Source organism: Leptosomus discolor, chromosome 8, assembly GCF_034619465.1.
Source record: "Leptosomus discolor isolate bLepDis1 chromosome 8, bLepDis1.hap2, whole genome shotgun sequence".
NCBI lineage: Eukaryota > Metazoa > Chordata > Aves > Leptosomiformes > Leptosomidae > Leptosomus > Leptosomus discolor.
This window is the reverse complement of record NC_141398.1, coordinates 28,002,961-28,072,183: the sequence shown is the minus strand read 5'-3', so window position 1 is coordinate 28,072,183 and position 69,223 is coordinate 28,002,961. Positions and strand designations below refer to the sequence as shown.

The 69,223-nt window shown below is 41.7% G+C and overlaps 5 protein-coding genes across 7 annotated transcripts in view; 1 reads left to right on the top strand and 4 right to left on the bottom strand.

Annotated features, from left to right (window-relative positions):
* The window catches only part of WRNIP1 (WRN helicase interacting protein 1), a 24,509-nt gene extending 6,145 nt beyond the window's left edge, over positions 1 to 18,364 (top strand). Inside the window, exons 2-7 of the mRNA XM_009948428.2 lie at positions 3,886 to 4,077; positions 5,091 to 5,335; positions 10,882 to 11,111; positions 16,126 to 16,281; positions 17,152 to 17,231; positions 17,718 to 18,364. Coding sequence (XP_009946730.2) covers positions 3,886 to 4,077; positions 5,091 to 5,335; positions 10,882 to 11,111; positions 16,126 to 16,281; positions 17,152 to 17,231; positions 17,718 to 17,993 — 1,179 coding nt within the window. The 3' untranslated portion in view covers positions 17,994 to 18,364. The remainder of the gene's footprint in view (positions 1 to 3,885; positions 4,078 to 5,090; positions 5,336 to 10,881; positions 11,112 to 16,125; positions 16,282 to 17,151; positions 17,232 to 17,717) is intronic.
* A 3,588-nt stretch (positions 18,365 to 21,952) lies between these two features.
* Positions 21,953 to 29,235, bottom strand: LOC104344319 (leukocyte elastase inhibitor). The gene is made up of 6 exons (XM_009948427.2): positions 29,056 to 29,235; positions 26,886 to 27,023; positions 25,939 to 26,056; positions 25,192 to 25,334; positions 24,306 to 24,473; positions 21,953 to 23,556 (listed from the first exon to the last, which is right to left on the bottom strand). Exons 1-6 carry the CDS (start codon positions 29,221 to 29,223, stop codon positions 23,155 to 23,157), a joined length of 1,137 nt encoding a protein of 378 aa, XP_009946729.1. The 5' UTR covers positions 29,224 to 29,235; the 3' UTR covers positions 21,953 to 23,154.
* A 2,269-nt stretch (positions 29,236 to 31,504) lies between these two features.
* Positions 31,505 to 42,427, bottom strand: LOC104340170 (serpin B6). Of its 3 annotated transcripts, XM_086469593.1 has the most exons (9): positions 42,349 to 42,427; positions 40,331 to 40,747; positions 39,308 to 39,405; positions 38,689 to 38,866; positions 37,504 to 37,641; positions 36,448 to 36,565; positions 36,090 to 36,232; positions 33,740 to 33,907; positions 31,505 to 32,793 (listed from the first exon to the last, which is right to left on the bottom strand). In XM_086469593.1, exons 4-9 carry the CDS (start codon positions 38,854 to 38,856, stop codon positions 32,389 to 32,391), a joined length of 1,140 nt encoding a protein of 379 aa, XP_086325719.1. In that variant the 5' UTR covers positions 38,857 to 38,866; positions 39,308 to 39,405; positions 40,331 to 40,747; positions 42,349 to 42,427; the 3' UTR covers positions 31,505 to 32,388. The 3 variants fall into 3 exon arrangements, with proteins under 3 accessions (XP_086325719.1, XP_086325723.1, XP_086325722.1); XM_086469597.1 differs by lacking the exon at positions 40,331 to 40,747; XM_086469596.1 differs by lacking the exon at positions 42,349 to 42,427 and having other exon boundaries at positions 40,331 to 40,979.
* A 301-nt stretch (positions 42,428 to 42,728) lies between these two features.
* On the bottom strand, positions 42,729 to 51,735 carry LOC104352785 (heterochromatin-associated protein MENT). The gene is made up of 7 exons (XM_009959200.2): positions 51,568 to 51,735; positions 50,405 to 50,491; positions 48,679 to 48,816; positions 46,592 to 46,709; positions 45,863 to 46,005; positions 44,752 to 44,919; positions 42,729 to 43,867 (listed from the first exon to the last, which is right to left on the bottom strand). Exons 1-7 carry the CDS (start codon positions 51,733 to 51,735, stop codon positions 43,466 to 43,468), a joined length of 1,224 nt encoding a protein of 407 aa, XP_009957502.2. The 3' UTR covers positions 42,729 to 43,465.
* A 7,713-nt stretch (positions 51,736 to 59,448) lies between these two features.
* On the bottom strand, positions 59,449 to 67,866 carry LOC104352786 (heterochromatin-associated protein MENT). Its single transcript, XM_009959201.2, has 8 exons — positions 67,833 to 67,866; positions 66,345 to 66,521; positions 65,337 to 65,423; positions 64,824 to 64,961; positions 64,193 to 64,310; positions 63,352 to 63,494; positions 62,024 to 62,191; positions 59,449 to 60,961 (listed from the first exon to the last, which is right to left on the bottom strand). Exons 2-8 carry the CDS (start codon positions 66,510 to 66,512, stop codon positions 60,551 to 60,553), a joined length of 1,233 nt encoding a protein of 410 aa, XP_009957503.1. The 5' UTR covers positions 66,513 to 66,521; positions 67,833 to 67,866; the 3' UTR covers positions 59,449 to 60,550.
* Positions 67,867 to 69,223: the final 1,357 nt, after the last annotated feature.

The following is a 69,223-nucleotide window of genomic DNA, read 5'->3' as shown; positions in this document are numbered from 1 at the left end:
CAATGGCTGTTGTGCTAAATTTAACAATTTAAGAATTAGTAAAGAAAGTCTCTATGAACAGGCACCCGTCGGCTGATCCCTAAACAAGGTCCGCCTGATTTTCCGCAAGAGTGAGGTGAGAATGACCTTAGGTTTCACAGTCAACTTCTTGACTATGATCTGACAATCAATATACGCTGATCTCTTTCCAGTTTTTGAATTCCACTTTCTGAAGAGAGCTGGGCAGTACTACTCTTTATTCCTGGAAGGGGCTTTTGTGAGCTGATGCAGTGGGCATTGTTTAGTGGCCTGGTAAAGAGCTGCAAAAATGAAAACACCACCTTACTTCCAAGTGGGTAATGTTAGTCATTGTACATCAGTGTCCTCTTGGCTTAATTTGTACTTGCTTTTTACTGTTTTCTTCCAGCCGTGGATGTGAGGTTGCATTGACTAGTGGTAGCGCAGAGAATAGGGAAATAGGTTACACTCAAAGAGAGTTGCCCAGTCAAGGAAACTTGTGGATATACAGAAAATTTTTGTCTCCTAGTACAAACATCCAACTGACCAAATTGATTGACTTATCTGACAGTGAGAGGTGTGTGGAGCTAAGCACACTTTTTAGGTTACTTCTGTTTCATCCATAACTCGTATTGAAGCTGGGAAGAACTGACAGCGTAGTTGCTGGGAATGGGCTTGTCTGGCTATTTTTTTGTTTGGTTGGTGGGGTTTTGTAAATCTTGGATGGTTGCAGCCTTTGGGAAAGGATATTCTCATTTGGGCTGACATGAAGAAATTTGCAGGATGGTGGAGGAGAGTGTTGGTAATTAAGTGTTTGTTCTGTATGTAATGGACCTGGAAATAAGTGACCACGGCCTCAAGTTGAAAGTAATATTCGTTGGTGTGTGATGGTTCTTGAGTTTCTTGGTAGATATGTTTGCGTGTTTCAGAAAGGCTCCTTGTGATGGCACTTCTTTAGCGTGTCTAAACAGGTAAGTCAGAAAGGTCTTGCAATTTTCGGCATAAAACTTGAGATGATAAGTGTGAGTTTGGACAGTTTGGTGGGATAAGAGAAGAGAACTGAGAATGATTTCTGGAAGGGGCAAGGATATTACACTGTGAGCTTTGTAAAGTGTAATTTTTAGTGAAGTTAGCAAAAGGTTAGTTTACAGGATCACTCCTATTCTCATTGATATAAATACCACTTAACTTACAGGAAACAATAATTTTGCTCCTCCCCATAAGGAAAAAACGTGATCTAAAGAAGAAATACCTGTATAACAAAAGTAGCAGAATATCAGCTTGTTTAGATTTCCTCTTCCTGCTTGGTTCTGGTATGGATGTATTCATTCATATTAAATTCTATCATCAGTGTCACTATTTTAAAAGACTTTTCCAATGTAACAATCAATCCTACTTCAAAATTTATTTCAAATGATGGATATTCAGTGTCTTTTCTTCTGTCTTATTCCATAAAATTTTAATTTTTTTTTCTTATCCCTCAGATACATTGCCACTGAATTTAGTGAGAGAAACTAGGGGTTTAGCACACTAGTTGCAGTTCTGTGCTAGTGCCTTCATACTTGGGCTACCCTGCTTAAATTGTCTTCCCTGGGTTCTCTGTTCCCTAGGTTGTAACCTGATAGTAACAAAGAGGGAGAAAACAGTGTAGCATGTTGCTGACTTTTGCTTGAGATGGTAGGAGAAAAAGCAGCATGAAATCATTGAGCTCATGGGAAATAGTAGGCTTTCAGAGGAACAGGGAAAGTTTGACCTGTACGTGATGGGCAGTTTGACTTGCTAAATGATTGATTGTGCAGAACAGAAGGAAGAGGCCATGAACGTGCTTGTCCATGCCAAGCGCTGCTTTTGAAAGGCAATGTATGTTATTCCTACTGCAACCTTTGTTGACCCAGAAGTTGGCAGGGTGCAAGAGGCACATTCTGACTAAGAGCTGTGCAGCAATTTTCAAGTAGATCCTTGGTCTAATAGTAACTTTGAAACACATCTCTTTGTATTTGTTTTTCCTAAAGTAGGAGTAGAAACAAGGACTCCTGTGCATGTATTTAAAAACAATTCCTCTCTGTTGTTTTTTTTTTAAACAGCAAGACTGTCTGATCTGGTGAATGAGGGCCAGGATGCAGGATAAGCTACCAGTTCAAGTAGCTCATCATTGATTTAAGTTTCATTCAAGTTTTTTATTTTTTTTTTTAATTTTTTCACCTCTCAGCACTGCCACTTTCAGAGAAAGAAGAGGTACGTTTTTCCTTTTCCATCCTCAGATTTGGTGTATTGGGGGTCTCCATGCTTTCAGCGCTTTTTAAGGCATGAGTACATCCTCTGAACGTACATTCTGAATCAAGGCCCTTTTGTAAGGAAACACCAATTTTGGTTTTGTTTTGTTAGCTTAGTTTCAAAGACAGTTTCACTTCTGTTTTTTGGTTTTCCAGATCTTCCTGATTTCTGTAGGCTTTGCCGCAAGCACTTTCCAGCATTTCCTTCCAGTCTTGTCTTCTGCAGCGATACAAGGAGGAGAAGCTGGGGCTTTGAGCTCCAGTGGTTGAGAGAGGATCTAACGCAGGATATGAGTCTTGTATCAGGACCTGAAATGACACCTCTTCTGAAGACTATCAGGAAGGCCTTACTAAAACTAAAGCAAGAATAGATAGTGATACATCCTTTCCCTTAGCCTCTGTTTTCCCATCTTGGGCAGGTTGCCATTTCAGGGATGAGGAGATCTGTTAAAGAGACAGAGCAGTGCTGCATCACTGCTGGTAGCTATGTGGTAGGTGGTTGCTTTTGCAGCCTCCCTGCAAGAGGATCGGGGTTGGCAGCACCTGCTGCTTTAACCTCAGTACTGGGAGTATCTTCTGAAGCAGTTTTGTCAGCACCTGTCCCACTCATCTGCTGAGGCTTTCCTGTCTTCAGTCTCCTTGGGCTCCTTCTTTAATAGGAGAATGAGCTCGATGGAAGAATCATCTGTTTTTCTCTAGCATTACTTTCAAATAGAGATACACTTTGCTTGGGACATGCAGGTACACCTGCCTTACTAAGGGTTGTGAAGGAAAGTCCGAAAATTATGCCTGTTATGTGTTCAGCTATAGTAAATCTGCCTAGGAGGTAATATCGAAGGTTGCTTCTGTGCTTTGGTAGGCTCTGTGAAATTTCCTATAAATAAACTCTGATTTGAAGGAGTTGTCTATAAGCAAAGGAAAAACAGCATAGCTGCTCACTAAAACCAGCCAACAGTTTGTTCAGTCAGCTGCCTTTTACTTCCCTGGGACAGCATTTGATTACTGTTCACTATTTAGATCTTAGAGAGTTACATTTTCTTAAGTATACATCTAACTTTTCAGTACTAACATTCTCATGCTTTTGTAGGGAACTACTGTCTGATTCATTTTTATGTGCAGTGGAAATAGGAAAAGCTTTCATTAACAACATTGTAGCTTTTTATTTCTTAAATATGATTGCACTGTGAACTCTTCTGCAGGTGTCCTGGGGCAGTCCAGCTCTTTATCCATTAACATACTCTACAAAATAACTGCACAGCAAATTGCAATCAGCCTGTCTCCAGTGACAGAAAGGTATTTGGCAAAGAGTTGTTCTTCTGTGGTAAAGGAGACAGCTGTCATTTACTGGCCTTTTCAATATTAAGACTGAATAGGTCTGGTATGTAAAAGTGCAGGCATTAGAAATGCAGTGGTGGAATTGGCAGCTACCTCTAGCAGGAAGTTTGTGAGTCTTCTGTGTGCTAGAATAGCATGAACTAAAATACCTTACTCTATAACTGTCAACACTGTCCCTATGTCCAGAATATATAGCTTTGTTCTTTACATATTTCCTTCAAATGAGTACTGTCTGTGTCCAAAATGATTCTTACAAAGCTTTCTCCTGTTGCTGTTTCAGACTACACTGGCACACATCATAGCCAACAGCAGCAAAAAGAACGGCATGAGATTTGTGACACTGTCGGCCACAAGTGCCAAGACAAATGATGTTCGAGATGTCATCAGCCAAGCCCAGAATGAAAAAAGACTCTTCAAGAGAAAAACTATCCTCTTTATTGACGAGATCCATCGTTTCAATAAATCTCAGCAGGTATTGTACTATTATGTTTTTTGGAAAAAGCCTTTGTCAGCACTTCGTGAAATTTTCCCACTTTCCCTTAAGATGATAGCTTACTTTGGGCTTTTTATTTTGATGATTTCAGTAAATGAATTGGGGAGAAGCATAAAAATTAAAGTCCATAACTAACTTCCAATCAATGCTTAATTATTGTGATTCAAAGATTCAGCTATACTTATAGTTGACTTGTGCACTAGGCTTTATATGACGTTTTTCTGAAATCTTATTTCTGCACAGTCATGTTAGTAATGTTTGCTGCACACATCTTCCACTCAGCCTCCACCTTGGGGGTAGCATTCTGCATTACCTTCAAGAAGATCTGAAATGTGAATGTGCCTAGGGTGGGTGTGTGTTTTAATGTTGTCTCCTCTTCGAGAAAAGAAAAAAATAAGGCATGGCATGGTACTTTGGGATAACATGTTGCTGCAGCCATCACTTGGGTGTTTTTTTTCTTTTTGCTTTGCTAGTTATAAATTTTCTTTAGTCATACCGTGGAAAGCTTGAATTCTGTACTACAAGTTACAGTTTTTATATTGAACCATACTGCAATCTTCCTGTAGTTTTCTGAGCCATCCTATAGAATTATGTAGGGAATTGTAGCCCTAAAAGTTGATTCAAAGAGTATTTAGAAGTAGTCTCACTTATATTTGATAAGGCAATTTCTGGTATCTTATGTTTGCCAAGCAATAAACCAAAGTCACATAAGGAAACTAAAAATTTGCAGATTTTTGACACTATTTCTTTTCAGCTGGTAGGGACATTCTCAGTGCAAGCATGAATTATTATGGTGAACAGCCCGTAATGTGCTCTGTGCATGAAATCATTGAGATAGCTGAGCAGATGAGCTACCTTGTCAGTGAGGTTATTTGTCATATCAACAGTGAACCAAAGACTCACAAGATGCAAAAAATGTAGCTTACTCACATAGGATGTTTCAAGTTGTCATTGATTGAGATCAGCTTTTTCTGCTTCCCTCCCATCCTCAGGACACTTTCCTTCCTCACGTTGAGTGTGGGACTGTGACACTGATAGGAGCGACCACAGAAAACCCTTCCTTCCAAGTCAACGCCGCTCTTCTGAGCCGATGCCGGGTGATCGTCCTGGAGAAGCTCTCGGTTGAAGCAATGGAGAAGATTCTGATGCGGGCTGTCAGGTCCTTAGGGGTCCGGGTTTTGGGCCAGGGCGATCAGCACAGCAGCTCTGCGACTGGCAGCAGCAGCGAGAGCTCAGAGTGAGTACTTTATGGGCTGCAGGGTGATAACACACACAGCCTGAGGAATTGACTGCCTGCCAGAGAGAGAATGAAGCAGTTGGGGGGTGGGAAGAGAAACCCTAGCTAGTAAAGCAAAGAAGAGGCAGCATATGGCAGGGGCAGGGGGTGACAGGAGAGAGAGAATTCAAAGCACTGGCTCTCTCCATCCAAAACATAATCTCACCATCTGGATTAGGAGAGAGTTTTATACTTGGATCTGTAGCTCCTGACTCACCCTTCCAGGATATTTAAACCCGTTCTGCTGCTGAGGATTTGCTACAGAATCCTGTAACTGGGTCTTTGTCATGTCCTGATGTGTGTTACTTCTTGCTACTGGTTGTAACAGCATCATGTTACCATTAAGTGGTGGATGGGGCATCCCCTCTTAAACTAATTTGAAAGTGCCCAACAAAAGTTTGTTGTTTTCTGAGAATTTTTTTTTAATAAGATCAGGGAGGATATTACTGTTCTTTAATTGCAGGATAAGTGCTGTGGTATGTTTTGTGGTATGCTGTGGGGAGAGGGGCCTGTTGCTGAAAGGTCTTAATAGATTGTTTTGAGAGACTTTTTCTCTTCTCCTTGTTGCTCAAGCCAGATAAAGTCACGTCAAATGTTTGGGAGCATTTTGGAAAAAAATGAGGTCAAGATTTGTCCCTAAGGGATGTTATCTGCCTTCTGAAATGGCTAGCTGGCAAATAAGAATAATGCTTGGTACTGCGTTACTTCATGCAAGTTATTACACTTCCTTCATGTTGATGCTTGTCTGTACTCCTAGTAATTTACAATGTATTGACGTGGTGGTGATTAGGCAGGCACTCTGTATGAAATAAATGAGAGGGAATCCACTTTGTCCTTTAGCTCTATCACAGAATGTAAACACTTAGAATCACTAACCTGAACGCTGAGGTCCGGGAAGGGAAGGAAAGCTATTCTCTTTTTATTTTTAGGGTACCTGCCTCATGATTTACTCATTTATAACTTTTACATATTGTTGTAATGTGAATTTTAGAAGAGAGGGCAGTACTGCTTGTCAGCCTTAATGTAATGGCACAGCTGTGGTTGTGGCTACACCCTGACTGGGATTTGGAGACTTTCCTTTCTGTACGGGATTAAAGTGTAAGGCATAGTTTCAGCTGCAGTTGTTTGGGTTTGGGTTTCACTAGACTCTCCATATCTGTAACCTTCCATTAGCTATGGATGATTTAAACAGCACGGTGTGGTGCTTCATCAAACTGAAAGAAGTCTGGCAGGCAGACTGTCAGACTAGCACAGTTTCAGAAATCTATCCATGAAGAGACAGGGCCCCACTCCAATGGCTGATATGGGAGCTAAGCATTACGAAAAAAAAGAGAAAAAGGGGTTTTCATAATTTAGGAGCATTTGTTGCAGTTGTGTTTAGTCTTTTTTGTCTTTCCTGCAGTTATCTGGTTCTGGTCTCTAGTTGAACCTTTGATCCAGAGTTGGAAAAGGAGCTTTAAGGCAGCACGTCCCCAAATGTGGGGCTTGTGCACTTTGAAGATGCTGCAGAGATCTAGCCAGAAGGCACAAGAGATATGTACATTGAATTTTTGATACAATTTCCCATGTGAGTCTCCCTTCCCAAACCATGGAAGTGTAGTAAGAAGTCCTGCTTGGCCTCAGTTTATCAGATGGTCTTAGTATCACATCACTTGTCTGACATGATGGCTGACCTAGATGAGATTTTGAAGAGGAGGATGATTCTTTGTGGTCTCTCCTATTACCTTGGGGAATAACAGGATGAATCTTCTGTAGTGTCTACAAGCATCTTCTGTGCTCAGCGAGAATGCAGCCATCACTGAATTATTCAATAGGTTTCATTGTCTCTGCGCTCCATGCACAGGCAGCAGGTTGCAAAAGGAAAGTGTTCTCTACCCGAATCTGTTTCCTTAGATTTTCTTGGTGGCTTTTTCTTATCTTGCTTCCAGCACTGCTGCAGGTCACCTGGCTTCTCTTTCATCCCACTGTGGCCTTTTCTTGCTGTAAAGCTGAAATAGAACTAGGAGGAGGTGTCAGCTACTTTGGTATCTTTTTCTTTGTTACATTATCACACTCATAAAGTTTCTTTGATAGTTTTTATATCAGTTGGATTTCTTTAGGATAAGATGTGCTTTGTGTTATATTTTCATCAACTTTACTGCCATCAAATTGTGCCTTTTAAAGCCTGCAGTAAATTAAGTTGAAAGATAGGGGGATATGAAAGGAAGAGACATAATAATGAAGAAGAAAAGTAAGGAGAAGTCAATGTTAAAGATGCTTTATATTGCTGAAACTTTGCTTGTGCTTTCTGCAGTTTACACTGTCTCAGTAATAGCACAAACTGTACCACGTGTACACTGATACACTGCACTTGTACTGTGGCAGTGGTGGAGGAAATCAAATTATTGTTTTCTCGGCTTTGTATTTTTGTCGTTCAAGCGCTGCCCTCAAAGTGGTATCTCTAATTGAAGTCAGACAGTAAACTGGATGGAGGATTGATGTATTTGAAGTTAGATAGCACAGAAGGTGCACAGCTGAGGGAAAGGATCCCCAGTTTCCTGTTGGCAAGCCCAGACATCATGCAGTTCAGCTCCTTAGTGGCTACGTTACAAGTACTGACAGGTTTTGAATTCACTGGTTTGTAAACCACAGTGTTGAAGATGGGCTTCCTTTGGGTCTTCAGTGTTCAATACCTTTTTGAAAATCATTCCCTTTTTGGAACATCCATCCAGTTTGCTTGCAGGAAATAGAGTTACTGGGAGGAGAGGTGAAGTTCAAAGACAGCGTTGTAAGGCAGTGAGCAATGCATATCATACTGCAGTATTTCAGAAGAACTGTGTTTGCCTGTAAAAGTGTTGCAGTTTGTCGAGGAGTGAATGTAGTGAGAATAACCGCACTGAGAAAGTAAGAAAGTACTGATTTATATGTGAAAGAAGCAATGGGTACTTTATCTCAGGTTCTGCTCAATTACTTTTAAATCTTTAATCATACAGGTTCTCCTTGCTTGGACTTACTTGTATTTGCTCTCTGATACTGCTTACACCATCTTGTCATTGAATCAAACGCTGCAGTGTTGTACAAGTTTTATGGGTAGTTCATCATATGTTTCATGTTGGTTCTTGGCGCAAACTGTCTTGAGAGTATGGAGATAAGGAGGAATTGGAAGAAGGATTTACTATCCTGTAGTGGTAGTTTTCCATTCCTTAAGCGACTCTGTCACCTTCAGCTCAGTGAGTGATGGATCCCAGGGCATCCCTTTTGGCTTGTTTATGTTTTTGTTTCCAAGTATCATCAGTTACAAGGTACCAACATTAAGCATTGGCCTCCAGTGGGTGTTCAGTGTTAATTTTGGAGAGTGAAAAAAATATGAGGTTACCCATCTGCAAGAGGATCAGGAGCTTGGGAAGAGGTCAGAAATCATGGGAGTTACTTTGCCTTGCAGTTCTAGGGTGTGCAGAAATCAGGTAAAGTGGAAGGGTGTAGGGCACTTGAAGACGGGATGGGCTTAAAAATGTAAAATACAGTGATTGTCTTTTGGAAGCCAAGGTATTGAAATAATTGTCTGTCCCTGTGGATGGAGATATTAGCAGCAGGATGTCTGTGTGTAATGCCTGCTGGGTTTTTAAAAATAACATTTGCTTTCTTGGCTGGCTTCTTTCATTACATATAGAAAAATCTGGTGCCCATCTGTAGTGCTGAGAGGTGAACATTGATCCCTGATTTTCAAGGAATTTGCAGTAGATACTTGGCTGAATAAGTCCCTATGCTGTTACATTCTTCTGCGTCCCTGTTCAAACACAAAGATGGTGTTTGAAACACCTTGGAGAAAGTGTAGTTATTTTGGAATGCCACTGTGTGTGCATGTTAATTTTTTTTTCTAGCTTTATCAAATACATGTGAAATGAGGAGATGGAAATAAAAATATGATGAGATGCATATGTGTGTATAGATAGATTCATTTTTCCTGAATGTGATTCATGCTGCCTACTCTCTGCAGCATGAGTTGTGGCCCAAGAAGACGTTTGTCGGCCTTCACTTGCAGTGGTGTGGTTTAAGATTGCATCTCTACGAGATTTTTCCTTATGTGTGGGCGTGAGAGGGCTCAAATACTGAGTGTTAAAATTTTTTCAGCACCTACTGACTTTTTCTTTTGTGTGACAAGTGTAAAGTGGGATTGCAAGGAGGAAGAGGAGGCAAGTAATGAAGATTAGTGGTTATGTGTGTCTGGGAACCCTGGCATTGCCTTTTTATACACCACTGGTAATAACAGTAATAAATCTTTCTGGTGAATGACATGCAGGGCTGTTGTGAATCCTTAATTATTTGGCACACAAGGGCTTCATAAGAAATTGCCTCTCACACCAAGCTCTGCATGTTAATCTCCACTGATACATGTCACTCTTGATTTTCAGTCCAGTAACTAGAAATGACTAAGTCAGGGCTGTTGCTTAGTGCCATGCTTTATCTCCACTAGCTGCTGTTTCCAAATCAAATCAGTTGTGCCCTGTGCCTGACAAACACCTTAGCCGTTACCTTGTCTACATAACTAGAATTGGAGGGTCACATCCTCAAGAGTACGCATGTGAAATGTGCAGAGGCCAGTTGGTTTGCACATGCCCTGACAGTGAGGACTGCAGCCTGGCAGATGAAAAACCTGGAGAAAGAGCCTGAGGACTTTGTTACTTTCACAGGTTTTTCATAGACCCGCTATGAGACCTCAGGAGATCTTTCACTTGCCTCTGCATTTTGCAACTCTTCCCATCTTGTTCATTTAGATTCTGTGTTTGCTGGAATTTGGCCTTTTTCAGGTGTTGTATAGTCCTGGCACACTTAGAGTAGTAGATGGCAAGAACAGTGATTTGCATGCACTGGGATGCCTTTTGTTTCTAGTAAGACATTTTTTTATCCCAGTGACTAAGTGGTAATATCTGTTACCATTTTAAAAAAAAGAATGTAGGATGCATATATGCTTTACAGTGTAAACAATCTTTCAAATTGTTGCTTTTTAAAAACATTTGACAGCAGCTCTTGCTGTTGGTAGTTAGTTCAAAACTGTATGCTAATTTCTTTATACCTCACTATATTCTCTTGTGCGTTTGCATAGCTTCCTACCTTTTCATGGTCCTTCCAGTAAGGAATTTGAAGTGCTAGCTATGAAATGATGATGGAATAAAACCTTTTAAAATTCAACTGGCTGTGCCAGAATTGTGCTCTGGCAAAACCTTAACCCTAGTTTCCGTGGAACTTAATGAGATGAGGGAAAATAATGGGGTTAAACAGATGAGAGCCCCTGCCCTACCTTTTTTCATGTGCAATTGTATTTAACAGGCATTGGGGCAGGAGGAAGAGGGGTCGGGTCCCACAGTGTTCTACCAGGCTCTGCAACGCTTAATCATAACAGGAGTTAAGAACAAAACCTAAACCCTGAGCTGCCTCTCAAGAAACTTGGTAAAGAAATGCCATCTCTAGCATAATATGCAAGGAGAGGAGCGTGATGGGGCTGACGTTATATGGTTATTCTGTTGCAGATTCCTGGTATACATAGAGGAGAAAGCTCTAAATACCCTAGCCTACCTTTGCGACGGTGATGCAAGGACTGGACTGAACGGACTCCAGTTAGCAGTTCAGGCCAGATTAGCAGCAGGGAAGACCACTCCTCTGAATGTTACCAAAGGCGGTTGTGCAGATGGCATTCTGATAACAGAAGAGCACGTAAAGGAAGGGCTACAGCGATCTCACATCCTATATGACCGAGCAGGTGAGTACCTGAGAGCATTCTCAAGAGCTGATAGCCTCTGTAATTTCTGTTTCTTCTCCCCCTTTCATACTAGCTGCTCTGGTGAAACAGTGGTTGTACTGAAATTTGGCCTAAAAATTACTTCTCCTTTAAAGTGTAGCAGGCTCACCCAGAAATTCCTTCTAAACAGGGTTTCGTCTTACCACTCAGGAAGCATACATTAGCTGAAAGATGCATTTGCTACCCTGCAAACAGTTATATGGTGAAATTATTTGTTCTTTAAGGTTATTAGAATATTGTCTTCTATGAGGATTGCAATGTAAAGAGGGAGAACTGATTTGATGGGAGATTTGTTCTTGGAGGGCTGGAAATCTTCCATTGCACTTCTACTCCTTGGACAGTCTTGGAGGTGCTCACATTCACCACAACATGTTATGTGAAAACCTGAGCAGTTTGCTTTGTTTTTAGAGTTGCTTTTTAAGGTAGTGAATTTTGTAGCTTGCTTAGGGCAGGCCCCATAAATTTAGCTGCATTTAAGGCTTCCTAATGTGGTAACCGCTCCTGCTAAGTTTGTGACTTGGCAGTGTTAGGCATCAGAATAGTTGGCAGCTGTACCATTTTATGTGAGAGGTTAAAAATCAGAGAGTGAATATTAGAAATTAGGTGAATCCCTGTGAACACATATGCTAGTTCTTCAGCAACACTTGAATCACTGTGCAGTTATAGTATCAAAAGGTTACACCAAGCAGTATTTGGAAAACTAATTGACATCTATTTTGCCATTGTATCTGATATGCTCAATTAACTGTCACTGCTCAAAACCTGTGATGAGAGATTTCTCGAGGTGGTTTGTAACGTGTATGCCTGCTCGCAGCCTTCTTGCTACAAAGAGGAAAGATGGCTCATTGTCAGCAAAAAGTCAGCTGGGCAGATATCGATATAATGGCAGCTAGGAAGTCGAGGGTAGGCTGGGGGAGAAAAATTGTATGGCGTCTGTGGCAGGAAGAAGTCATGATTAGGAGGAAACAGAAAATCTGACCAGTTCACAGGTGAGAGTTGCTTGCGCAGTGTAGGTCCCTTGTGTGTTTGCTGTCGCCTTGTGGCCAGTGTCACGCAGAGCTCTTGGCTGTGTCCATTGCTCCCAGCCCTCCTACACTGTGTTAGAGATGGCACAGAGTGCCTCTTCCTGAGGCTTGCGTCGAGTCTAGGTAGCATGTGTCAGCACCTTCTCTGTGACAAATCCTTTGAGCTCTGTCTAGGGCTTTCTTTTTGTCAGAGATTTTCAGAGAAGGATGAAGATTCTGTTTTTCTTGATCGTACAAATGCCAAAGAGCCTGCCACAGGTACTGTCACAGTAGCAGACTGCCTGAGTACGTGCCTTTATAAAATTCGCCTCTTCTGTGGAGTAGTCTGTGTCTCAGTTGACCACTTTTGTCCACAGTAGAGATAGTTGTTTGTGCTTTTATGTTTAAAAGGCTTCTGGACAGAGGCTACTGTATAAATAAAGATACTTTTGTAGCATGTTTTAGCTAATACTTTTTGAATCATAGTTGGTTGTGGTGGAATCTACAGTCCTCTAATATAAAGTGCTTCAGCCTCATAAAGTGGAGGGACATGATGCTGTCTAATCATGATAGCAGCAGCATACGTTTGAGTGTAGTGTGTTCATGTAGAAAGCAGCAAATAATTAGTGTTCAATTCAAGTTGTATAAATATGAAATTTTGATTTTACATAATTATTTATTTTTTGTCACCTTCCACAAAATTTGCCAGATATACATAGTTAGGCATTCTTTTATGTACTTTCACCAAGTACTCTAAGAAGGAAATTGTTCATGATCCAGTCAGGCTGTTGTTCTGATCTGTGTGCAGACATGTAGAGACAAGATCTTTATGCAGATAATGTATGCATTTTAGCTGGAAGAACAAAGAAACAGCTCTAGTCAAATTTCACTGCCAGAAACAAACCATTTAGTCATATTTTAGCTTTTAATTGCAATTTTTTAAATTTTGACTTTTGAAGAAAATGATGCAGCAACCAAATCAATTAAAGTTTAACTGCAGATGGACAGTGAATAGATTTTTTTAAGATAGAGTTGTATTGTCTCTTTTTCCTCTTATGCATTGTGTCTCTCTGCTAACACTGATTTAATAGCAAATACCAAAGGTAAATATCAGAATAATTGCAGGATTTTGTCTCACTGTCTGTGTGGTAACATCGCTTCAGTTATGATAAAGACTGGGAATTGTTCATCTGAAGTGAATTTGTTCTGTAATCTGGAACATGGTTGTTCCTTCCTCCTCTATGGAGGAGGAAAGAGAAGGTGTCTCACACCATAATGTTTTTTTGCCAGCTTTATTGTTTTCTGCTGGACCAGAATGACAAGTCTTTTTATCCATGCTGTTGCTGTAGTCTTTCTTCCAAGGCTTTCATCTGTCCTTTATCAATGAGCAGTTGATAGTGTGAGGTGTGGACTGTGATCTTACTTTTGCCCACTGCCTTATAAATAGGGGTTGCTTAAGAAGTCCAGATGTTAATTATGGTTGGTGAATGAGGCCTTTTCCCTGTCTTCTACCAAAAAGACTTTCAGTAAATCAACGTCTTAAATTAACTGGAAAACTCTTCATAAGCACATAAAGCAATTTAGGGGCATAAATCAACAAGATTTATGCATCTGTATACATTAGACACTAGAAAATCCTGTCTTCCACAGAGCCTCTTGTGTAGTATCCTGTTTCTCTTTGGAAAGGTATTTGCCTTTGTGGGAACTGCATAGAGCAAATGTATTTTGATTCCAAAAACTCTTTAGAGCTTTGAGTTAAAGAGGCATCTGGGATGCAGAACAGCAGTGATATCAGATAAGTTGGCATGTGTCTGTCTCAGCTGTGTTGAAAAGGCTGAAATCTGTATGTTGGCTAACCAGCTTGAGAGACAGCTAATAAATAGAGGCCTGCAAAAAGTTCTGTCTGATTTTTTTTCAAATTGCTTCTGGTGTCTCACATAGAATATATATAAACTGTCTTTTTTAAAAAAGACACACAAAACATCTTTGTCCAATGCATGTAACTGTATTTCACCTTTAATTGAAACTGCATTTAAAGTACAACTGCACCATTTTTCTGAAGAAGTCCAAGTCTGGTCTGTAAGTATTGTCATTATGTTGATGACTCAGTCACCAACATTAACTTTGTGAGGAAGGAGTTAAAGGGAGAAAACTGTTCCCTTTCTCAGCCTGCATACTCTAAAGTCCCCTGCTTATGTATCTCTAGTCCCAACTTATCTGCTGGATTCCTTCTGCCTCTCCATCTGGTATCCCCAAGTACAACACATTACAGTAGCCCAAACAGTGTATAAAAGCACTCCAGCAAAAAAATGTTGTCGAGAGGAACCTCTGGAGATATTTAAAGGCCGTCTTCCTTACTTTTAAGAGACAAAGAGACGCCTCTTCAGAGAGGGTGATGCGAGTTCAGCTGCTTGGGTTTATTGCTACTAACTCAAGTGTTATGACAGAGCATGGACACGCTGTTTGTGTTGGCAGGAGTGATGGCTGCATACCACAGGGCTCTTTGTGTGGAGTCCTAGCAAAAATAGCTGTCTGCCAGCCTGCATACGCCGGCAGTGCGTGTGTTGAATTCCCCACAGAACTGCACTGCAGCACGAGCAGCGGCGCAGGAAGATGGACCCAGTTTCTGACCTGGGAGGTGGAGGTCTTGCTGCTTTGAAAGGAGCAATTGCAGCGGTAATGGGGGCTTTCGTTTTCAAACTCATGCGTGTGTCCTTTTGTTTTGCAGGGCCTATGAGCAATGGTGATGTGGTGTGATACAGCCCTTGGGCTGTAAATCCTTTTAGATGTAGGAAGAAGAGAAACACTAACAGATGGTTGTGCATGCAGCCAATTGCCTTTATAATACATAGTTAGCTGTGAGCCAAGGAATGCCAGGCAGTTTAAAAAATAATTTTAAAAAAAAAAAGTGTGTAGAAAGTGTAACAACAATATTGCAGCAGAATACTCTTAGAAGTTTGATTAAAAGAAATGCATGAGAATTAAAACCAGCTGCACAGAGAAAAATTGCAGGCAGGGTCTTGAAGGGTCTTATTCAGTGTTTATAATGTTGACCATTTATTTTTAACTGTAGCGCTGAAAGATCTGTGGAATGGCTTTGTCTCTCCTTGGAGTCCATATCTAATCTTATATTAAACTTTAATGTTAAAAAAAAATGTCATTGCAATTCGTTCAGTCTTCCCACTCCTTATTCAGTAGTCTGGTATTTCAGGTTCTGTTTGTGGGTTTTTTTTTTATTTCAGCTGCTTACAATTTTTGGGGACCCTTCCGGTAGTGCAAGTGCTCACAGCTGAACTCAGTGTTTCTTAGGGGTTTGCCAGGGTTGTGTGTTGCGATCCTGTTTCCTCCAGATTGTGTAATGTGCCATCGTTATATATTCAGCAGCAACGTTTCCTTTTTTTCCCTATATAATACAGCAAACTCATGTTTGATTTACTCCACACTTCAAGTTTTAGTTGATGTGAAATGTCTTTTTCTAAAATATCAGTAGTGTTTAGTACTGGATTTCTCCGATTCCTCTGTTGTCTTCTCAGAGCTGTGTGCCTATCCAAAAGCAATGGTCAGTGGTTTGTATGTGCTCATACTTTACTCTTTGTCAGTTAGGAGATATTTATATAGAGGCTTCTTCCTCACTGCTTAAAATACGCGTTTTTTTGTTTTGTTTTGAAGAAAGGATTGTTAGGGTACCAAAACCAAATTGTTCACCTTGCAATGTTTGAAAAAACACCCTCCTTTCCGTCTGCAGTTGCTCTGTTATGCTTATGTAGTTCATGGGATGATCCATGTGGCCAAGCACAAAGGTGTTGAAAACACTAATGGGCACCATAATCGCGTGTACATAAAAAGAACTTGAAAAAGCAGGTTATGTTTACCTGCTGTGATCTAGTAAAATGTATTCTGTTCCCTTAAATGCATTTCACTTAATTTCCTCCTAACAGCTTTGTGTATCTCTTCTCCCCCATTCTAAATAGGAGAAGAACATTACAATTGCATCTCTGCGCTGCATAAGTCTATGAGAGGCTCAGATGAAAATGCTTCCCTTTACTGGCTTGCTCGAATGCTTGAAGGTGGTGAGAATCCACTCTATGTGGCGAGAAGGCTGGTGAGGTTTGCAAGTGAAGATATAGGTCAGTATTTGCAGTATTTCATGTTGCAATATTATGTTGAATGAAGATCTGCTAGGCTTCTGGTTTCCAAAAATTTGCGTCTGAGAAAAAAACAACCCCAAAACATCTCTCTGCAAAATAGGTACAAAATACTGAAATGCTCCACATTCAACAAAAACTTTGTATATGCGGAGACACATGGTGTCATTGTGATGGTTACCTATTGCAGGAGAAACAAAAGGTTTTTTGAGGTCAAGTATTGGCAGTGTATTAATATGGAGTCTTTTAAAGCCTGGTGATTGTAGTTCACCAGTAAATTTGTGTGACTGAAAATGTGGGTTTCAGGGATGTCTGTGTTTTAATGACTGAGGAAAGCCAATGCTTACCCTGACTTGCAAATTTCAGATTTGATAGTTGGCTTCCTAGTTGTAAGACATCTTGATTGAGGTACCCAAAGTAATAGATGCAGCAACACTTTTAGCACATATGTGATGGGTGAAGAGTTAGGAGATCTGGGGCAGCTATGTCTATATAGCAGTATTTCCCCATTTCTTTCTCACTTCCAAAAAAGTAGGTGAATTGTAGACTGACAGCTGCTCTTCAGGTTGCCACCATGTGGCAACAGGTACAGACTGTAAATCGTACTCATGATTTAGACCTTTCTTTTTGTGGGAGGGGCAGAAGGAGGAAGGCTGTGGATGGAGGGACTACACCTTATGTACAGCAAAGTATTGTACCAGAAGTTCCAACATCTGAGAAAGAAACTTTGAAATGTGCATAGATAACCTTCCCTCTGACGGGGGGAGGGGGCGGTGGGTGTAAAAAAAAAAAAAAAAGGGCAGTAACTAAAGTAAACTGACTAACCTGCTTTTATCTGATCCCTTTTTGTAGGGCTGGCAGATCCTCTGGCTTTAACACAGGCAGTTGCTGCTTATCAAGGCTGTCACTTTATTGGAATGCCAGAATGTGAGGTAAAGGCTTCATTAATTCATGGATTTGAAAGTACTGCAAATTGTAAAACCTAGTTGTAATTATAAAGGGAAACAGAGATTGCAAGGACAAGACAAATTTAGTTACTTGTTCATTCGGCACACCCCTTCCCTGACAAGTGAGAGACCATCGTAGCTCTTAAAATAGATGCTGTAGTTTAAAATGAAATCCCCTGCGTCTTTGCTGTTAAAATGTATGTGAACTAATGTAATTTTGCTCTGTCCATTTTTTCCTTTGTTATAAATAAAATAATATATTCTGATGTTCTAAATTAGCTATTCTTTTCTAGTAGCGAAAATCACGAAGAACTGTGTTGTTGTTAAATAATGATATTCATATTGCAGCAGCAGGCAGAGTTCAGTTTAAAAACATAATCCCTGTCATACTACACAACAACCTGAGTAACAGACCTTTTCCCAAAGAGCTTAAAAGAAGTTATTTAACGTTCTCCCTTTTCTTCTTTCCAGGTTATTCTAGCACAATGTGTAGTGTATTTTGCCAGAGCACCAAAGTCTATAGAGGTATACAGGGCGTATAGCAATGTCAAAGAATGTCTGAGAATGCACACGGGACCTCTGCCGCCTGTTCCGCTGCACCTGAGAAATGCCCCAACAAGGCTCATGAAGAACTTGGGCTATGGTAAAGGCTATAAGTATAACCCCATGTACACGGAACCTGTAGAGCAGGACTATCTGCCAGAAGAGTTGAAAGGAACAGACTTCTTCAAGGAACGAAAAACGTGACGGTTTGATTTTATGACTCGTGCATTTGTACTGGGATGGAAGTTCCCCTTGTAGTTTCAGCCATCTATTACTGTGGTTGAAAGTATTAAGCCACGGAGCCTTTCAGATACTTTCTTATCCTTCTGGTTTTACTGCTGTTATTCTGAAGCTGTTTTGTAAAGAGTTGCAGTTAGGTGGCATATAAATGAAAAAATAAGCTTTATCAGTATAGTGCTGTCACCCTCTGGTTCAAATGAAATGGAGGAAAAATGAGAGACTTGTATTTCTGGTTCTTGCTGTGAGACAAGGAATATTGTTGTGCTGCTATTTCAGATTTTGGGAACGTTTATTTTCTGGAAAAATAGTAAATTGTATGCACACACACACACACACACACCCCCCACTAAAATACGGTAAACAAAATATAATTACAGTGTAATTCTTGCTGTTATGTTGTTCCAGAGACAAATTTTGTACAACGACGTTTATTAAACCAATAAAGTTGTTAAAAATAACGTCTGTGCATTTGTTTAAGTAGTCTCATGGCAGCAGTGTGGTTTTGGAAGTTTGAGGTTCCTTTATAATCCCTACCTTTCAAAGCAAGTTTAAATCATTTTGGAAGCAGAATAGTTAGGAAAATACCTAAATTATATTAGATTTTGAAGTTGTAACACTTAAAATTTTTATTGTGTGATGACCTTTTGGGAAGTGTTTTTGGAAAGGAGATTCCTGGTAGTGAAACACACTCATTTATTTCCAGTTGTGGTTCAGGAATTCCATTAGCTTTGAATTGGAAAGCTGAGACGCACAAATTGAGTTACTGCTGTTATAATGGAGAGTTTGTCTTCCTCTTCCTACTGAACACATACACAGCCAAGATTGCTGTTGACTGAACATTTCAGTAAGTGGAACATACGGTCAGGGCAGTGTCCTTGATGTGGACATCATTCCTTCACTTAAGTGCTGATTATTTTTCTTCTCCTCAATCCTCCTTGGGTGTGCAGCCATCCAGTGTGCTGAAAAGCCAGCAACTGCTAAAACCACGTGTGACTGTGCTAACTAGCAGTTGGGTGGCAGAAGACAACCATACCTAAGTTGTTCCACTAGGAAGTAACGCAGACCGTGAGAAAGGCCACGCCATAGCTCATGTTGGGGAATTCAGTACATGTGAGAAACCATCTGTACTGATGTAAGTTGTGCCTCCCAATAGTAACATACCACTGTCAAAGACATGGATAGCAAGACCAGAAACATCAATTAAATAATGCCCCCAATGAATTCCACTGCAGTTTTTTAGAAAATTATCTAGTGAATATTGTTTCCATTATTTAGCTAGCTTGACTGTCGCAGATAAAGAACAGGATGGTATAGCTGGTAAGGAGTTGTCCAGGCTTTTATACTAAATAGTGATGCAAAATCATTACTTCTGTTTTAGTTTTCTTGTACTGTCTTGCACGCACAAAGAGTTTAAATCCTCAGTTAAGCTCTGGGCTGCATTTTTTTCCCTTTTCCGTGAGTGTTTTCTCTGATGTTGAGAGAAAAGTTCTTGGCCAAAATGACTGTCTATTATTTTCTATGATATGACATAAAAATAGAAGTGATTTTACAAGCTGGTGGTTTGAAGTTTTATTTAACCTGAAGATACAACCTTTTCTGGCTGATGCAATCAATGCATCATCTGAATTGCCAGCAGCCACTGCGCATGTTCGGCATGCTTCCAAGCAGGCTCTGCTCTCCAGGATTTTGGCTGCAGTTTTTGTCTTTTATTAAGCAGTCAGGGATTGCATAGGCCCCTTAATGAATATGGATAAGAATATGTATTTAATTGGTACCGTAAGATGACATAATGGAGCTAGACAGGTTCGCTACAGTAAAAGAAAAAAGACAACCAACCGAAAGCCACTTTCTGATTTCAGTTGCACCTTTTTATCCTAATAGGTTCAGGTGAATTGCACTGGTCTTATTCCTGTCTAACGACATCACCTTAAAAAAAATGAAGACAAATATCTGTCTCCAAGACATCTGGGAACTTGATCAGGTTTACAAACTTTACCAGGATTTTGGTCATATATAAATACGTAAAAACATTTAACAGTGGAAGTATTACTAAACATGCTCTGAGTTAACTCATCTATGTACATTTACTTCTAGGATATGGTGAATTAAAACCCAGAGATAATTGTCCTCCTTATCTGCACCATGGTATTTACTTTCTAGGAAGAGCAACTTAAACCGTATGCATCAGATAGAAAGCAGCCAAATGGTGGTGGAGGTGGGTGGGATTTTTCTTTTTAAATTGCTGAAATCAAAGGGCTATCGTAAAGAGTCTATGTAGGCAGTGGTACAAAGTCTGGCTTACCACATCACGGTGAGCAAATACTGCTCTGAGTTTTGGGTTGGTTTAAAGCCTGGTCTGCTTAGGAGAGGCCAACATGGAGAGTGAACTTCATCTGCCATAATCCTCTGTCCCACTGGAAGAAGCTCTCATGTTGTCTTCTCAAACCAGCAGCCTGTTGCAAATTGGTTTTGAACAGGGAAGTTCGTGCTCTCAAGTACTTATTGGTCCCCTCTGAGGAAATTTAACTGCAGTCAGTCTGACTTTTTAATGTTGCAGTCCCCTGGGTTAATGTAAACAAAAGATTTGACATATGGAAAGTATTTTTCAATAGGGTGTGCATTTATGACTGCTACTTAGCTGAGGCTAAGGCTCAGCTCCTGAATTTATATTGAGACTTCTGATGTGACATTCTCTCATCTTGTGTGTTTTATCTTTAACTCATTAAAATTACATTTTCTGTCCTTTTTCCTCAGGTAAAGCATCTCATACTGAATATTACTATGCTTTGAACTCTGTGAGACCGGTGTTCATTCAGTAGTTCTAAAAATAAAGTCCTTCATATGAGCTAGCTGAAGCAGCATTTTGTTTTTTAGAAATGTAAATACAGTTGGCATTCCAGTTTTCCCTGTTGGAGTCAGCCCTTAGTCACTTGTTCCAACAGGAGCACCGGAAAAAGAAGTATTAAGGAAAAACACTCCTGACCGTCTTATTGTGGACAGGAATTATGGGAGGGGAATATTTGCCAGTAGGCTTGCTGTTTGCTTTAAAGTGGTTGAACGTGAAGCTGACTTTGAGATTCTTATTGCTGAGATTTCATTTTGTGTATCCTGTCTGTCGAAAGCCAAATATGTCTCAATAGAATAGTTCAGTTACTGAATACTGAGACCAATAGAGACTGCCCCCTCATAAAGCTATACTGATTTGTACTGTTATGCAAGGTCTTATATTTTTTTCTGATACCCTGGTAATTACAGCCCTAAAAGACTTCAGAGATCTTTTATCTTGTACCCATTGACTGAGTCTAAGCATATAAAGATAAGGATGTAATTACAACAGAGTTTTTGAGCTTTACTTCATCAAAACCCATCTATGGCAGCAGAACCTTTATTTGCTAAAAGGGTGAAGATGAAGACCCAGAATTAACACAACATCAAACCATTCCAAATTCCCACGTGAGTTTTGTGCTAGTATTTTTCTCTTATTTCTAAAGCATTGGCTTGACATGGCATTCAGCAGAGAAGGGGTTCACATCTGCACTCTGCAATACCTGCTCTCCTATACAAGTTTACAGGAGCCTTTGCAAGTGAGGTATTGCTGACACATGGAAGTGTGTTTACTAATATGCAGACTGAGTGCTTGTGTCACTTCACATAAACCCTTATGCTCTCCCTGTTCCCTGTAGGTGCTGGCAGCTGCAGGCATTACACTTACAGGGGAAGCTGATGGTTCACAGAGTCATCTCTTCCACCAAGTAATGCCTTTTTCAGTATTTTCACCCACTCTGAACAGGCCAAAGGACTTCATACAGCTGATCACAGCTGCTGCACCAGTGGTTTTCCTTGGAGCTAGCCTGCAGGTAGACGGTTATTTTTGTACTCTGAAATACTAAATTATGTCCAGAAATTTCCATTGCAAACACAAGTTTAAGAAAAAGACTTTTATTTGTTGCTTAAAGACAAAATCAATATACCGTTTGCAATTATAGAAATTATTGTGCCCCACTTAGAACTGAGGTTGCAAAGGTAAATGTTACAGTACCAGAGATATACATGATACAAGCAAATAACCTCCAGAAATAAACACAGAACACTAACAGTATGTAATTACAGTGGTTCTCAGGCATACAGTACAAAAGCCATGTGTGTAAGAGGTAGTGGAAGTCAGCTCAGTAAATGTGGAATCCTTGTACATAGAGAGACACATTGGATATTTATTGCAGATTATGCACAGTCATCCTCTGGGAAGCTGAAGTAATTTTTTTGAGGCTCACCAGGTTCTGGCCAGAATCTAATGTCATACTGAAAGCTTCCAAACTTGCAGAAAGGCACCCATTGGCTTTAACAAGCACCTATATCCTTTAAGCCCCGACCCATTTTCAATAAATAAAATGGCACCAGATGATAAATTTTAAAAATCCTCTTTGAACATGTCACCTGAAGTTGATACTCATTTCTCCTCTTCCTCATTCAAAAGCCGTATTGCAAGTTTTCTGGCTAATGACTGGAAGGGGTTACTTTTGTTTAAATAGCTTAATCCTTTCTCTATTAATAGATGTCTCTAAACAAATGCTACCTGACCTTCTATTTCACAGAAGAACTGGCTAAACAGAACTGGGTAAACTCAGCTGTTAAGGAACACGCCTTTTGGTGCCTAGAAGTATTTTATTAAGGTATCTCCAAAAAGCGGGACTTCAAGGGAGGAATAGCTTTGCAAGAACATGCTAGTATACATGCATAAGGGATGACTGGATTATTATAAGTTATTACAACAGCAGGCTGTCAACACAGAGGAACCCATGCAAGGATGCATACAGGGCGACCCTCTGCTTTAAAAGACACAAGTGTCTTCCCAGAGTATTTCTATTGCTAGTCCAATTTCAAAAGATTTCTTCTGCCTATAATTAAGATTTTCCTAGTTATTACAGATGATGTAAATCTCAAGGAAGAACAACAAATTACTCCTCAGCTTCTCTGGATTGTTTTAACAGGAAAGGCAGAATCTCAGTCAGAGTTGCTAGGAACTAAAGACAGAAGCACTGACTTTCTACATCAAAATGCAACACATTGGGGAGCAAAGCTTTCATTGACTACAGCAGGAACTGGTCTGAAAATGCTAAATTCTCCCTTATGGAGAAGAATATCTGCCAAAGAAAAGTATGCTTTGCGTTGGGTTGTGGCGAATAAAGAAAAGGAAAGGATGGTCAGCATTGAAATCCTCTTCAATAACCATGCAGAACGTAGCAATGACAGCAGTGGCAGCTGCAGCTTCCGTGCCTTCCTCATTTACTTCTACAAAAGCCTTGTGGACAATTTTAGAGAGAAAGAAGTCACGTGCCCCTGACATTCCTGACAAGTCAGCCTTCCCACTGTCAAATACATCCAACAACCCCATAGCGGCTAAATCCGATTTCAGGTCATAGCTCTCTTCTAGCTTAAACTTTGGCAAACGCACATGAACGTCAGTGGAATACAGATGCTCTGGACATGTCCACTCCTGGAGCTTTGCTAAGGTAAGCTGCTTTTCCAGCTAGAATTAAAAAGGCAGAGTATCATTACATATCAGCAGTGTAGAAATACTTCATTTTCAGTAACAGTTACAAGGCTTTATAGAGCACTGTACAACTACAAAGCAACCTATACGAGAAGGACCATACCCATGTCTTTGATAGCTCCACACAGAGCAAACAAACGCTATCAAAATTAAGTGGAGTCAGTACAGTTTTTACTTTACAAAGAAATGCAAGACATTTGCTTCTTGCTGCAATGTACAGAAGGGAAAAACATGCACTGATAGCAACTAAACCAGTCATTCTTACTGTTTAATCTAACTAAATGGCATTACACAATTAAAATCAAGGAATAAAAATAATCAGAGAGCTCAAAGAAGCTGATGTGTTCCTGGTCACCTAACGGAAAACAGTCTTACTTCTTTAAGGCTAAGAACATAGAGACTTTCAAAGGTCATGAAAGAAAAGTTCTGTCATTAAAAAAAGTAAGCAAGGCGAGTGAATTCTCATAGTTAACTTTGTTTTCGCAGTCCCCCTCATGGTTCAGCTCAGCAAGCCAAAGGGCACATGAATACAATCTACAAAGCCAGACCACGACTTCCCTTCCTCACGCAGCACGTGCACATATTCTTTACTGCAGTGCTAACAGAGCATTGTCTAAAGACATGCTTGATAGGCATGTGGCTCTGAGAACGTGGGTTCATTAAGGCTTTAATTCTGAATGGCTGAACTTATCCACTAAATAACGGCCTTAGCTTAGATGGGTTACCTTCTGCAGGCCAGTGGAGTCATCTTCAATGTCATCAGGTAACAGGACAATCATACTAAGTTCTCTTCCATCATAAGGCAGCTCTAAAACACGAATCTTCACTTCAGGGATGTACCCAAAATTAAATTTCTTTTTCTGATACATCATTTTCACTGTCTGTCTTTCATTCTGGATGGATAAAAGGTACCAAAAGTAACAGTTAAGAAAATACTAATTTAAAGAACTGATACGAAACAAGTAAGTTAATGTAGCTTGCAAAAACTCTTCCTCCATTATATCAGGTGATTATAAAACTGTCTTTGTCAGACTCCTGATTGCCTGTTTAATAACAGTTTCTTCTGAAGACAAGATGAGTTTGGATTGTATCTGGTTTTCCTTTGGCTTCTATAGCACAGTTCTCACAGAATTCCTCTAGCCCCAAAAACGACAACATTACAAGTCAACAAAGATCAGCTCTGTTCGGCATGAAGCAGATGACTGTATACTGTATCTTGTAAAGCTGTTAACGTGAGCAGAATGTAGAACAAGAAAGTAGGACTTAAGCAAAATGTGCTATCATTTTAATGCTGTTTTCCTAGCATCACAAACAGGCACAGTTTGTGGCAGCTGAATCCAGTAGCAGACAGAAACTCTGCTAGGCACAGCCAGGGTGCTCAGCTATACGTGAGAATTGTCTCTGATGCTGTCCCAGTGAGACAACAAATAGCTTGCTGAATACAGAAAAATACTAAAAGTCATAAAAAACTCTTTCGGATGAACTCTATACAATAATTAAAAACTTTCTATTTTTTTCCCACTATTTTATCTGTAAGCAAAGCTTTACTTTAGCACCTACATTATTTGACCTTTTTGTCAGATACATACTATGAAGACATATCTGTATTACCTTATTTAACCTAAATGGCATGTCAGTGGTGTCGGCCTCTTTAAATTTCTCTGCCCAGTTCCCTTTGAAATAAATAGCATTCACCAGTACGAGCCTGGTCATGTTATCAACTGAGCCTTCAGACAGCAGATTCAGGATTTTACCTTCAGAGCGGACAGGAAAAAAAAAAAATTACAAGATTTCGTTGTGACAAGTTGATGGCATACAAAACACACATGAAGAAACGGATGCCATACAAATACTACAAAAATAAAACTCTAGTCCATTGCTGTAATAAAGCATGTTTCAGTACCTGTCTCACTACTTCACCATACTTTTATATATGACCACCACACAACTATAACTTTTGATATACAGTAATTTGATGAAAATGCAGTATTTTTAGCTTAAACTGTCATGTATGACACATCATACAAGAACCAGAAAACACATTTAGGATTACTGGATTTAGAAATGTATATACAATATGGACTGGGACTGTCTAAAACAAATTCTCCAATTCATGAGTATAAATCTATGTTTAGGCATCTCTCCTGCACCCATCAGCCTGAACACAAAAAAATGGAAGTCTCAGGACTTATGGAATTTATTAAATGTCTTGCTTAGATATTTTCTGGTTCTGTCAATGCATCAAGTGAATATCCGAGGGCAAAATTAAACTGTTCTAAAGGCATCAGAGATTAAAGCCTATTCCTGCTCCCACAGTATGAAACACTGCCAGTTACTTTATCAATCAAAGTAGTTTACCTTCGGTTTTCTCCTCTACCCACTGGTTAATTTCTTTCCTGGCTTCATCACAAGCCTGAAGAAAATCAACTGTAGCCAAATCAGCTCCATATAATTTCTGAGTATTAGTCAGGAAATCCTAGATTTTGGAACGATAAGACTAGTGTTCACTGCATGCAGATAAGAAAACATCTCTTTGTGATGCAGATAAGGTGCATGTTAAACAGATTATCACCTGCTCTGAGGTGGGGCTCTAACACTGCCTGGGGGCTTTCCGAGGTTGGGGGGTTTTCTCCCCCCTCTCAGAGTAAGCCTTATAGTAGATCTGCCACTTATACAGCTGATGGGGTGCTTACTGCAGGTTTTGCAGCACTGACCTGTCATTCTCTCAAAATAGGCTCAAGCACAGATAGGATAAACCAAAACTCTCCGAAAGAGCTGAAGACGATAAAAATAGCAGCCTAGACGCACACAAAGGTATGGTTCACTGGTGAAGAGGCATATTGTTTAGACCTGTTGGGCATCCCCTCCCCTATAAGTCGTGTGTTTTCAAAAATATTTATGTAATGTGATACTAGACCAATGAAAATACTAAAAAGCTGATTGCAACAGACACAAAGCTGGTTGCATCCTAAGGAGCCGGTTGCAACAGAGTGGGATGTTATGGTAGTTATTGTAAACTAAACACCTAGACAAATGATTTTTCTCTTGAGCCCAAGAGCAGCAGAACCAAACATGCAATGAAAAGCTTAATACAAGTAATACAATGAAAAGGGTTTGTTGTGTAACATCCTTTAGGTGCAATGCACAGATGCCTCGAGATATGGAAATGCATATGCATGCATGCAACGCTTTTTAGTGAACTGGCCAGTAACATTTAGAAATATGCCCAGAAATATTTCCACTTCATAAATACTCAAATTTTCCCTCTAGGTTCCACCACACCATCACGATCTGCAGCCACCTACCGGTAAAAAGCTGTAGGACTGCTCCCCAAAAAGCCGACTGGCAAGCCGTAAGAGACAGGGAGCATTGCTTCTGTTTATATCCGCTGTCAGAGTCTGAAATTCTGAATGAGTATCTTCAACTTTGTCAAAATGAAGCGTCTGAAAGAAAAGCAGCAAATTAGCTGCTGCTAATACTGTCTTAAAAGAACATAGAGTTTATCTATAGGGTGGGTCTGATCCAGCAGGTAGGTGGGTTGAAGAAAGAGAAAAGAGGCGGCAGGAAGCTGCTTAGAGACTTCTGTAAACCTGAAAAGAATGAACAAAACTGTTTCCTGGTGCCACACTGCCTGTGTCAGCCACTTGTATTAAGCTCCTGGTTTATACACAGTCACAGCTGAAGCTGTTGATCATAACCCGAGTCCTGCCCACATGCCATCTGCGTGCCTCCCCTCCGTGGACCACTGGGCATGAGGACTCATTCCCAGGTGGGGAGCTGAAAAGAGAGACAATGCCATAAAGACGCTTCAGCCTCCTTGCTTCCCTCTTTGGCCCAAGGGAACCTGGGGTTTTGCTTTTTAGAATATACAATCAAAACTAGGACAGGTGAGGTCTTAAGAAAACTTAGAACAAGTATCTTTTATGGCTTTAGGAACATATAACTGCTTTTATATTTCCCTATATTATTTATAATATTTTATATTTACCTAAATATTTATCTTTTTTTATATATACATAAACATATATACATCTTAAAAATCAGATGCATTCCTGCAGTTGCTCTTTACCAGTACCTCCTTTCTCAGGGGCAAGCTGGCTGGCCAAGGCTTATAGATATGACAGCAGGAACTGCCAGACCTCATTGTAAGGCTAGATCAAAGCAGGGACATTCACATTCAAACTTAAACCGTTTATTTCTCAGTAGGGAAGACTGCTGTGGAATACCCACTGGATTCAAAGGAAAGCCCTCATTTTATCTCACTGTGTGTTTTGGTCAGGTCTCGCTACCCGCATTAACACAAGCTGTGTGTACATGTGAATAGCTGAGCAAAAACATCACGGAGGCAACTTCCGATAGGATTATCATCACAGAAACAGGTTTCTATGTGCCTACAAACAGCCCTTGACAATTATCAATCACTGCCTCCTTAATTATCTTCGGTTTTCATAAGTAAAGCGTTATGGTATGGGAACATGCATTATTAAAGGTGACTGTATTGACACACATTTTTTTGTTTCCCTCCAAGTTCCTTTTGCATTATTTCTGCTATTGGTAAGTTTATCCTAGGCGGGGCTGTCAGTTCGATTACATGAAATACATGTTCAAAGTCTGTTCGCACAAGTAGGGAGAAAATAATTTTATTGTCTTATTCAGTAAGCACAGCACAGTTCCTCCTGAAGTCCAGAATACAAAGGTGAAATTATTCATAGGCAAATACATGATGACAACTGCAATGACAAGTCTCATACGCCCTTTTGCGCTGGCGGGCATTAGCCTAACAAAGGGGAAAAATGGTAGTGACCGAGTCCCTTCTGTGCAGGAGGCCTCACGGGAAACTGGCACACTCCTATGTACGCCATTTTTGCAATTTATAATGAGGTTTTTTAAACTATCCTACCTAAACTAAGGCTATGGTAAGAATAAGCATGTGATCTGCGCTCCTCTGAGACATCTGAGTGCATAGCTGTCACTAAGATACTGGTACTTAGGTAGCATCATGTATTACCATAGTTGTTAGGCTTTAAATAAAAAACTATGTATTACTATTCTGTTTCTAACAAAATACACAGTATTATTAGTCATAAGCATACCACTGGTGACCATGTATTACAAAGCAATACTTCTTTCTTGAAATGTCTCACGAAAACTAGTAAGGCCTTGCTGCTGGGAACTCCAATCCATTCAAATGGAGATTGATTAATTAAGGAAATTAGTTTCCTACTTCAAGAATTGACTTAAGTGAAATTATATGAGAAACAAGGGCCATAGCAAATATGGAATGAGGGCTCTGGGGCAGAGCAGGCAGAAGGTTAACCGCAGAAAGGAGCCCAAAGAAGGCTCAGTGAGCGTGAGGAGAAATCTTCTCCTGAGCACATGAAAATAATACCCTCCTTTCATTTTCCCTCCTCTAACAGACAACAATTTTTAATATATATAAAATATATCGCAAAAGAGATTTATTTTTCTACTAACCTTCAGCACCTGTGCCTCTGTATTACCTTTGGCCCCTAAAAGGACCATGGCCAGAGAAGCAGAGACACTGACGGGAGAGAAGAAAATGTTTCCTGTTGGGTTGGTCTCAGTAAACCGTCTGAGCAGATCAAGCGCAAACCTGCTGTTGGCGTTACACAGGTTCTCCATGGTTACAGCTGAAAAATAAAAGAGTCAGTAAGGGCTCCGGGAAACTCACTTCAAAAACCTAACCTAACCTTGCGTGACTCACATAGACGGGATTAACCTGGGTACAGAAACAGCAGGAATCCCATTGTCAGTGCATCACCCTCTTCTTAAAAAAAAAAAAAAAAAAAAAAGTCACATTTTTTTCATGAAAAAGAGTACTTTTTTCCCACATAAATTGTGTGTCATATCCCGACCTTCCCTATCACACTACCTTTAAAGATATTATTAAAAAAATTCCTTGACTTCTAACCTGAAATTGGAAGTATGTGTGCCAGCAGGATTGTGAGTTAAACCCCTTCAATCTCACAGACCCAGCACACCCCAGATCGCTCACTCACGCAGCTTTTCCCCCACTCTTCTACCCAAATCCTGCACAGAGGACATCCACGACAACGGCTCAGGGAAGATTTAGATACTTTTCAGCAAGCTTCACGGCACAAAAAGGCGTTAATCCTGCTGAAGGCTGGGGTGCACGCTTACCTTCAGCGGTGCAAAGCTCTGCTACCTTCACCAGCTTGCTGTTCTGGGAACAAGCTGCATCCAGCTGCCCCTAACGCAGGGGCGGTGTGCAGGGGGTCTGTTAGCCGAAGGGGACGCACCAGCCAGCGAAGGCAGAAGCCAGGGCAGAGCAGACAAAGCTCCAGGGCTGATCCCGAGCAGCAGAGCGGTGATTCATTCTGGGCAGACGCTCCCGAGGAGGCCCGTGGAGCAGGAGGAAAGGTGCGAGGGCTGGGTCAGGTGCAAAATCCTACCCAAACGGTACTGGCAGCGTGACGCTGCAAACCCTTCCCGCTCGCCCATCTCCGATTCCTCCCTCCCTTCGCTCGCTTGCAGCGGGGCTCTTACATGGGGCTGTGTCTGGCTTGTTTCCTCAAGGAGTTTCGTTCGAGAAGCAGGAATTTGCGCATCTGCCCGCAGCAACCAGGGCAGCCGCCCAGTCCGGACCCGCCTGCGTGGAGTTTGCACCAGAATTTCGGTATTTCCAGCGCAGTCTTTGAACAGATGCGCAAAATAACACCATCTGCTTCCACCACCAGACAGACAGACGCCCTGCCTCCATCTTTGCAATGTTCTTTTATCTAGCTCTATGCTAAAAAAAACCCCAAACACCACCCCCAAACCGTATTTTCACTTTCACTTACCGCACCGTGCAGCGTTCCCCGAAACCAGCCGTTTCACAACCTTCACCCCGGGGCTGCCCGAGAACCGCCCGCCGCCGCGGGGAGGGGGGACATGGGCGGAAGGCAGGAAAAATTCGCGCCTGTCGCCCCGTTACAGCCCCATTCCCGCCAAGAGCCCCTGGGGGCAGCCCTGGGGCGAGGGCTGTGAAACGGCGGGGCTGGGGAGGGGCGGGGCCAGGGGGCGAGGGGCGGACCTGGATCTCCCGGCGCAGGGGCTCAGAAGCGCGATTAAAAACCGGCCCCCCCCCGCACCAGCGATGCGGATCGGAGTGGCCTTGCCCCGCGGGACGAGCCCCGGGGCCGCCCGGCGCGGCACCTCTCTGTCCTCGGGTCGCGCTGCTATTGACGCTCAACTTTGAGGTCACTGTTATCGTTTCATTAAAAACGTAAAGAAAGTAACGGCACAGAGGGGTCTCCTTGTCTTAACCTCATAGTTTTCCCCCCCATCTGGCCCCCAGGAACACACCCCACCCCATTCTGGCTTTGGGTGCACAGCACCTGCCCTGTACCGGGAGTAAAGGGTGACTAAGCTGTTGGGTGGTTCCCCCCACCCCCAAATAGTGCTTTTATTTCCTTCACCCGAGGCACCCGAGTTCCTGCACACTGAGCAACCTGGCACCACCCAGATGGTTTGGAGCTGTACACAAAGCCAAGAGGCAGCACTGCAGTCTCTCTGCTCTGGAGATACTTGAAACCCACCTGGACATGACCCTGTGCAACCTGCTCTGGGTATACCTGCTTTAGCAGGGGGGCTGGACTAGGTGGTCCCCAGAGGTCCCTTCCAAATCTCCCCCTTCTCTGATTCCAGGCCTGCCCAGAAACAAGTGCTTGGCTCAGGAGCCCTTTACTGCAACTCCTTGCAAGGCCAACCTCAAACTTCATGGCAACCCAAGTAAGTGCCCTCCTCGCCCCCTGTTTGCAAGATTCAGAAAATCCCATGTTTAGCAATGAATTCTGAACAAGCTACACAGAAGATGGTTGCACTCTATCACAAAATAATTGTTTTCTTCATACTACAGATAAAAAATTTGCATAATTTACATTAAAAAAAAAGTCCCACAGCACTTCCACTTTTTTATTATTTCAGGAACAGAACTAGCAGAAGAAATCACTGTATGAGGAACACCACTTCAGCTACATCTTTGGTTTTATTCAGTTAAACTGTTTAATAGAACTATGAATAGGAAAAACATATAAACAGCAGCAAAAAATTAAAGCTTTGTCATTTAAATATTGCATAGGCACCATATGGTTTTTCATTACATTCTTTGTTAAAGGACTAGAGCCAGGTGATAGGCAACAAACCCAGGTGTCCTGTGGTGACAAAACAGTGACCCTCAACCCCTGAATACCCCATAAGGGCCTCTGGTACAAAGGCATACTTTTATTCCCAGTTATTGTCCAAAAAGCCTGTCTAGTCAGGATGCTGAGCAACACTAGGAACAGGCTGCCAACAACTCCTTTCACCTCTAGGGAATGTATCAAGGCCTTACACAGGTGAGAATCCTTAAGAAAAAAAAAAAAAGAGACTGGGGATGGGAGGAAAAAGAAGGAGAGGAGCTAAGGGCATGCTCCAGCCTCATCAGAAACAAAATTAAAAATTAACCTCTTTCCTATGAGGTGTCACTGCCTGATGGCCACAAAGAGTGAGTAAAGCTGCAGTGGAAACTGCAAGGACAGATGAAATGTTCACTGAGCAAGTGGGTTGTTTCCTGTGTCATCAGGAAGTTGGAGACCTCTGTGCTCAGGTACACAAGGAAAGAGTTGTTTTAAGTGGCAGTTGCTGTGTATGTCTGAGTAGCTGTTACTCTATCCAAGCCTAAGATTAAGACCACAGAAGTGGGTTCAGGTACAACTGAAAAAACTAGTGCAAGAAGAGTAGCCCTGTTCTAAAGAAAAAGAAATTATTGTGTAACGGTGGCTCTTCTGCCAAGACATCTCCTGTTTAGGGAGAGCAAAACCTGCCACAGAACAAAATGCTGGAAGTTTTGTTGTGCCGGATGAAGAAGAGGAAGGGATGATCCGCAGTGAATTCTGGAACAATCATTGCACAGCGCAGCATCATCACTCCTGCCGTGGCAGCTGCTGCTTCAGTGCCTTCTTCATTGACTTCCACAAAGGACTTGTGAACCACTTCAGAGAGCACCAGCTCGTTGCCAGCTGAGATTCCAGAGAACTCTGCCTTTCTTAAGTCAAATGCATCAGGCATTCCCATGCTGCTCAGGAGGGGTTTCAGATCATAGTCTTCTTCCAGCTTAAATCTGGGCAAAGACACCTGCACCTCTGTACAGTCCATCATTTCAGGATTGATCCAATCTATCAGCTTCTCATAAGTAAGTTCTCTTTCCAGCTAAAGAAAAACCCAACATTTACATAATTAAAATGAGAAGGGAGTCAGTTTTACACAGCCAAAAGTGGCAATTCCTGTGTTTGTTTACAGAGTGCATAACATGCATCTTTTTTCCCCAGCGTTTAGAGTGTCTCAAGCCAATAGTGAAAGTTACACTTCTCACTCGAGGCTACGGCCCCAGCTGAGAGCAAACCCATATGCTTTTTGGTAGATACAGTAAGGCTCAGTCCCTTACACGTAAAGTCTACTTCTAAAAATCACGTTACATTGGGGTTTTTTGTGTTTTTTGTTTTTTTTGTTTGTTTGTTTGTTTTTTTTTTTTACATATGAGAAGCAAAGGCACAGAAGAACTGGTGACAAGGTCCCAAAGAATCTGAACCCAGACCTTCTGTCTACTGGAGATATTCCTTTGGGTTGACACGCCGATGACAAAGTCTTGATCATAATGCCTTTTGCAGTCAGTGTTAGAAAAACCTTATCAATAAATTCCTTGTCCAGAGCATGAAATAGCCAAAACTGGTATCGCACTTCCACAGCGGAAGACATCCTACACTTTCCCATGAGCCTGTTTCCAGGCAGTGGGCCAGAGACAATCTGCCAGCTGTTCAGAACAGAAGACCCATGGGACAAGCTACAGAACTTCCCAAGATCTCCCCAAATCCCCTCTCACCACACTACACCTTCTCCATAACCACAGCTAACCTCTGCTGCTGAGGAGGGTCAGGTCTTCTTGCAGAGCCTCTGGCTAAGGAGGCAGCACACAGCTTGACCAGTAGTGATACAAGGCATGCCAACCACTTCAGAGGCAGGGAGGAGTGGGGTATTTCAGCTGGTGCTGAGCACCGATGACATAGTAGCTTTGGAATTCAACTGCAGGTCTATACGCAGTATCAAACTTTCTTCCCTAGAAGGATACAGACTGTCTGCATTTAGCTCAACAACTTACTCTTTCCAAGCCAGTGGATCCATCCTGGATTGCATCAGGGAGCAGGATGATCATGCTGAGTTCGTTACTGACATAAGGGAGCTCAAGGATTTTGGTCTGGAAGTCCCCAATATAGGTCATGTTAAAACTACCCTTCTTGGACATCATCTGCACAGGTTTGGTCTCTGTCTAAAAAAATAAAGAGATGTCAACATTAGTACTGAGCTAGTATACTGGTCTCAAAATACTTATCTGGCACAGAGTTACTCAGAGCTTTCTAGAATTGACTCAAGAGAACTGAACACATCACAGAGCACAGCCCTACCACCATCTTTTGTAAAACAAGAGGTAAGAAGTAAGGATCCCCAAGATTTAATTTTTAATTACTGTTGCAGAAACATCTGTGAAGTTTCCTTTAAGACAAAGGGGGAAGGACACACATTTGCTCACTTAAGAACCAAGGACAAGCACTAAATAGAGCTGGTGAGAAGCAGGGCCCATGTCCCTTGCTTAAATTACTTTGTATTCATTTAAATGCAGGTATTTTCATTTTTAGTCCATGTGGCTCCAAGTGCTCTAACAAAGAGGGATTAAAATATACTAAAATGATACTAAAAATGCCAAGAAAGCAAGAGCATTATTTTGAATTCTTAAAAGTCACATGGGTAGGAAGGAGGGGTAAGATTTTTCTTCTCTATTTCATTCTCCCCTATCTCCTCCCATTTTCACATGGAGCATCAGCTACTCTTGTGTACACCATTATTTTCCTCTTTTTCAGTTATAATAATTAGCTTAAAACTTCAGGTTACACCTGGGATTTCCAACTGCTCATTTGAGCCCACTCACACTTCTGCAGCTCATCAGTGGTTAGTCATTAGTAGGATGAAAATACAAACTTAGGCTGTTTAGTTTTACAAAGAAAGAGATTTGCAGTTGTTTGCATATCTAAAAGTGAGTTCCTTAAGTAAGCGGCGGCAGCATTCCCCAACCTTCCAGCTTACAGGTTTCTCCAATAGTTATCTGGATCCCAAAGACTCTAATATTAAAAACAACGGCAATGACCACCTCTATGTTTACAAAGGAAAAGGTAATCTCAAAGATAGGCTGGGCCTTATTCCAGAAACATAAAAGTTTAGGTCATAAGCTCACCATAGCACAGTATCCAATGCAGAAACATCAACAAATTTGCCTCCTCAGAAGCGAAAGGAAAGAGCCCTGTGCGCATCTGTAAGCTTGGGCTTTCTGAGACATCTCTGTAGGAAACTGACGCCAAGCCTTCCACGTGAGGTAGCACCACACAATGTTCCATCAAAAGGCAGATTATTCATCAGCACTACATACTGCTAGTGTTGCATCTTAAAACCTGGTCCTCGGTTTGCACTGGCCCAAGGAAAAGAAAATGGAATGGCGTACCTGGATACTCTGCTAGCTTTTTCAACACTTTTCAACAGTGAGAGGGCAAGGTGTCAGGAATCAAGTCAGTCCAGTGGTTTCTGAAGCGCTGTAGTAGTTAATGTGGGGTGAGCTGTAACAGCCCCTATTTGTAAGGTGGTGTTACCAGTTTCAACCATTTTTGGCTTTATTTCACCACTGGGAGAGGGACAGTTTGAAGTCAGGCATGAGGGCTTCAATTTTGCACAATGTTTGTTTTAAGCAGGCGAGTTAAGTAAGCCATGCCACCAGTTCTTGGTAATGGCATCTGGAGGCACACACAGACTTTGAGGTAATACTAAGGTGCAGCCATGGCCTGCTAAGGATAGTTGCCAGGTCTTCTTTAATGGCATTGATTACTTCTAAAAGCAAGACAGCATAGCATAGAGGTCTTCAAAGGAGGTTTTTTCCCACTTATTTTGAATCAGTTCAGTGGTAGAAATGCAGCAAAAAAGCACTGACTGAAGAGGACTTGGATTCAGAAGTTTCTGCACATGTATAAGTGCTCTTTTTTGCATACAACCTAAAAGAAAATTTCTTAACCACACCAGTTTTATACTGAAATAATCAGGTTCACTGACTTCTGTAAAATAGTTCACAACTCAAATAGCCTGACAGCTTCACTCAACTGTTTTCTTCTCCTCAGTTGTTTTAAGTTCTGTAACTATGTAAAGGGCTACCTCTCTCACAGAAACAAGGGTAAAAGGAAAAAAGAAGAGACAGAATACTTAATTGCTATATTAAAGTTTCTAGTAATTACGTGAAACTTAACAGAAACTAAACAGTGTTCAAATTAAAAGGAGGCAGTATAAGGAGTTTCATACAGCCTACCCAAGGTAACCCTGCTTGAATGATTTTGTTTTTTTCTTCAGAGTTAAATACATTCATTTCAGAGTGCTTCAGAGTAAGAGAGTATTATCAGCATTTTAGCACATCATACCTTGTTAATTTGGAACGGCATTTCTGCTGTTCTCTCTTTGTTGAACTGCTTTTCCCAGTTGCCTTTGAAATAGATGGCATTCACCAATACAAGTCTGGTCTGCGAATCAAGAATCCCCTCCGTCAGCAGATTCCGAATTTTACCTTTATGATACATGGAAAAAACCCAACATTTTTAACAGTTTGATGTGTATCTAACCTACCGAATACAATATGTACTTTGTAGTTAATACACAATAGATAAGAGAATTGTGTACCAACAGCTCAATGGGTGTTTTTAACTCACAATATTAGATCTTGAACTAGTCGTTTACCCAAGCCCTGGCTGCCATTAAACAGGCATCATGCCAAACACTTACCTTCAGTTCTTTCCTCTACCCAGCCATTTATTTGTTTCCTGGAATCCTCCCAAGCATGCATGAAGTCAGTCTGTTCTAGTCCAGCATGGTAGAATTTCTGACTCAGCTCTATAAATGACTAACATGGACATTCAGAACAGCTTTTCAGCAACATACTTTATTCTCAGTCAGCCAGGTGATTCTTAAATACACCAAGAAAATCCACCCACTTTCCTGTCCCATCTTCATACAGAGCCATTAAAGTTTTGTCTGATACATTCCTATTAGGTTTTATACCACCTATTTGAACTAGGAATTGTCCACTGTATGTTAAATCAAATGGCTTGTTTCCTATGCTACAAAGTTCTATGTATCTTAAGTGACGTGACCAGTTTTTGGGTTTCTTTGTTTGTTTGGTGGGTTTTTTTTTCCCCTTCAGTGAAAGAACAAATTATTTTGTAAGCTTCTCTCTACCCAAGTTTCATTGTTAAACCTCCCAGGCCAATAGAAAACTTCTAGTTCAGAGGGTAAACTGATTTTTTCTTAGAGAGGAAAAAGCAGCTTCTCTCTGATTTAATATAGTTAGATCTTTATTACACAGATGCAAAGTTTTAGAGTATAATCCATGTAATCTTTATCTAATGGATAAATGAAACACTAGCATTCTTCATAAAAAGAATCACTGGATGACTTGCATAACAGAAAAACTACAAAATACTGCCATGCTGAAGTGCAATAACAATTTCTTTTTAACATATTTACACACAATCAAGGGAAAAGAGATACATCAACCCTCTGTCCCACAGCCAAAAAACATGAATGGATCATGGAACCCTGAAGATTTGAGTCTGACTGATTTTATAGTGCTTTGCACCAGTTGTGCATTCAGATCACAGGTTATCTAAAAGGAGCTTCTCCACTAAGTTCAGCTACCAGGCTCTGGCTTAATCTGCTGCACTGGTAGATCTCAGCCTGAAAAATTCAGAAATTAAAACCCAAAGCCTGCCTTTGGCCTCCAAAGGAAATAGTTAGCAAGTACATTATACTAAAATCACCACCAATGTAATGGTTACTTACCGAGAGAAACTCAAATGTCTTTTCTCCATAAAGTCGGTTAGCAGTTCTCAGTATGTATTTGGTGTTTGGATCATTAATCTTAGAGAGAAGTGATTGATATTCATTGTGAGCATCCTCAGCTTTGTTCAGAGAAAGCACCTGTGGAAAGATAAACATCCTCAGGGAAGTCCATGCCTTCCCTAAACACACTTGCTTCAGCACATTTTTTTTTTTTCTTTTTTTTAAATGACCTTTGGGTTTAAAAACTGTGACTTGAAGCCAAGAGATTTTTCATCACACTTCCCATCTGGAGCTTATCATGGAAGTCACATATGATGCACCCAGTTCTACGAGTAACAAATTAGGGAGCAGAAGAGTCAGCAGTATTTAGTTTCCTTCACTCAAGCCAAGCATTCAAGGATCACAGAACAGTTGAGGTGGGAAGGGACCTCTGGAGCCCATCTGGTACAACCCTCCTGCTCAAGCAGGGCCACCTACAGCTGGTAGCCCAGGGCTATGTCCAGATGGCTTTTAAATATCTCCATGTATAGCAATAATATAATACAGTTTTGGAGAAACTTTTATAGATTTATATGAAAACAATGCATGTGTTTATACTCCTCTTCCACTTTGCAAAACAGGCAAAAATAGTAACAAAAATCACTGATTATGCATATAATACTGTCAACTGCATACGTAAAGAATATGCAGAGTGGTATGTGCCACCTGAGCAAGTTTAAAAAAAATTAAACCAAGGTGCAGCTACCATTTTGACATGCATACAGGGTGGGTGTTTTAAATTATTTTAACACACCTGGCCACATTTTCAAAACATGTATAGTCTGATATTAAGCCCAAAGAAGATAGAAGAAGAAAATATTTTAGGTAGCTAGAGATTCATCAAACCTACAAAAAAATCCCAGGTAATTCTTAATGACATATCGAAGGAAGATCTCAATCTCAAAAAAGCAAAACCACAAAAAACCCACTACACCACAAACCCCAGGAATCTCTTCATTTCATACCGAAGGAAGCTCCCTCTATAGAAACAGGTACTGTTGACATAACTACCAAAGGAAGACCTCCACTCTCTAAGACCAGAATGACAATAACAGTTTAGCATAAGTGCAGGTCACAGACTATAATACAGATTTGTTGTTTATATGGTCCCATCAAATCCAATACACTAAGTTTACTTAGACATACCTTTGCTATTTGGGCTTCGGTGTTTTCTCTTGAACCCAACAAAATCATAGACAAAGCAGAAGAAATACTAAAAGGAGAAAAGAACAGATTCTGCCTGCTTTTATTCTCACACAGCTTTCTTAAGAGGTTAACTGCAAAAGTGGTATTTGCTGCACAGAGGCTATCCATGGTTCAGAGCCTGGGAGATAAAAAACACAAAACAAGGACTTCAATTTATTTGAACACAAACTGCTGTTATTTCTGGCTTTTACATTTCCCTGTATAAACTACGCAGCAAATGTCATAATTAGGTTGGAAAATTATCAACTCACTGGAAAACTGACTTGGTGGAACAAGCACCTTAAATCCCATACCAGGCACCTGAGTTATTCTAGGGATTTATCGCTTGCTTTTGTATTTCCATCCCATACCTGTAACAGACAGCAATTCCCACTGGTGTCATTAGACTCTTCACTGGGTAAATAATATTACCTCTTCTGAGACTATCAGATACAACAGTATTTTGTTTAGGAGTTTTTAAAACGAGTCTCTTTTGACTTCACAAAGACAATTATTTGCCTTCATAGGAAAACTAGAGCAAAAAGTTAGGCAACAGAACGGCAGAACTATAAACTCTTACCTTCTGAGTCTATATATCTTCAGCTTACTTATACGTGTGCACGCTGTGTTTCAAACAGTGAAATCAGTGCAGAAGTCAGAACAACTTGACCTACAAGCCTAAAAAAGGAGTCATCTCATCAGCATTATTTTACTGTAATTTCCTGCTGTAGTACAAAGAAAACTCAAAGTCCATTTCAGTTCCATTTTATTGCCTCCAATACAGAGACACACAATAAAAAAACCTGCTTATGGATAACTTTATGGTACATGCACACGCCAACATGTGTAACTTGATGCCTGTCACACTCTACATACATCAGCTGTGTAGGTAGGTAACTAACCCAAGATTAAACCACACACCTACAAAAGGAGTAACAAATACTAGAACACTGAGTTAACGACAGGTAAGTGTCACCAGACATCATAAGATAGCAGCTGGTAGTAAAAGTTTCTGTGTTTCGTTCTTCCCTTAAGGGAGTGTCTAGTGTTGATGTGTGAAATGATGATGTGAAATACAAACCCAACACCTAATTAATTCATACCGATTCATCATCTCAAACAAATAGGTGGTAAGAACAAATTTCTGCATGCATGATTTTCCACCTAAGAAAATCTCTTGCTAGTAGCTTTGCTATAAACAGCAGCAACTTTTCTGCTGGGTCTCTTCTCCCATAACTGGGGTGTCCTTGTTCGAGCTAAACCAGAACGAATTCTGTTCAGCAATTTTACTTTTCAGTTAAGTCTCTTCTCAGTAACTGCTCTTTCTGAAATCAACAGCATGTTTCTCCAGACAGTGTCTGCCTCTAGCAGTGATAGCGCTTGGTGTTCATAGTTAATACCAAGGAACAGGACGCAGGAAAGCTCTTGCTCCTACAGCAACCAAGCCAAATCCTAAATCTTGTGCCCCATGTTGGGGTGCTGTAAGTGAAAGGATGCTGAAGTAAAAGATTACACCTGCAGGGAGGAGCAAGCCAGACAGGTGACTCAAAACAGACAGACCAACTAAGTATGCCACCCCATATACATCATATTCAGTAAAAACCTGATGGATCATGAGGGTCAAGCTTCTTCTTCAATGGCCAACATCCAAGGAGGAGTCCATCCATTCTTCCGTCTGCGATCATGATCCTGAATCCAATTCCTGCATCCAGTTCCCTCTGCTGCCAAGTCCAGCCTGGGACCGCCCCAGTGCCAGCCCTTCAGCATTAGTTGTGACCTACTGTCATCAGGGCGGTTGGGTTCGGTAGTGGTTTCACGTATATTCATATATATTTTATTATTTTCTCAGTAATATTATTTATCTTTTCTTTTTATTGTTAATTGTTTCATTAAAGCTGTTTTAGTTTTCCAATCCATAAGTCTCTCCCTTATTCTCTCTCCCTTCCCCTTCTGGGAGGGAGAGTGTTAATAGATAGCATCTGTCATTCGTTAGTGGCCAGGCCAGCCCCAACCAGTGACACTGGGGAGATGAAAAAATAAAATAAAAAAAAGCTTAGATGGAAACAAGCCTTCAGTTCTGTCTGAAGCTACATGTACTTTACAGCACAAGTAAGAGGCACTTAACATTTTCAGTTCATGTTGGTTACAGCAAAGGCCAGAATTTTCCTACTGTCTTAACACCTGCGGATTGCTAGCAATAAGGTTTTTTGACTTGGAGGTCAAAATGCACAGGAATAGTGACAGCAACAAGCAGTTATGATCTAGAAAGTGATAGGCAAGGATTTATAGACAAAAGGACACAACTCAACACTATTTGCCTACCTGAAAAATCAGTGCACTTAACCAAATTGCAAGCAATATTTCAACAGCTGGGACACAAGGCTAGGGGTTCTATCTGTACAGTTACCCCTGCTTTCTCTGCAGCTCAGGAATAGCAATGTAACTACTGATACCTTTCTCATCAGAGCACATACACAACGGCAGCACTTTAAGGAACAAAAACCATACGATACAAGCACATATTTGTCAGTCAATTGTAAACGGTTTGCTACAAAGCGCTAAGCAATCGGAGGGCTTGCTGACAGCAACTCATTCCTCACTCTGGTCTCCCCATGGGCTCTACAGGTCAGTGGTAAGGCACTTGTGTGGAGGTTTCTGGACACCCCATGTGTTCCTACCACTATCACTCTGCAGCACACGTTCTCAGCAGCAGACTCCTATGCTTTAGGGCAGTCTTTACAGACAAAAAGGCTGTACCTAGACTAAACAGCACTCAGCCTCTCTCCCAGCTCCTGGTTTTGCCATGGGGGAGCCTGGCCAGAGCAGGGTCCAGCTCTCCTCCGGCCTGTCCCACTGAGACCTGAGACTGGGGTTAGCGCCCATCCATGTGGGTGCCTGCCCACCTCGTGGGAGCTGCCTCAGGGGAGCCCCAAGCCGACCATTTCAAACACAGCCAGAGGGGGAATAGGGTGACGATAATCTGGCTGTGTCCATCTCCACAGAGAAACCTGCATCTGTAGGATGGCTGTCCCTTTTCCCATGCTCTAAACCAAAGCAAGCTTTCTTCAGGGAAAAGGGCTTCATGTAGGATTCAGAGAGCTGGGAATGGCGTTAGAGCACCTGCAGGGCAGGATCGCTGACAGCTCCAAGTAACGGCTCTTCACATCACACCTCTCCAGGGGCAGGCGGTGGGACAGGGGGGCTGACACAGCTTCGACCGCCCACCACCGCCGGCTCTCGGCCTGGGTGCCTCGGCGGGCACGGAGCGGGCAGGGGCAGGCCGGAGGTCCGACGCTGGCTCAGCGAACCCGGGCACAAGGAGCCGAGGGTTTGGCCCTCCCCATGGCCGCCCCGCACTGGACTTGGCACCACAATAGACGGTAAAACGCAACACTCCCGCGGTGCCCCCATCACTCCTACACATAAAAAAGCGTTCCCTACACACTGCTGCGACTCCAGCTGGCAAGAAGCACAAACCACGTCACAAAAAAAAATAACAAAAGCAAGGCCATGCAGCCCCCACTTCTTTAAAAACAAACAAACAAAAAACCCACACAACACCACAGCCGCAAGCTTCCCGTAGGAAATGGCATCTCCAACGTAGCGGGCCGCCACACTCACCCGGCCGGCCGCGGCGCTCCCTCCTGCGGTCCCTCCTCCCGGAAGGATTGCCGGGTCGGGGGAAAGGGCAGGAGCTCGGTCCCTCCTCAGCCGCGCCCTGGGCTTTAGCCGGCCGCTGCCGCCCTTCCCCGGTGGCCGCCGGGAGCACGACCGCGCCCCAGCCCGTCTGGCCGAGCCGATTACCGACCGCCACCACGAGAAACCCCACAGCACCGCCCACCGCCACCCCTCCCCCCCCTTCCTTTATATCTGCGGGGGCCTCGCCTCGCCACGCCACAGCCCCGGATTTTCCACCCCTGCCTCCCTCTTGTGGTAGAGCTGACAGAAAACGCCCCTAGTCCGTGAGGGGTTATTACTATTAATTATTTTTGAAGCAGGAGCTGTTTTGAACGAAAATAAGCTGTAGTAGCCAGAGACCATATGGGCTTGGCCCCTCCACGCATACCTGAGGGCCCAAGTGAGGGAAATAGCCCTTATAGAGATGTATTTTTTAATTTTTTTTTTTTTTTTTGAGGAAGTCTGTAGAGTGTTATGTGAAGCTAATTGGAGGTTAAATTGGGAGCTGATGAAGAGTTAGAACTGGGATGTGGAAGGAAAGCAAGGGGATGGCCACAGGCCTTGGGCAGGGAGCGTCTGCCTCCAGCTGAAATGCAAGGGCCTAATCAAGGACTCAACAGGAGCTGAGTCTAGCTGTTGCAGGCTGGGAGTAGGTGCTAAGCCCACACCTGGATTAGGGGCTGTAGCCATGAGAATGAGGAGGGGGTTTCTGTTAGAATACATCTGTCCACACTGCTGTGAGGGGAAGGGGTAGAAATGCCATAGCTAATAGAGGTTAGGACAAGGCTACCCTTGATGGCTGAGTTGCAATGACAACCAGGGTTGCTCTGTGGGCGCAAGGCATTGTGCGCTCCGCTTGGTACTGCCATGGTTGTCCCTTCAGGGCAGGAAGGATGCACAGGAGGAGCTGTGCCTCACGCGCTTGGGTGTGTGGTCTGATGGAGAAGGGGTTTGGGTCCCGCTCCCCCCTGTTGCATGCTGCAGGAGTTTCAGGTTTTGGTGCTGCCTCTGTGCTGGCAAGCGAGCATCTCCTGCTCTGCAGGGCAAGGAGTAACTCTGACTAGGGTGAGCAGAGTCTGCCGAAGAAGAGGATGGTTTGTGATTTGTTGTGTCTGATGAAGAAGAGAAAAGGGTGGTCAGCTTTAAAAGTCGTTGTTGGTGCTTTTGATCTCAGCACCAGGATGCCTGTGGCAGCTGCTGCCTCAGTACCTTCTTCATTGACCTCCACAAAAGCTTTGTGAATAACTTCTGAGAGGAAAAGCTCCTTCTTCACTGACATCCCTGTGAAATCAGCCTGAACTGAGTCAAAAGCATTTTGTATCCCCATGCTGCCCAAAGTGGATTTAAGGTCGTAATTCTCTTCCAACTTCAACTTGGGCAGGTACAGATCCACTTCAGCTTTCATCATATTGGCTGATTTGGTCCATTCAGCCAGTTTCTCATAGGTCAGCTCTCTTTCCACCTGCGATGAGTTGAAGAAGAAAATAGTTGGAATTTGAAGGACGAAGACAAGACATGCACACACCAGTGTCTTAATGCTCATCAAGAACATGTAAAACAAAGCCCAGCTAACAGCATCGAGTACAACCAGATTCATAGGGCATGATCCTGCAAAGTGCCAAGTGAGTTATACTCCTATTGATTTTCTTAAAGGTGGTGAGGTGTAGGCCTGAACCTTCAGAGTAATGTAGGGGTTTTTTTCTGGTGTGAAGAATATTGCTTTTTTGTAATATGTGACTCATCATGATATTAATAGGTACTTGCTATGTGTGTATATGGATAACTTTTCTCTTAGTAGTGGTAAATAAGTGGAATGCATGTGACCTCAGGTACAAATAAAAATATGTTTGCCCTGATCTGTTCAGAATCTGAAACTGATCCTGGCATGGTCATGAGTGGCTGTTGATACCTTCTGGATCAGGGTAGTCAGGACTTAGTTTGAGAAACCTCACCACAAAATATCACGTGCAAATCCAGACTGCAAATGACATAAAAATGAATTAACACAGCCCTCAGGAGAAGATAACGCTAGGGTATGACAATTCAGACATGGTCCTTGCTTTCCTTGTGCTATTGTGGCAATAGAAAAGAGGACACAAAATAGGCTACGACAGTTATGTGGATATAGGTTTCAGATGTATCCCTAAGTAAACTACTGTGTTTGCAATGTTGTCAGATGCTCTGTATCCTAAGCTGAGAAATCACGGTGTTACAGTTTATGAAACACTGTATGCACACATCAGAACCTATTCTGCTGTGACTTTGAAGCTTGTTCTTCCTCACTCTTTTAATCTGTTTCTGTTACTGTCTGATAGTGTATGTGATGCAACAGTAGGTCAGTTTTACCAGCTCCAGACCAGTAGTGTTATCATTGATGTCATCTGGTAGGAGAACGAACATGCTGAGTTCATTTTCCACATATGGCAGCTCAATGATTTTGAATTTCATGGTTGTTTCACGGAGTATCAAAAATGTATCTCTCAGAAACATCATCTGTACTGGTTTTATCTTGGTCTGTGAAAAAGTTCAGATGTAAAAAATTAGTGTTACTTCATTCCTTAAAATGGATGATAAAGTTTACTTGCTTCATTCAACTGAAAGCAAATTTTGTAAACAAGTACAAGACTCAGCAGCATTTGGTTACTTGGTACCCTTTCCTTTGGGCAGTATCATGTACACCTCCTTTTCAAAGTCTTTGGGATCTTTACCAAAAGTCAGCAGAGACACATACGCTGTCTACCTGCTAGCTGAATCAGATGTAATATATTCTTATTTTAAAATGAGTTAGCTTTGATAAGCAAGTGACTACTGTGCATGCCTCGTGTTCTCCCAAAGGTTACATTTCTGGAGTGAGCCTTGACACAGTCCAAAACTACGCCTTCAGTCAGCTACTGTGACTTGTCAGCACATGATCATTGAAGTACTCTTCAGTACTTTCAGTAACGTGCCCTCCTTGTATGCTGAATACATCGTCTTCACACACCCTGCTAAAATGATGAATCCCCATGAAATTCCCTCTGAGATTTTACACAACACTCAGGGTGCTGGTTCAGTTTTCTCGAACTCAGGGTACAGACTGTGTCTCAAAAGCAGAAAAGAGGTGTAGGTGTGTAAGTGCTGCTCTCAAAAGCAACTCAGTCCCTTTTGAAAATGGGACCTTGATACTTACAGAACTTTCTTCTTGTCCTTAAGCTGCTTAACCATGGTGTTCTCAAGTGGCTGGGTACTGAAGAGCTATTAATTGAAGTGAAGATGCTATTCTCACGGGTATGCGTAAATAAGATAATGCTGACTTATGTTCACAGTTGCTGTTTTCACTGAGTTTATAGCGTGTGCCCAGCTATGGGTAGTGTTGCAGTGGCACACGAAATGCAGATGAAGTATTTAGAGGTTTCATGCTCTTCAGTAATAGACGTATTGACGTACAATAATAGGTGTATATATACAAGGAATTTACCTTGCTCAGTCTGAAGGGCATCTCACAAGTATTTTTCTCCAGAAATTTCTTTTCCCAGTTTCCTTTGAAATAAATGGCATTTACTAAGACCAACACAGTGCGAGAATTGAGAGATCCTGCAGGCAGCAGATCCTGTATTTTCCCTTCAAAAACAGACAAATAGGATGGCTATTCCAGTGTGACTGTGTAACTCAACAATTTCAATTGTGCCTTCTCTGTGCCTACCTATTTAGCAAAAATGTGTGCATTTGGGAGGTTTTTTTACTGTACATTTTTCATGATGTACATATGGTATAAATGGCTTTTGAAGTATCTCTATCCTTTTTTTAAAAAAAGAATGTATTTGTTGCAGTTTTGGTAGTAAATGGCATTGGAAAGTGAGTAAAGTGGAATCGCTTGGATGTTTTATGAAATTGGTTGCAAGCAGCTGAAGAATGCAGAAGTAAAACCCTCATGATCAGAGTGGAGCCACTCAGTATCTACTTGTGCCTCCCTCTGAACAGGAATAATTCCGAAGAGGCTACGGCATGAAGAATCAAGGGAAGGACCTTTTAAGGAGCAGCAGTCAGGTTTGGAGAGAGGCATTCTTCAAGCTATTTAGCTGCACTTTGCTCATCACCTCCCCTGAGTTTCCATCTTTTATGGATCCTTGGCTGCAAGACCAATAAATGTGGAAATACAAATGATTTGGAAGTGAGACAAGAAAGAAGCCATCAGAGCGGTACTTACTCTCAGTTTCATTTTCAACCCACGAATTGATCAGTGCTCTGGCTTGTTCTGCAGCTGTCTTAAAGTTGACAGCTTGCGGCTTTGCATTGTAATAGCTTGTAATGAGCTGTAAGAATTTCTGAAAGAAAGAATTGGGAAATGTGTGCTTATTCAGTTAAATTTGAGTTATAAAAATGTTAGAAATAATCACTTCAACAGATTATACAATCCACTGTTACATAATTGAAGAAAATATAATCTGTTTGAAATGGGATAACCTTTAAAATAAGGTCTGATACATTCTCTGCCAAATATTAAGTAAACTTCAGTCTTAAGGAAACTTAGACTTCAGATTTTTCTGTTTTAAATCCAAAGTGCAAATATGTAATTTTGAAATATCCCATGAAACAAACATTCTTCACAATATTTTTTTTAATTTCTTAAAATGACATTTTATATCATTTAAATACTTTTTACTGGCTGTATGATGTAGAGTTCAGTACAAGAGTGAAGAACAGTCTCATATAAAGTTGACACAAGGCTTTTAGTTTGCTTCAGAGGTGAGGAAGCTGCCGAGAGTTTGTGAGAACAATAGAGGATCACGTATAAAGGGAATTTTCTGGTAGAATAACATCATGGCAGAAAAGCAGAATTAACATTTGCATGGCTGTCTGCTGTGAAACAGTTCATGGAGATTCCCAGCAGGAAATTCTCTAGATTCTCTGTAAAGCATAGGAATGTGAGATCGTGGAGAAAATGAGCAATAAGAATTCAGAAGGACAAATTACTAATTACTCAGGAGACCAAAACAAGATCAAAGAACAGTAATCTTGTTTAAAACCACCTTCCAAGAAATTGTAAGATGATATAAAACATCAGTTTTTATAAAGATTTCCAAGATACAGGTAATTACAAACTCATGAGTCAGTACGGGGTGAATGAATAGCATAGGTCTATTTGGGTGTATGGATAAACATGACATGTCGGATGAGTGTCAACAGCATTTTGTAACACGAAGTACTAAATTGCAAATCTGTTGGAGTTTTTTGAAGGTGTCAGGAAGCATATGAGTAAGAAGGTTGAGCCATTATAGTCTGTTTGGATTACCAAAAGGCATTTGATAAGACTTCTCACCAAAGGCTGAGCATCCATGCTCATGAGATCCGTCTTGGTTTTTTGACCGACTGGAAACCAAGAGTAGGAGGAAATAATGTTCGCAGTGAAGGGTTATTACTATGAACTGCCACAGGAATATGTGCTGGGATCTGTGCTAGAACATTTGTTCTATAGAATACAGGTCTCAATATTTTCATTAATATATATATATATTAAAACATTTATAAATGATCCAGTGAAGGATATGCCACAGAGGGTGATCATTTCTGTTCAGGAATGAGGTGTTGAAGCTATAATGGACAGCTGCATGAAAAAAATCTGCCCAATAGCAGCCAAAAAGGCAAATACAGTTTTAAGAGTTACAAGGAAAAAGTAGGGAACAAAAGAGAGACTATTAGAATGCCACTGTATAAAGCTATGGGCTGCCCATTGGCCGAGTTCTCTATGCAGCTCTGGCCTCCCCCATCTCACAAATGCTAGAGTATAAAAGATACTGAGACAGGGGATGAGGATGACCAGAGTTATGGAGAAGTGTCCTTTAGAGGAAAAACGAACCAGTAATGATATCAACAGGTAGCAGGCTCAAAAAACACAGGCACTTCATACAATGTATAGTTCAGCTGTGAAACTCCTGGCACTGAGGGTTGTGGTAGATTTAAAAGGCAAGTCTGCAAATTAATGAAATGGCTCGTCAAGGTCTATTAAGTAGACATACCCTGTGGTTCAGGAAGCCCCTGAGCTGCTTGGTGATTTCTTGGTGACCAGAGCAGATTCTGGAGAAGCATCACTGCACAGCATGCCTTGTTTTCATGCACTTCCTAAATTGTTGCGCACTGTTGGAGACAAAGGAACCTCTTATCTGTGGAAGGCTAGCCCTGTATGGCTGTCCTCATGTTCTCACTGAACAGTGCTATCGTTTGGAAAATTTGTATCATCTCTGTTGACAATCCTCTTAATGTCAAAAAATTCTTAAGTAAAAATGTTCAACTCACGGGCAGTAATGGGTAGGTCTTGTCCTCATACATTTGGTTGGCACTCTTCAGCAAGTAGGTGCTGCTGAGTTTGTTGATGGCAGACAGGAGCTCTCTGAAGCCAGAGTGGATGTTTTCAGCTTGCTTATGCTCAGGATCCTTGGAAAGTGACACCAATTAATATGGAACATTTTGTTTTCTATCTGAAGTGTTGCACCTGCCGTGGTTATTTAAAATGCTTGGGTTGTTTTAATTGAAAAGGGATCTCAGGGGGTGGAGCTCTTTTTGGAGTATGTTGCATGTTTGCAGCACTATGTATAACTGGACAAATTGTTTTCTGTCTGTAGGGTGATGATCTGTTTGTGCAGTACTGTGGAGGCCTTTGGGGACATCAGGTGATGGTACAACCAGGAAGCTGAATCACATTTCAGTCATGGTCAGGCCTAATTTTCAGTGTCACAAGGACCCATCAAGACAGCTTGGCAGCTTTTGAGGACGTGCTCTGTTCTGACAGACCCTAATGTCAGGGTATGAACTTACCAACTATTCAGATTTTTTCTGTTTTCACATGAATTTTGCTGTTGCTGTTTGGATTTTGGAGGGAGCTTGTCCTGGGTGTCAGGGGTGGTGGTTTTAGGGAGCTTGCTTGCCAGCTGTTGCCAGGTGTTGCTTCCCTAATGGAGGAATAAGCTGCTACCTGTCAGCTGCTCCCCTCCAGCTGCTTGGGTGCAGTCTCCTCATCCATGGCATATACCATGCCCTGCATGTGAGACACTGAGAGTCTGTGCCACTGACTCATGGTGACTTGTCATAAGGTTGGTCAGGTGGCATTCCTTGCTCTGGTCTTTTCTCACTCATGCTGAGATACAAGCTGCTAGGAAGGACACCTGTGAAGGAATTTGGTAGCCAGAGGACACAGGATAGGAGAGGCTGGGTTTTGCAAGGGGATGGGAACAGACTGAAGAGGTAATGGAAGGAAATATCTGAAGGGCCAGATTAGGCAGACTTTGCTACAACTCAGAAAGTCAGTGAGTTGCTGAATGATGTGGATGTAATGATTAATCTTGAAGATTCATCCCCTGCCACCTAAGGAGAGAATCATGTAACCTCCTCCCCCCTTTCCCCCTTTTATTTCCAGTTTGTCTCATCTAGTTTCTTTGAGCTTTCCTTTAGTTGCTATGCTAAAGAAACATGGCTTGTTTGAGTTTACAAGCCTTTTGGTGCGTAGGGAGTTCATTTGAAGAAAAAGAACTGGGCAGTTCCTCCTGGTGGCAAGTCTCTGGGGAGCTGATGAACAAGAGTGTATCAGCATGCTTTAGCTCACAGGGGGATTTTGTTTGCCTGATGTGTCCATTTATGAGAAAGATGGAAAGGAGCTCACTGGGCAGGGCTGGAGTCAGGTGATAATGCAGTAGCTGATAAGAGATAGAATTATCCCAAGCGTGTTAGGACAATTGATTTGTTGATATTGCCATAGACCAGCTAAAACTAAGTAACACAGTATTAGGGTCAATCAAAATGCTGTTAGTGTCTCAGTTCTGCTTTTGAAGGCCTGAGTTCATGAGTTTTGTGGTAATGTTATCTGCTTGTTCACTTTTTCTCTTTCTATATATACTTCTTACAGAAGTGAGACAGTAGATATAGACTGAAGACAAGCAAATGTTAGAAGGCTAAAGCAGTAATTGTGTTGAACTATCCCTTTCTCAGCGATTTTTTTTTTCTCTGAGCCTTTTGTTGTAATAAATACCATCTTTCTTTTCTTTGGTCTCCCCAGAGAAGACCTTGTTGCCTCAGATGAACCTTCTTCTCCTGCAGTCTGGTTAAAATGAAGAACCTGTGATGATGATAATAAACATTCATCAAGACAGCTTGGTTTTGGAAGAAAAATGTGCCCAAGTGTTATGTAATTATGTTCATTTTCTATGGTAATTCACAGGTCATGACTCTTAGTCCTTTAAAAGTTACTGACAAGACCTTAATCTTGATTAGTCTCTGTAAGTGTGTCATTATTATATAAATTTTAGTCACATATACTGCTTAAGAATAGATGATATTGTGGCTCAAATATTAATTTATTTAGATAAATGATCAGTTCATGCTTGGCTACATGGAATTTATTTTCAGATAATGACCAAGGACAACAAAGAGCATAGTGTGCTTCGGAGTCTTACTACTGGGACACAAATGTAAAACTGCAGTTAATGTGTTTTAAGTAAATGCATATAACCTAAGAGTACAAGACTGGAAAGTTCTGCTAAAGTGGGCATAAGTGAAATTGTATTTTCAGTACTAGTATGTCTCCATTATTCATGGGAGGATTACCTTAGTTGTGGACTATGTCACAAGCAAAGGTATTTGTACTGCTCTTGTGCAGCCCAACAGGTGTTCAGGAGAGCTTACTAACTTCAGTATGCTGTGTGAGAAAGCCGATACACTGCTTTCAGAACCAGCCAGGGTCTGCAAGCAGCAATTTTATCTCTGGCACTCCTTTTTCTAGATTATCTTATCTCTGTATTAATTTTGCTAATAAAACTGACTCTTTATTACTATTTAAGCTCTATGTCAGGTGAATTATTGTGTTCAAAGGGCCATTAAAATGAAAGGTAGAGTTCCAAGTAAGACCAGTGGTAGTCTCTAATGTCAATAACTTCCCTCTGGCAGACCACTTGCAATGCCCTGGGAACTGTAAATGTAAGCTAAACGTAGGGGTAGTGCAGAGGAGGGAGGTCTTGGAAATAAAGCAGGGGAACAATGACCTGCAATACTGCCAGCAGCGTGAGTGGGTTTATTTCCTGTGCCCAACATTATGGCAGGTCACTGTTCTCCTGTGTTGTTCCCCATAGACAGAAGAATAACACAGTTTATGTGGGAACCACCTTTAAGGTGATATACTGCTAATTCAGAGCTTACCTCAGCCATCTGGGTTGCAGTGTCACCTCTTGCACCCAGGTAGACCATGGCGAGAGCAGTTGCAATACTCCAAGGAGAAAAGAAAATGTTTTGGCCTTTGGCAGTTTCATTCAGCTTTTTGTAAAGGTCCAGAGTGAAGCTGTTGGTTGTCACTGAGAGAGACTCCATTGATACAGCCTCAGACAGATGGGTGTCAGAGAGGTGATGACTGATTTGTCACTTTTAAAAAATAAAAGGCTGCTAGTGGGAGATTGCCTGCACCCTCTCAAATACAGTGTGAGGGTGTCCCTGTAAGGGGTAAAATACTGCACAGAGACCAAGTACAGTCAGCTAGTAGGTCTCTCTTTAAAAGACCTGCATTATTTCTCCCTTCCCCATCATTCCTCAAATGTCCTCAGCTTTTTTATTTATTCTTCATCAGATGAGCAGAATTTTGGCTAGAAGTGTTTTCGTGGACCAAACTTGTTTGAAAAACCCATTTGGTTAAGTTTCATAGAATTATTCTTTGATTCTGAGGGAGTGAAACAGAATCATTTCTCACTGTGCTGCTTTGAGCTTTTTCCTATTTCTTTAAGCTTCCTGTGCTATTATTTTCTGCTGAAAAAAAACCATGGTGAATTCATGTGATTCGCTACATGTATCTTAAAGGCTACTAGGGATCTGTAGATTTTTGTATGTTCTTGGTGTGGGTAAACCCACATTTGGAAGCTGTAGCTGGATTTGTTAATTACTGTTTTCCAGGTAAACTCTTGTACCTTACATACAACCCCAAATTGTTCCTGTTTTAAACAATGACAAATTTTCCATGATTTCCTGCTGGCTTATCAGAACCTGCAGATTTTCCATCCTTGTTCTGCTGCTTTTTCAAAATATGTTTTTACAAGACAAAGCGTTTCTCAGGCTTGAGAGAGAGAACATGTGTGTGTTTCTGTGAGGTTCACTGGTCTACTAGCCACTTCGGTCATCTGGGAAAAGTCTGGATGCCTGATCCAGTAGTTATTTGATATTAATAAAGTAGAGGCTTGAATCAGTACACCCAGTGCTGAGCATCCAAAACACTGCGCTACAGAGTCATGCTGTCTCATGTGTTTAATTCCAGGATCAGTAGGAGGGCATTCTCTCCTGCAGCCTGTTCTCAGTCCTCTGATCTGAAATCGACTGGTAGCCTGATTAAGGCACTCTTCCTACAGGTGAGGAAACTTTCTGCCCTCTCAGCCTAGGTAGATTTTGCCCAGCCTGGGCTTGCATTCTGACCACTCTGCCTTGGCACAGGATATGCATAAGAGCTATACTTTGTACTAAAAAAGGACCACTCCCTTCCCCTGCGTGATTTTTACGCCATCATTGAACCGCTCCATTCCAAAGAATTTAACATGAATATTTAAGACTTCCGAGGTAAAGATAGTTATTTTGAAATGAATGTTTACACTACCTGAAATCCTGAGGGAGAGAAGAGTTAAGATCTGTCTTCAGTCAGGATCTGTGGAGATCTGTGAGACAATGAATACTTTCGGAAATGTAGAAATGGTTGTACCTCCCTTTTCTTCTCTACATCCTCTTCTCCTTCTTCTTCTTCTCCCCTTCTCCTACTTCTCCTCTCTATCACCTGCTTTCAGAACTTAGAGAGAGAGAGAGAGACCTCCTCAATTCAAGGCCCCTGTTAGTGGGTGTATGTCCTGAAATGCACAGGCCAGTATGCCTTCTCCCACAGGTGTCCTCCACAACCTTGGCATTTGCCCTGCAAAAATGTAGGAACTGCAGGGAAGAATTCAACAACGCTGTGTTGGCAAGGGACGTGTTGAAATGATTTTACAGCTTCCTTTTCTTTTTACTCTGCAAACTGAGGAAATTAATAGAAACTAATCTCAAAGATATGGCTAAAAGGGAATATTGAAATAGGCTGTTAAACTCATTCATCTTCTGGTTAAATTTAAGAGGGGAAGGGTTCGAATACTTACGGCCCTCAGGTCACATAAAGCCCTTATTTTGTGATATTTTACCTTTTTGTTCTTCTGTTTCAGAAAGCACGTCACAAAGGAAGCTCAGAAGGTATTTACACAGCCACTTAAAAGAAGTGATGAAACAAGAGTGAAGAGTGGACTCTTTCTGAACTGGTGGAGGTTGTTTTAAGAGACTGCTGCTCCTAGCAGAGAAGGTGAAGGTGCTTTAGATACCTACAGGCCCTACAGAGTACCAAGCTTATTGTTCCTCTGTGATAGATTGAGAGAGTTTGGATTATCCACCAAAAGCTGTAAAACTGCTTGGAAGCTCTGCTTGTAATGACTTATTGTATTGAAACTGTTTGTTGTATTGGAGTAGAGAGCCAGAACAGCAGACTCTGTAAAACTGGATATCAGCAAAGGTATAATACAAACAGTTATGTGTACACAAATGTTTTAATTTAAACCAGTGTAATTAGCAATTATGCTGGTTTACTTTGCTCCTATCTATGTGACTTAAATTAAACTGCATTGATAAATTTCTTTTGCAACTGTTACATGTCTTTCCTACTACATTTATGGTGAGTTAGGAATGGCCTCTGTCCACTCGTATGACACATGAAGAATAAACCAATTACCAGCATGCAATCAACCTATACAGAAAAGAGTCAGTATGAAGAGTACAAGTCCATATTCTGAACTAGAATTACATTTTTGTGCTTACATTCACTTTGATTCTGACTGGTGCATATGCCATATAAAGTTTCAAGAGGGAAACCCTATGCTTCTCTTTTTTTATGTTCTTGGTGTAGGTAAACCCAGATTTGGAAGCATTTTGGATTTAAGTGCATGCAGTGTTTGTGCCTGGAATAGCCATCTTATTTTCTTGCTTCAGAAATGTATTAGACGCTATTATGTTTAGTTATGTGCTTAAGAAATGTTTCTGCTATGTATCTGAAATTGCTGTTGCCTATTTTTTAGCTAAATGAATAAGAGAATAAAAAACCCAAGCAGCAGTTAGTGGTACTACAAGATTGGCCAAAAATACAGGAAAATGAAGAAAGGCTACCCAAACTGTGTAGACACTCTTTGTGGTAAATTCCTGCTGCTGCAAGATCCTGTTTAGTAAGAGAGGGTGGAGTTTCAAAGGGGGGCAAATCAGCCACAGAAGAGGTGCTCTTTGTTTTGCTGTGCCAGATGGAAATATTGAGAGGAAATAGTGAATTGCTGTAACCGGAATGGTAGAAACAAGGTTTCACAGCATCACAATGCCTGACTTGTTGACCTCAAGTGGGTTGACCTCTGACAAATGGTACTAAAAAGTCTTTTGATATAACCAGTCATTTTCCTCTGGCATACTGATGCAGTCATTTGGACCTCTTCTGAAGCCATCTTTCATCCCCATCTCTCTCAGCATGGATGTGAAATTGTATCTTTCTGCCTTTGATTGTTGACCTCCCATAACTGTACTCTGTAAATGGTCCACTCCAAGTGGAACATTTGGGCATTTCTTGAAGATCAGTTCTCTTTCAGTTACAGCTAGTAAAAAGCAGCACAATTTACAAGCAGTGCTAGACTGTGTCCAATTACAGATTTTTAATCTGCAGGAAATCCCATTCAGCTATGTCCCCCAGGGAGAAAATGAGACCAAGTATCACCTCTGTTGCAACAGAACTCTAAAGGATTGGGCTATAAGTAACATTTAAAAAGGGATTTTCTTGTTCCTGTTGGTGATAACAAAATAAAACCTTTAAAAATATGGATGCACTTGCATTTCAGTTCTGAAGCGGGGGGGGGGGGTTACATGATCTTGTTGTGAATACTAATGCTACAGCAGCACAGTAAGCTTTTTTTGTCTTTATTATTGTGTGCTGCGTCTGCCATTTCTGTTTGTCATGAGGTCAGTCTACCACAGAGGTGCCAGGGATTATTTTATGAAGCTGAGATTTGCACTGGTAGAAAAAAGGCCTATCTTTCACTGTAGGATAAACGGAAAGCGTGTTACTCTACTGTGTTTTGACAGGCGTGGAATCACTAAGTGATAAGCATTCTGTGCTCACAATGTGTTTGTATTAAGGCTTATCTCAGCAGTTTCCTGTAGATACTTCTTTCTGTAGTTTTCAAAGACCTGGGCCTTTCAAGGAGGAGTTTGTGGACATGAAGTTACAAATTTTGATGATACAGAACAAACCCAGGGCTTCATGAAAGCAGTTATTTGGAAATGCAGTCATGTAGCACTTATTACTTGGCTACCTTGGAGTATTTTAGAAGAGTGATTAAATAGCATTTTCCCCAGTATGGGAGAATAAAATGGAACTGTCTTTCAAAAGCATTAAGCCACCCTTTGTGGCAGACAGGAGAGAAAGGACGGTGCTTGGGAGAGGCCTTGCTGGAAGGAGCATTGCAACACCATGACCTGTTCATGGCTGCTCTGCCCCAGGTCTGTCTTCTCTTTCCTTCCCCCATCCAAGCCTGTTTCTCACCAGTTTGTCACCTCCAAGAGCCCCCAGGCCTTCTGGAACAACAGCAGCAAGCAAGCACATTGCCCTGGAAATTCAAATTCCCAGGACTGCCTCCCTTGCTATATCCAAGTGTGGCATCCCAACCTAACAGGGGGAAAAAACTGTGAAATAATGGAAACTAAAAGACTTGCAACTTTTCTTAACTTCCATCACAGGCAGATGCAACTTCCGGATCTCAAAGGCTATTAACAAATGGACTACAGCCCTGGATTTCAGGAGATCTTCAGAGATCTGCTTGAAGAATCCCATGGGATGTGGCCCTGGAGAGAAGAGGAGTCCAGGAGAGCTGGTTGATACTAAAAAATCACCTCGTCCAAGCTCCAGAATGGTCCATTCTGACAAGTAGGAAATCCAGCAAATGTGACAGGAGACCTGCATGCATTACCAAGGAATTCCTAACTGAACTCAGACATAAAAAGGGGGTGTATAAGATGTCACAGCAGGGGAGGTGACCAGAAGGAGTCTAGAGTTGCTGTTTGATGATGGGTTAACAAGCTCGATGGATGAGGGGAGAACAGCGGATGTTGTTTACCTGGACTTTATTACATCTTTTGACACTGTCTCCCGTAATATCCTCGTGGACAAGCTGACAAAGTACGAGTTAGATAAATGAACCCAACCAGGCCCAGGGGCTTGTGATCAGTAGTGCAAAGACCAGCTGGAGTCAAGTCACTAGTGGTGTACCCCAGGGGTTGATACTGGGACCAGTACTGTTTAATATCTTCATTAATGACCAGGATGCTGGGATAGAGTGCACTCTCAGCAAGTTTGCAGACAGTAGAAAACTGGGAGGACTGTGATACACTGGATGGTTGTGCTGCCATTTGGAAGGACTTGGATGCAGTGAAGAACTGGGAGGAGAGGAATCTTGTGAAGTTCAAGGAGGAGAAATACAAAGTTCTGAATCTTGAGCAGAATAACCCTAGGCATCAGTACACACTGGGGACTGACTGGCTGGAAAGCAACTCTACAGATAAGGACCTTGGGGTCCTGGTGGACAAAAAGCTGACCATGAGCCAGCAGTGCGCCCTCACAGTGAAGACGACCAACAGCATCGTAGGACGCATGAGGGGGAATGTTGCCAGCAGGTTGACGGAGGTCCATCTCTGCTTAGCCCTGATGAGATCACGGCTGGAATGCTGCATCCAGTTCTGGGCTCTTCAGTATAAGGAAGATACGGTTTTCCATATCTTCCCCCTGAACAGGGCCACAAAGATGATTAAGGGATTGGAGCATCTTTCTTATGAGGAGAGGGTGAGAGAGTTGGGACTTAGAGCCCAGAGAAAAGAAAGCTCAGGGGTATCTTATCTATATGCATAAATAGCTTAGGGGAAGTAATGAAGAAGAAAGAACCAGACTCTTCTTGCTACTGCCCAGTGAGACGACAAGAGGTAAATGGGCACAGATTAAAAACATAGAACTCAATGTGAACACAAAACCCCACTTTTTTACTGTGAGGATGATCAAACAAGTTGCCTGGGAAGGTTGTGTAGTCTCCACTGGTGAAGACACATATTCAAAACCCATCTGGACGTGGTCCTGTGCAACCTACACTAGCTGACCCTGCTTACACAGGGGATTGGACAAGATGATCTCTCATGGTCACTTCTAGCCTGAAAAATTCTGTGATTCTGTAAGAGTTAGCCTGACTTGAGAGCCAGACACTGGTTACCATGCAAATAGTATAGGGAGGCACAAATGCAGCAGCTTCCAGTGCTGCATGCACTAGCGGGACTCTAAAAAGTATTTCCCCCTGGGGGGTTCCTTTCCTTCTCTTTCACCCTTTTCACCTGCATCCCAAGTATGTCTTACACTGGAAGGTGTGCTCTTTGGCATCATTTCCCAAGCAAAGCCAAGAATGGGAGTAGGTCAGTACCAAAACCAGCCTGTTTGACCCTTTGCACCTCTCACCAGCTGATGGACACCATGCTGTAATTCCTCAGAGAGCCTCAGAGGTCTTGCTTTGCAGAGCCTGCAGTGTGGTATGAGTGAAGGGATGCACAAAAATTAGCGTGGGAAGACCTTTCTTTGGTTTGGCATGGAACTCGTCCCACCTCTTTGGGCAACATTTGCTCTCAGAATCGGAATCATTTTGATTGGAAAAGGCCTTTAAGATCACCAAGTCCAACCATTACTTCTTAGTTGAAGTGACTCTTCAAACTGGGTATACATAATTTAGAAGTTCCCAGTAATTATTTACTGTTGAATACACACAGCAGAGAGATAGGATTAACATTCTACAAGGCGAAGAGTTAACATGCCTACCACCCCAATGAGTCTTTGCTGGCCTTACTCAAGTAGAGGAGGGCTGGTCTTTGTTGCTCCCTAGAAGAGGTTCAGCCTCAACGTTGCTAGCTGTTGTCTTTCAATACTTCTTTTTTTTTTTTTCTTAAAAATGAGATTTTATACCTCCTCGTGCAAGTGTTTCTGCTCCTGAAGCCTTACTATGCTGACTATTCCATCCTGACAATAACTTCTCTGTGTTTTGCGTTTCTTATTTTGCATGGCCTTCACTTGTGTGCTTTTCTACACCTAAACAACAAACTTCTTAGTAAAGCTGAGTCAATAGCACACAACTGGGCTGCACCAGTGTAGGTCCTGGATGACAAACAGCTGAACCCTGAGCTGAGGGTTACAGGCAAGGGAGGGCACTGATTAGAATCAGCACTTTATACAGGGAGGAAAATGCAGGTATACTTTTTTGGGTGGTGATGTATTTCCAAATAGAATACCTTTTGAGGAGGAAGAGCAAGTTGTAATTATAAGTGGAATTTTGCTGAGAGTAAGTGTTTTTACCATATCTTCCTCCTACGTTCAAATCTTACTGCCTTAGGTAATGTTCTCTGACATGTGGTTACTGAGTACCACAATGGCTATAAAACATTATGCTATTCCTTACGGCCACAGGAACGCACAACTTCTGACCTCCCAAGCCAACAGAGGGAACAGATGTTGCCAGTGCAGCCTTGTTTGTTCACTGTTGTGCATGGGCAAAAGGGAAGTTTGGAAGCTGCTCTTCTGGGCTATAGGCTCTAGTCAGACTTTTTATTGCTAGTGTGTTTTAACAGGAAAACCAACCTTCTGAGTAGGTCCTGGGGAGGGCGATTGTGCAATAAGCAGTGGTCAAAAATGGGAAACTGGGTGCTTAAAAAGAGAAGTTCAAGTGCCTTGACTCAGTGAGCAAGAACTTGCTCATCACAGAGTTTGATTTGATTTGGTATGTTTAGTAAATGCCTAGGATAACATGCTGAATAACAGTGTTTTCAGGGATGTTTGAAGCCTAGTGGAAATAAGACACTAGGTGTGTCAGCTTTGTCAGCTGGGATGATGTGGTGGTTGATTTGGCATGGCAAGAGTGGAAACGTGCTCCAGCCGTGCACCTTACATGATGCTCTAAGAGAACCAGGCAAGTCAGTGTCTTGAATAACACAAACACAACTCGAAGTTTATTTATTGGATTAAATGCAGATCATGGTAAAATGATGAAGTAAAGCATCAGTCAAAATCTCACTGGTGTTTCTGTCGATACCATGACTGTCTGTGCTGAAACTCACTTGTAAGTTACACAGTTCTCCATAAATCATCACATAAATTGTACATTGATCAATGATACAGATAGCAAGGAAACTGTGCAGATATTAGCAAGTATAATTAGGTTAAATTAAAAAGAAGTAGCAGATTTGAATTCTGGAGGTTTTAGATTGCATATCAATAAGAGGCAGCAAGAAGCATGTTGCTTATAGTTTTCTTAGCATTTGTGCTGATTGGAACTCTCAGCAACCTTAACCTACAAAGTTTGGAAGAATGAGGATAAAATGCAAGGTGATTAGTAGTCAGTGATTAACTGTTAAGGGCTGTACCATTTTCCCTGCTGCCTCATTTTTTCATAAATCTGAAAGGGCAGGAGAGAACGAATGTAATGTGTCTGTGTACACGTGCTGAGACAGGGGAAAGTGAGGGGCATTTTAAGATTATGCTGGGTTGGTATTAAATTTTGTTAATTTCCAACAGTCTTTAAATTTGAAATTAACATAAGGAAACTGCAGGTTTCCCAGTGAGGAAAAGAGAGCATGTAGATTTCTACAAGTTCTTTTTTTGTTAATTTCAGGGATTTTTTCCTCTCTAGGAGATTCAAGAGGATGAACTGCATTTCCCTTGAAGTCAGCACTTGGCATGGGGCTAGATGATGGCCTGTGTGCAGAGAGTTTTTGTGGCTCCACCTTCTTCTCAAACAACAAAGCCAGAAGAGTAGGTTTGATGCAAGGGAGCAAGATTCTCCACTCTGTTCTCTGTGGAGGACTGTCTCATTATGACAATGGAAAGGAGCAGTAGAGGGGTGGTCTTTGAGGCACAGAGTGGTCTCTGGGTGCTGCCTTACTTGGGGGGGGGGGTGGGGAAGAGAAAGAACTTACACTTTCAGTACATACGGCTACATGGCTTAAGGCTGAGCTTTTAACACTGCAGTTCACATTTTCCCGTTGAACAGTGAACCTTGGGTGCTGTCTGGGAACAAGTAATAGCTCATTCTAGGGGAGAGCAGAATCTGCCAAAAAAGAGGATGGTCTTGGTTTTGTTGTGTCTGATGAAGAAGTGGAAAGGGTGGTCAACCTTAAATTTCAGAGCATGGCTAACAGGTAAACTTGTTAAACTTGCAGTTGCAGTAGCAGCAGCTGCCTCAGTGCCTTTCTCATCAACTGCCACAAAAGACTTATGAATAACTTTGGAGATCAGCACATCACCCTTCTCAGTTATTCCACTGAAATCAGCATTGCTGCTGAAAGCACTGTGCATTCCCATGCTGTTCAGGTTATCACTGAGGTTGTATCTCTCCTCCATTTTGAACTTAGGTAGGTACAGATCCACAAGAGTTTCGGTCATCTTCTTGGAATCAGTCCATTCGGACAGCTTCTCATACGTCAGTTCTCTTTCCAGCTATTGTTTAAGAAAGAGAAGGAATTTGATGTTTTCAAGGAAAAAACAATTAATGAACTATGAATTAATAAATTTTATGGCAATTTACTGAATTAAACAGTTTTTACATGGTGAATTTAACATTTAAGTGAAAGCATGAAATATTAATTGTCTTTACTGTCAGTCAGAGGCAGAGTGTGCAACGAACATTTGCAACTTAATGATGCAAAGTTTTGAGCACCATCCCTTCCAAATTCATTGCAAAAGATGACAGGGCAGCTGCCATCCCCTGAGGTAGTTCTTTCTTCTCTTTTAATTCAGTCTTGATGTGAAGGAAATTGCTAGGAGATTGCCAGCTGTGCGGCAGGTGATTCGGTCCAGTTCCATTGAAACAGGTGTTATATTTCATGTATTTCCTTGACAATTTTAAACCAAACTGCTTTCATCAAAATCTTTCACTGCTGCTCTGTGTCCTGGGCACTGTGTCACCACAGTTCAGCTCAGATCAAATGGAGGAGATCAATGAATGGTGTTCTTGGCATGATAGACGCCAAGAATTTCACAATCTTGCTTGTTATAACAATTGGTGTAACTACAGTGGCAGATTTCATTATTGTAGCAAATGCCATCTCACCAAAATCCTAGTTTTTCAGACAGCAAACAAATGGCAGGGGGTGGGGAGGGGCAAAAAGAGTGAGAGCAAAATGGTGAAGAAACTTCCAGGCCATGGAGAAGAGGTGTCTGTTAGCTCAGAAGGAGTCTGTGACTACTTGTGCTTACTGTCCCTCCTGAAAGTGCAGGGAAGGGAGATTTAACCCTTACAGATCATGTAGGATTGGGTGTCAGTCATGGGGCTGTTGAAGAGCTAAGCATCCGATTATGCACAGTGTTGACTGTCTTCAGCTCTTACCTAACTAAGGGCACTCAGTGTAGAGGAACTTTCTTGGGATTAGGTAAGTATTGAAGGAAATTAATTCAGCTAGTGGAGATCAAACAGCATGTCCTCAGAGGGGACCAGCCTGTCCTTTTTTTTTTTTTAATGACTGGGTGGTGATACAAAATGGATGTAGCATATTTTTTTACCTGTTCAAGACCTGTAGTGCTGTCTTTGATGTCATTGGGAAGGAGGATGAACATACTGAGTTCGTGTTTCACATACGGCAACTCAATCATTTTGAAATTCATTGCTTCCATGATGAGAACTGGAAATGTATGTCTCATGTACATCATCTTCACAGGCTTAGTCTTGTTCTGTAAAGTTTTTGTTTGTAAGTAAGAAATCATTCCTTGAAAGGAAGGATAATGATGACTCAGTGCACTGGAGGGAGAGGAAACTTTTCTAAGCAGCTTTTACAAAAGTGGTTTGTCATTCATTTTCCAAAGCTTTTCTTGACAATATTGCTTATCTTAGTGTTTGTCCCAGAGCATTTTCTTGGGGGCTGAACTGACTGATTTTTGTCTTATCTTCAAAACATGCGCAGTAGCCCACAGAGGAGGGAGGAAGAGGGTTAGAAATGTTTGCAAGGATTAAGGGAATGGAGAGGGTTAGAAATGTCTGCAAGGATTAGGGAGATGGAGCAGGTATGGGATATGGCCTTACGACACTATGGCAGAGAAACAGCTATGGTTTAAGAGGACACATGTTGTGCAGTTTTTCTGTGGTCTCCTCTCTCTGGCAATAAAAAGTGACTGACTGATTGCTGTTTATTTCACAACCCTTAGCAGAAGATAACACTAATGTCTGAGCAAAGGGGCTCATGATGAGGGGACTGCCTGTCAAGCAGTCACCTTTGCAGGAGTCAGCAACCTTTCTTAACATCTATGTCCCTTCATTCAGGGAAGCAGCGAATGTATATGTGCTAATCAGAAGGCAGAAGATACAGTTGGTGGAAATTGCACAGAGCTCTTGTCTTTTTATGTGAATTCATTGACATGTCTTCTGGAATCATCCATTAACATTTCTTCTAGTTTCACCCAAACATACAGCTGTTCAGGGTACCCGGTTGCAGCTGTATTTGATCAAGTATGTTTACACCTAGCTAGGCTGCGCAGCACGGAGGCCTGGGTACCATAGTCACACATGACATGGCATGTAGTCCCTATCCATGAAGCTTGGACTCTCAAAATCGTGTTTTTAAATCTAGCCCTTTTAGCACTGTTTTATAAAAACGTCTTAAGTGACTCTAGTGCTTTTGGAAATGGTAGCTGTTATCTGGAGCTCATTAACATTTACCTGAGCAGCATCCTAATGTTGCAGTGAGCTGAGCACTGACACATTTTGCTCTACCCAGCTTTTCACAGAGAGTCTGGTTACAACAGGGATACTTAACAGACTTAGGAAATGGAAAGATTTCAACAGTAGCTGTTGTCACCAGGCTGTTCATGGTAAGAAGGATACTGGAGGAGCTTACCTTGCTCAGTCGAAAGGGTTGCAGATTCGTATTTTCTGCCTGAAATGTCACTTCCCATTCGGCCTTGAAGTAAATGGCATTTACCAGGATCAGCTTGGTGGAGTTTACCACATCTTGTGAAGTCAGCAAATTCTTGATTTTGCCTTTTGAAATCAGAAGAGTAAGGTTTCATTCCAGCGTAGCACTGTGAGGACATGTTTTGATTGCTTTTTCTCTCAGTTCAACTCCTCAGTGAAAAAGTCCACGCTCCAGTGCCCTACTCCCTAAAGTACTCCCCTGGCATAAATCAGTTAGTTCGTTTACAGTTTCCAAAGCTGTTCACTGCCTGGTTCTCCTGGGTAGCTGACAAGGATTGACTCCTTTCCCCAAAAATGTCACAGCTTCATGGCAAGCAGCTAGAAGCAGAAAGCCATATACTGCCTCGCCAGCTGGTTACCCCAGGTAAAGGAGGCCAGCACCTCTGACCAGTGCAGGATGGTACGTAGGCATCCCCACGCACCTTGGTAGTTAGAGGTGTTTCTCCCCTTCTGTCTGCTCTCTCTGTGGTGCATGGGTGCAGTGCCAGGGCAGCAGCTGTGCTTGAGGAGCAGCTGATGCAGAGCACAGCAGAGTTGGTGGGAATCTCCCCAAGGAGCTCACTGAGGTCTGGGTCAGGTATTTGAAGCTGCTTAAGTGTGCTGCTGTTTCTCTCTCCTCCCACTGCATCTCTGCTCACTGTCCGCATCGGAAGGCATGACCTGGCTGCTGCAGTAGCATATGGGGAAGCAAGGGCACCAGCCCAAAGGAAATAGCAGGCTGATTTAATAGGAGTGGAAAGATGCTGGGGTTGAGCTCAGCTTACCCTCAGTTTGTTTTTCAACCCAAGCATTGATTTCCTTTCTGGATTGTTCTGGTGCTGTCTTAAAGTTAACCTTGTGTGGCTCTGCTTTGTAGTGGTTCTTACTGAGTTGTTTGTATCTCTGAAAAATAACAAAACAAAACAAAAAGTTCTATACTATACTGGATTTTTCAGTCTCAGAGGGAATTTGTTAGCTCTTGTACTTCTTGATAGCTTCTTGGGCCTAGAGGGCTACAGGATCTTGCTTGTTACTCTGTGTTGAACTGTGAGTTAAGAAACAACCAAAGGACAGAAAATTCCCTTATTTTGTTGCTACTTTTATCTGGAGAAGCAAGGAAGACTGTGCACATCCCATAGATGTGTTTATTTTAATGTCTCATTTACAATGTATATATTGGGGGTTCCAATAACAAAGCCATGTTGCATGGAAAGGACACTATAATCACAGGGCAATGCATCCTTAAATACTGTGAGCAGACTGACTGGTATTTTCCAGTTAAGTTTGTCACTGGAATCCAGGGTTCTTATTTGCCATATTCAGTGTCAGCTTCAAAACTGTTCTATTAGTGTCAAGTAATTAAAATGAGAAATATTTTTTGCACCTTTTCTTACTCTTCTCTGAGATTTAACTTACAGGCAATAATGGGAAGGTTTTTTCCACGTAGATGCGGTTGGCACTTTTCAGGGAGTAGGTGCATCTGGGTTTGTTGATGGCAGTCAGGAGCTCTTTGAAGCCAGAATGGATATCTTCAACTTCCTTGGGCTCAGGATCCTGGGAAAGAGAAGCCATACATTCAGAAATTGCATTTTTGCATGAAGTTTTCAAAACATTCTAAGCAAGTGATGTGTGTGGGAGAGAGATTTGGGTTCCTCTCTCTTACTGTTTATTTTTCCGAGGTTACCATCACTGCTATTTTCAGGGCTCTGTTTATGACTGGATTAACTGATTTGCCATATAGAAAACCTTCCAGACTATTCCAGGGACTTGTCCTTCCATGCTTCTTAGTGAGTGAAAGGAACTGAACTTGAACCTATGGTGAAGTATGTTGGGATTTGTACTTTAAAGAGGGGTGCAGACAAGAAATACTTGACTCCTAAAGCTGATTCTGGAGATTCTTTATCTTTGGATTTCAGTTCTAATAGATACCATTTTTCTTCTCTTTTGTCTCCCCAGAGAAGATCCGGCCACAGAAGAAGAGCCTTCAGCTCCTGCTGCTTGAGTGAAATGAAGAACCTGAAAGCAGAGTTTCCAAAGTAAGAAATAAACATGAAGGAACTGGTGTGACTTAAAGCCAAATGGCAGTCAAATGGTTCTCTTTTTTTGCTCCTTATAGTAATTCACTGTGCTGCCTGCTGCTTAGTTGACTGGTTAAAGGTATGCTGAAGCTGTATTATACGTAAATCCCATGGAGTAACAATGAGTAGCACTGTGCCCCTTGGACAGCATTGATGGCAGTGCTCCTGTCTGCAGGCTGCAAGGCTGAACTCTCTTCCACAGCTGTTGCTCCTAGCAATAGCAATGTGTTTGTGCAAACCCAAATGGTTCTCCCCACGGTAATGGCACAAAGGCATCTGAACAGGAGTGTGGTGGCACAGAGGAGAGTGCCGGGCAGTGCTAAACACCACAGCTCCCTTTAAGCCAGCAATGTGCCCATGTGGCCTTAGAAAGGATTGGGTTGGGTGATGTGGAGATACCAAAGCCCTTCACATTTTCTTGCTGGATTGTCAGGCAGTTGTTTAGGAAAGCATAAATCAAGACAGAAAGGTGTATCCTGGCCAGGGGAGAGAGGGAGGGTGCTGAGATGTGCAAGCCTCCAGCCAATTACTTAGGAGATACTGGCATCATCTCTTTGCTTCTTAAAGGGAATATTCCATCTGTGACAGTATTGTAGAATCAAAGGATAAACTAGAAGGTGCAGAATAATTTAAGTCAGGTTCAGAGAACCTCTCTGCTCAGAGTGTGATATCCACAGGATGCTTTCTCTTAGTGGAGAACTGGTGGACCTGCTATGAAATTAAATGAACTTTACAATTCACTTGTTACATTCTCTGGTCTGCCTTTGTTCCTTGTCACTGTAGTGCCAAGTTTTTCTATCTAATACTGAATTTTGCAGCCAGATATTGTATGAGCTGTATGCTTCGTAGAGCAACCTACCTTTGCCATCTCTGTTGCTGTATCACCTTTTGCACCCAGGTACATCAGAGCCAGAGCAGACGATATACTCCAAGGGGAAAAGAAAATGTTTTTGCCCTTGTTGGTCTCATTCAGCTTGTTGAAAAGATCAACTGTGAAGTTGCCAACTGATGTTGAGACCAGTTCCATTGCTACAACCTGGAAAGAGGTAACAGACAGAATTCTACTATTTGAATGCTTGAAACTATGTACCCAGTGCATATTAACGAGAAATCTTGCATGTGCGATACAATGCATTGGCACCCACTAAAACTGATAGCCTAGTTGTATGTGTTATCTTCCGCACAGATACTGTTTGCCACCTGTTAGGAGCAGCAATTTCTTTTAGGTTTTTTGTCATCCAGATAATATTTTCCTATAATTGTACATATGTCCTCTTTTATACAGCCAGTCTTCTTTATGTTTCTTACTGCCTGTGCAGATATGTAAGCTGATTATTCTTCTTACTTTTTGTCCTTAACTAATGGTTTATCAAAGTAATGTTCCCAGGGGAATTCAAATGCCACTTTAGTACATAGGTTAACAACATGCCTGAGTTTCCCACTACTTAATTTTGGATCTGTATAGAATTGAGAGCTGATACTGAGAAAGAATTTAAGCATAGTTCTTAGGCTCGTGTGCTTTTCCTGTCCAGCCATCTATTCTGAGTAGTATTATGAACAGCAAAGCTATTACTTGCTTTTAGATTGACGGAGTTTTATTCATGATGTGTAAATACCACCCCTTCTCTGTGTTACAGCAATTTTATTTTCCCTAGAAACTGGCAGCTTCCTTGAGGTTATGAGTATTCCAGACTTTATGATACCTGCCTAGTAGTACCTGCCTCGTGTTGTTTTCCACTCAAGAGACCAGAAATGTTGTTGTTATTTTTATTATTATTAAGATTTGTATCTGTGCAATAGAGCGAGAGAAATTGTGGAGCAATTTCTGACGTTTACAGTAGTTTCTCAGGTGTTTAGTTTCCAAACCACTACAGTTCTGGCAGTCAGTCAGTGTGCTGTAATTACCCAATCAGTACAACAGTGTGATTTTCTTTCATTGGAGAACACAACCAAGACAGCAGCAGAATAGAAATTTCTCTATTTTCCCCTATGAGTAGGCCTCTCAGTCCCTGGCCTGGTAATGTGCGGTGCTGTGCCTTTCCAGAATAAAAATGGCCTTTTCTTCACCTTAAGTATGGGGATCCTTTATCAAACTGAAGATTTTGATTAATAAGACAGTTACTGCCCTAAGAAAGCTTTCCTTTTTGTGATCATTTCTGCTCCAAATTAACAATTTTCCTTAGCCTTACAGATTTATTTTCTGTAAGGGTTGACATCTAGAAAAACATGAGGTAAGAATAATGCACTATAACACTGGTATATTATGATTTACCTATACAGTCATGCAAGCCACAGATAGCTTTTTAAAAGCATCAGAAAAGTTACTTAAATTGGTTTAAATCTTTACCTCTGATCCTGTGAGAGAGAAGACGTAGGTCTTGTCCTCAGTCAGGTTCTGTGTTTGTGGGTTGAGCAATGAATAAATTTAGAAATATAGTACTCCTTGCACCTCCCTTTCCTTCTCCCCTACATGCAGGTTGTTTCCGCCTACCCAAAGCTCCTTTCTACCACATCCCCAAAAGATCTTATGCAATTTTGTCCTCTTTGTTGACCTTGTCATTTTTTAATTTTAGACATTTCAAAAGGACAATGGAATTAAAATCTTAGCTTTATTGTTACACTACAATAGTCTACTGACAGGATAGCAGAACAGTTCACCGGTTCAAATGGTCTTCTGGGGTTGTGGAGACAACTGGTCTGTTGTTTAAAATAAATTACTAGCAAAAAGGTTACACAACTAGAATGCTTCTTTTTGGTTTCTGGACATAAGCAGATATTGTAGGCCTGATTCTCCTCTCTGGCTTTGTGCAGCTGTAACTCCTGGGTTTCGAAACATCAAGTTTAGTGATTGAATTAGACACGAGGAGTCCAGCTTCAGATTGAAGATCATTAGGAGCATACACAGAGGCAAAGCCATGAAAGACCGTTCAGAGAGAAGGATGGACACCCCACTGGTTGTGCTGGTGAAGAAATCTCATTGCAACCATGGCTGGGAATCATTTGAGAGAAACACTGCAAAACACGGAGTTAGGGCACAGTACTTCGATGTAGTGAAAGAGGGCAAGGACTGAAACAGCCCCACTGGGAGGGCTTGAGCAAGGATGGAGTGAAAAAATACAAAAGGGGCAAACATGGCACACTAGTTGCCAATCTGCAATCCAGAAGAGAGCTGGGCTGCTGTTGTGTGGTGGAAGAAGGTGGTGGCAACAACTGTAAGGGGAAGGGGAATGCAGGAAGGGAAGGAAACTACTGTGTGCTAAGCATTTTGCTGCAAGCCTGATTACAGGAACAGAGTGGGTCAAGTCTTCTAAAAAGTGGCAGAAATCAAAGTTATGCAAGGCAATGAAGAAATGGTAGAAATTAAACAAGTGTTTGGTTTAGTACAGTAAGTCTTCAAGAAATAAGGATAGGGGAAAGGTCAGCTGAATGATTAGGTGGTAGGAAAGCCCAAGCCAGGAGACTCCAAGTCCCAATGAAGTATGCTGAGAGTGAGCAAGCTAGCTCCCTTTGCTAGTCAAGATCCAAAGATGCCAGGCAGGATGAGAAAGGGAGATGGCAAGGCAGAACGGCTGTTGACAAGAGAGAGGAAATCACACACGTTAATTGAAAGGGACATGCAGAGGTCAACCTCCTGCTTGGAGGAGGGCCATCAGCAGATAAGGTCAGCCGCAGCCCTTCCAAGGATGGAAATTCCCCAAGCTTTCTGGGCAACCTTCTCCAGTGCTGTGCTGCTCACCC

What these genes read in the sequence shown, in the direction of transcription:
- LOC104352786 (XM_009959201.2), bottom strand. Translation starts at nt 66,512, where the DNA reads ATGGAACTGGTCTCAACATCAGTTGGCAACTTCACAGTTGATCTTTTC. An exon ending in CAGCAACAGAGATGGCAAAG is followed by an intron (nt 65,424 to 66,344) that starts GTAGGTTGCTCT and finishes CTCTGCTTTCAG; the next exon opens with GTTCTTCATTTCACTCAAGC. An exon ending in AACCCTTTCGACTGAGCAAG is followed by an intron (nt 62,192 to 63,351) that starts GTAAGCTCCTCC and finishes AAAACTTTACAG; the next exon opens with AACAAGACTAAGCCTGTGAA.
- LOC104352785 (XM_009959200.2), bottom strand. Translation starts at nt 51,735, where the DNA reads ATGGAGTCTCTCTCAGTGACAACCAACAGCTTCACTCTGGACCTTTAC. An exon ending in GACCAAAGAAAAGAAAGATG is followed by an intron (nt 48,817 to 50,404) that starts GTATTTATTACA and finishes TCACTTTCCAAG; the next exon opens with GATCCTGAGCATAAGCAAGC. An exon ending in TGCCCTTCAGACTGAGCAAG is followed by an intron (nt 44,920 to 45,862) that starts GTAAATTCCTTG and finishes ACTTTTTCACAG; the next exon opens with ACCAAGATAAAACCAGTACA.
- LOC104344319 (XM_009948427.2), bottom strand. Translation starts at nt 29,223, where the DNA reads ATGGAGAACCTGTGTAACGCCAACAGCAGGTTTGCGCTTGATCTGCTC. An exon ending in GGTAGAGGAGAAAACCGAAG is followed by an intron (nt 25,335 to 25,938) that starts GTAAACTACTTT and finishes TCCGCTCTGAAG; the next exon opens with GTAAAATCCTGAATCTGCTG. An exon ending in ACTCCACTGGCCTGCAGAAG is followed by an intron (nt 23,557 to 24,305) that starts GTAACCCATCTA and finishes TTTTAATTCTAG; the next exon opens with CTGGAAAAGCAGCTTACCTT.
- LOC104340170 (XM_086469593.1), bottom strand. Translation starts at nt 38,856, where the DNA reads ATGGATAGCCTCTGTGCAGCAAATACCACTTTTGCAGTTAACCTCTTA. An exon ending in GGTAGAGGAAAGAACTGAAG is followed by an intron (nt 36,233 to 36,447) that starts GTAAGTGTTTGG and finishes TGTATCATAAAG; the next exon opens with GTAAAATTCGGAATCTGCTG. An exon ending in TGCCGTTCCAAATTAACAAG is followed by an intron (nt 33,908 to 36,089) that starts GTATGATGTGCT and finishes TTATTTTTTTAG; the next exon opens with ACAGAGACCAAACCTGTGCA.